Source organism: Nicotiana tomentosiformis, chromosome 12 (assembly GCF_000390325.3).
Source record: "Nicotiana tomentosiformis chromosome 12, ASM39032v3, whole genome shotgun sequence".
Lineage (NCBI taxonomy): Eukaryota > Viridiplantae > Streptophyta > Magnoliopsida > Solanales > Solanaceae > Nicotiana > Nicotiana tomentosiformis.
Window position 1 is genome coordinate 115,912,405 of NC_090823.1, and position 69,630 is coordinate 115,982,034.

At 39.2% G+C, this 69,630-nt stretch overlaps 3 protein-coding genes across 4 annotated transcripts; all 3 read left to right on the plus strand.

The window, feature by feature from the left end:
* Positions 1-8,864: 8,864 nt before the first annotated feature.
* Positions 8,865-9,713, plus strand: LOC138903264 (uncharacterized). Its single transcript, XM_070191202.1, has one exon. The coding sequence runs from the start codon at positions 8,865-8,867 to the stop codon at positions 9,711-9,713; it is 849 nt and encodes a 282-aa protein (XP_070047303.1).
* Positions 9,714-44,038: 34,325 nt separating this feature from the next.
* LOC138903265 (uncharacterized) lies at positions 44,039-44,913 on the plus strand. The gene is made up of 2 exons (XM_070191204.1): positions 44,039-44,340; positions 44,463-44,913. Exons 1-2 carry the CDS (start codon positions 44,039-44,041, stop codon positions 44,911-44,913), a joined length of 753 nt encoding a protein of 250 aa, XP_070047305.1.
* Positions 44,914-50,462: 5,549 nt separating this feature from the next.
* Positions 50,463-54,840, plus strand: LOC104115113 (uncharacterized). 2 transcript variants are annotated; one of them, XM_009625685.4, is made up of 5 exons: positions 50,463-50,898; positions 51,872-52,542; positions 53,199-53,414; positions 53,873-53,964; positions 54,069-54,840. In XM_009625685.4, exons 2-5 carry the CDS (start codon positions 51,895-51,897, stop codon positions 54,676-54,678), a joined length of 1,566 nt encoding a protein of 521 aa, XP_009623980.1. In that variant the 5' UTR covers positions 50,463-50,898; positions 51,872-51,894; the 3' UTR covers positions 54,679-54,840. The 2 variants fall into 2 exon arrangements, with proteins under 2 accessions (XP_009623980.1, XP_009623979.1); XM_009625684.4 differs by having other exon boundaries at positions 50,464-50,898; positions 51,865-52,542.
* Positions 54,841-69,630: the final 14,790 nt, after the last annotated feature.

The following is a 69,630-nucleotide window of genomic DNA, read 5'->3' on the forward strand; positions in this document are numbered from 1 at the left end:
GAAATTAAGATCTGGGGTGATGAAGTCTTACCTTTTTGGATGAAGAATTTGGTGCTCTACTTGAATATTTCCAAGCTTTGAGTGATGGTTGAAGATTAATTGATGGGAATTAGGCCCTCCCTCTAGAACCCTATTTCTCTCACATTAGAAATATCATAAATGAGCTTCAAAATAGGCTAAATGGGTGTTTTAACGGAATGGGGGTCGGGTTATAAATTAAGAAAAATGGTGCCCTGACACAGGTCTGCGGTCGCATATGCGACCGCATAATGGTTATGCGGTCCGCAAAGTGACCGCAGAAATAGCCCTTAGGGGCCTAAACTTTCGGCTCAGGTATGCGACCAATATACGGTCCGCATACTTGTTTTGCGGTCGCATAATGCACCGCAAAACTCCCTCCGCAGAAACACAAGAGGAATTATGCGACCAATATGCGGTCTGCATATCGATTATGAGGTCGCATAATCAACCGTAAAACTGACCTCAAGTTGGCCAAACTTACTGCTTCACTCTGCGGCCATTATGCGGTCCGCAGAGTGATTATGCGGCCGCATAATGGGCCGTAAAACTGCGTGTTTCTACGAAACATTTTCCTATCAGTTCGTAGGGTACTGTTCAATCCAAAAAGTCCGAACCGCAGCTCGCAAGCTCGCCACGAAGAATTTCTACTATAATAACGCATGAATCTAACTTGACACCATGAAACCCCGAGTTTTTGGTTAAAATTTTTACGGGTCCTTACACCATTCTTTGTTGGTACCACTACCTGTGGAAAACTGCGGCCATTAGCTTTTTATCAATCATAGTCAATTGTTTCAAACCGGTTCTTGAGAGGGAATTTCAACTTCTTCCGATTTCATTTGGACTTGGCTCAGGTCTAGTGTTCCAATTGCTTGTTTATTTTCTCACAATCCTTATTTTCAATACATTCTGCTTCTTGATTCATTATTTCGAGGTCTGATAGCGTTTTAGGATCTGGGCATGAAGTCCGCAAGCATGTCATGTTATTAAAATCTGCATTAGCAGAACTGAAAAGAGAATAAAAAAGGTGACAAGATTAAGAAAAGAGACATTCCTAGACAATGAAATACTAATTTCATTTAATTGATTTTTTTTAATTTGATCTTTTTTTTAATTTTTAAAGATAGAAGGGTTTACATCGGAAAGTAAGACAATAATGTAAAATATCCGAATTACACCCTGAAATAATTCGGATGTAGAAAGGATAGTAAGACTGGCTACCGAGACTCCCCTCTGATGGGGGACTTTCAGGCTTGGCGACCGTTTTGGCTTTTCTTATGTCTCGACAATGGATGCAATGACCTTCAGTGCCAGATCAAATTCCTCATCTTCACAGATCATTCCGACTATTTTCCCATTGGTGTGAGTAGGCAGAGCATTGTTTATCATATTAGGGGCCTCTTCATCCCTAAGCATTATTGTCTTGACCTCTATGAGGTCTTCCACTACTCCCTTAAGAGTCCAACAGTCTTTTGTTTCATGTCCCACTAATCCAGAGTGGTATTCATATAGCATTAGCCTGGTGCGATGGGGACTTAGGGTTTGGCCGGTTCGGGGCCACTGGTTGTAGCAGACCTAGCCTGAGTAGCTTTTGGAACAAGCTCGAGTATGATTCACCAATAGGGGTGAACTGATTCTTTCTGAAAGGCTCTCTTGGGCAAGGATTGTATTGGGGATCATTTGGTTGGGGATTATATGGAGCTTGATAAGAACGTGCATTTCTGAGAAGTGGATCTCGATTTTGTGTATAATGCAGTGGTTGTGTGTAAGGTTGCGCGTTCATCACCGCATAGGAAGGCGGTGCGACGACCTGTGATGTGGCCTTAAAGGCAGTATAACTCAAGATTCGAGCCGTTTTTTAAACCATTTTCGATCAACTCCCCAATTTTGATAGTCTTGGTGAACGGACATCATGTTCTGGAAGTAGTCCGCCTCTTGGGCCTGTTGGAAGACAATAACCATTTCTGCATCGCCCATTTGAGGCTTTACCATGGTGGCTTGTTCGCACCATTTGACAGCATATTCACGAAAACTTTCCGCCGTTTTCTTTGTCAAACTGGACACAGAGTTCTCTTTTTGGATTTTTCACTCTTTTCTTTTTTTTTCTTTTTTTCTTTTTTTTTTTGTTTTCTTTGTTATTTTTGTCACTCTTTTCTTTCTTTTTCTTTCTTCTCTCTTCTTTTTTTTCACTCAATTTATTTGATGGCAATGATCGAATCCGATGAAGATTGCCTACGTATCATGAGCCGCATGAATCAGATCTTGCGTAGTTCGGGAATACCGAGAACAAAGTACATATGCTAGCTCTTTTATTTTTTGGGAATGTTTGAAAAGAAGACTTCTTAAAGGAGAAAGAAAATATTTTTTGGATTTTTTGGGAGAAAGACTTCTAAAGAAGGAAAAAATATATTTTTGGATTTTGATTTTTTTTTTCAAATGAAAGACTTCTAAAAAGAAAGAAAATATTTTTGTTTTTTTTAAAAAGAATATTTGGGATTTTCTAAGGAAAGACTTCTAAAGAAGGAATTAAAGGAAAATATTTTTACTCATATACAGATAATCCTATAAAGGCTCCTAACAAGGAAAATATTTTGGATTTTGTTTTTTGGATTTTTTGGAATCTTCAAAAGAAAGACTTTTTTAAAAAAGAAAGAAAATATTTTGGATTTTTGTTTTTTGTAAATTTAAAAGACGAAAAATATTTTTGAATTTTAATTATTTTTTAAAATTTTGGGACAAAGACCTTTTTTTTTAAAAGAAGAAAATATTTTTGGATTTGATGTCTCAAAGAAAGATTTCTAAATAAGGAATTAAAGAATTATTATTTTTTTGATTTTTGAAAATTGGTGGCCGGAACCGATGAGGTTTTCCTACGCATCTCACATCCAGTGTGAATCAGACCTGCGTAGTTCGGTCAAAACTGACTTGTTCATTCAACTGATTTATCCTAAAGCTGGTCAACATGCAAGCCTCCTAATTAATGCAACATATAGCACATAACATAAACATATTGGTCTCAACAAAGTACCTGTCCTAAAACAGAACCCGACCCATGTGCCGAGCGCTGCTAACTCAAATGCAAATGATGCAAATAAAGCAAAACTACTAGGAAAATCCGGTATAGGATTTGTTCTTCTAGGTTTAAATCCTGGTGGAGAAGGTATCTAAACTGGCTTACTCAAGGGACAACTCGAGCCAAGGAGGGTCAGCGTACCAGTAGCATTGCTTTCCGGCTTAACTGGTGGTGCTTCCCGCCTAAAACATGTGTGACTAAAATCCTTCACCGGGTGACAAGCACCTCGGCTATATCAAAGAAAGCGGGCTATATCAAGCAAATGCTCAATTTAATTTCAAGAAGACTCAGAGGGGTGCGTGAGAAGACAATTTATATGTACAATTCAACAGTATCAAAGCGGTAAAAAGCGGACATGTAGCACATTAGGCACAAATAAATCACAATATATACAAAATTGATAAAGCCAAATAAAAGTCAACATATACAAGCTCGAATTCTAGTTGAGGTCCCAGCAGAGTCGCCAGAGCTGTAACACCTCTTTTCTACCCCGAAAAGATATGTGTGTTATGGATTGTGGGTTAAAGAGTTTTTCCAATCAAAGTGACAAATTTGAGTGGGAATTATTTTATTTACAGAGTCACCACTTGGAATTGATTTTTGGTTGTTCCAAGTCACCTTTTATTTGAATCCCTAGTCAAAGGAAGATTTGACTCAATTATTATTGGTCTGCGAAAACAAAGTCTGGGTAAGGAATTCTGTTGACCGGGGAGAATGTGTAAGGCATTCTCTGAGTCCCGTGGTTCTAGCACGGTCGCTTTATTTACTACAACTTGGCTTGAATTAATTTTGGATAACATGTGTTTTATTGGTTCTCATGTTTTAACTATGTCCGCTTTTATTGCTTGATTGGATTTATAAACATTTATTGAAATAAGTCACGCGTACGTGTACTCATTTTGTTTGGTGTGTCAAAAACCATGTCATGCGTATGTATACACAATTAATAACACTTTATTATTATCAAGATTGTTTGCTCAAAATCGCGCGAACGCGTACTTTGATTTATTTTGGAAATCGTAATCATGTCACGCGAACGTATACATAATCACGATGATTTATTATTAATCGCGCCTAAAGCCAGCTACGATGTTCATGAATTATTCTTCCTAAAAGTTTGGGATTATTGTAAGCCTCGAGAGTTATGGATATCAAGTTGTGGAGAATCATTAGCCCTATAAATTATTAACAAACTACTATGAATTATTTACAACTTAACAAGTTCTTACTATTCTATTTCAGGGATTTGTTGAAACTAATTATAGATGAAACAAAAGAAGTTAAAACAAGAAGATATCTACAAGAAAAAGTAGACAAATACACTATTAGAAAGATTAATTAATAATACTATCTCAAAAATATTCGTAATAAAACAGTATGTATTAAAAATGGACCTCTCATAACTTTACATATCCCTTTAATTTATTCCAAGACCCAAAAGCCTAGTAAGCTGACAATAATGGCACACTAACACCAATGAGAGCATCATATTTCATGGTTTCAAGCAGTAAGATTTTCTTTTGTTTTCAAGATCCAACGATTCAAACAAACACTCAATACTCATCCAAGATTTTTCAACGATACCAAGTAAAATTATGAACCAAACATAAGATACTCAAAAATAATTAAGCTAAATGCAGATGAAATACACAAAGCAAAAGGGAAAAAAATTAAACAGAGAAACAAATCAAGCATTTAATTAAAGAGTTACCACTTAAAGCAAACTTAATACCATTAAACAGTAGATGGAGAAACAGACCTTTGTACGTGCCTTAAATCAAACTTTATTTAACAAGAAACTCCAAGCAGTACAGAAATGATGACTGTTCAGCTAGCAAAGACTAAAAACGGCAAAAAAATCCGGAGCCAAAATGCGAACAGGATTCAAACCGAAATCGAAGATTCGCTCAAAACATCGACCAAACATTGACTGTTTTAAGGTGATTTTGAGGCTATTTTAATTGAGATTCCAGGGCTGTTTTGGGTGGTCTTCATGAGTGCTGGGGGGCTGGATTTTAAGGTTGTTTTTAGGGACAAAAATGGCCGATTTTCATGGAGATTTGAAGGTCATTTTACTGCTGCATTTTGGGGGCATTTCAACTGCGTTTTGCTGATTTTTTGTGATTATTTTGATGGAGGTTTTATGGCTAAAAAAATGGGTTTTCGCGTGAGAGAGGTCACTAACAGTGAACCTCTACATAGTGTTGTAGAGAACCTTTTGGACTGATTTTCGAAATTATTTTGCTGACATTTTTGCACTCCTTTTCACGGTGGATCTAAGTTGTTTTCTCCTTTTTTTTTTTTTTTTGGAGTTTGGTTGAGATTATATGGAGGAGGAAGAAGATTTCTAGCTGCTAGTTTTTTTTTGGGTTTAGAGAAGGGTCAAGCTATTTCGGTTCAGGTTTGGCCCAATTTGGGCCATGACTTGGACATTTGAACAAAGCAAGACTTTAGGAGAACTAGTCCAAATTAAATCTTTTTTTTTTTATGTGATTTTCAATTTTATCAAATAAAACCTATAAAAGGGTGAAATACAAGCTAAAATACTACAATTAAACTTAAAAACTATTTAAATACTAAAATTGATAAAAAAAAATTAAATATGGTCAAAAATTAGGTACTCACATTATCTTGTGCAACACCTCCAAATCCCGCTAATCCTAAATTGGGTATAAAGCTGCCATCCGTGTTAATCTTGATAAATCCCGAAGGAGGAAAAGACCAACTGATATAGACGGGTGCATTGCTCTGTTTGATTGTTGGCTGAATATGGCAACCCCGAGTTGTGTGTTCAATATCGGGAAAATGAATAGCTTGCCAATTGGTACAAGGCACATGCAATGCCATGCTTTACGCTCTAGATTCCGGTTACTAAAAGTGTGATGTAAAACAAATGGAATGAAGACTTTAAATAATAGTAATAAGTTTCTGCCAAATCCTAAATGGATTGGGATTAACCATTTAGGAAAAGTAAAAAAGTCCAAATTGTTTAGGATTAGGGTTCTAACGTTTAGTAAATAGAAAATAGAAGGGAAATATGAAACCAGATTCCATAATGTTTAGAATTTAGATTTAGGAAACATGCCAAAATGCCAAAACGTGCCGTAGAGATTCTTTTTTCTTTTCTATTACCTAATTATATTTTGGTCAGGGATTCATTTTTACTGCTTTAGTTAAAATAAATACCTATAGTCCTAAAATAGTGTCATTAGAGGAGGTTTTCTTTAAGGCAGGTTAAATTGATAAATTTGAACTTTTGAACTACAATCCTCCTGTTTAATTTTTGTGTTCACATTATTTTTCTGCATATATAAAATGGGCTATTACTTTAGGAAAGCTTTTAATATTTGCTTAAATTTAAGGAAAAAATCATATATATTATTTTTTTGGGAAGTATATTTTGGTTAAAGGAAATTAGACCAAGACGTCTTCTGAAAATCAAGCACACTTCGTAAGAGAGTTGAAACTTCTCAAGTTCGATTTTTAATCAATTCTTAATGGGTAAAATATAATTGATCGACCTAAGTCTTTTTCCTATAACTACAATGCAAATAAAGTCAGGGGAAGGAATATAAAAAAACAGGGAAAATAAGTGCAACCACCTTTGAGTGTCTATGGAATAATTTACCAATCACGTGGGCCAATTCGTAAAGAAATTGCTAAGTTTATCTTTTTTTTAATAGAAGAAAATGGTAATTAAAGATAGAAAAATAGTTTTAGAGTTATGACTGACGACGTTATATTAAAATGTGGTCTTGTGGTGCAGATTGTCCCTTGGCGGCACCAAAATAACCACTTAAAGTGAAATGCAGAAATTCGGCAAACTACTCCTTCCGTTCTCATTTAATTGTCATTTACTAAAATAGCCATTTCAAAATACTTATTATTTTAGAAACAAGAAATAATTAGTAATTTTTTCACATTTATCCTTACTCTAATAAACATGGAGAGAAATTAATGTGGTGAAAAAAATAGTAGTATCAAATTGAGATAAAAAAATAAATAAAGGTAATCTTATTAAATTATCCTTTTAATTACTCCTTCTGTCTTAAATTATCTGTTGTGTTTCTCTTTTACACAACCCTTAAGAAAATATTAATTAGAAGGGGTTTTAGACTACTTTAACCTTATTTATGTCTTAAGATATAATCTCTTTTCATTGAGTATTTACTTTATTTTGTGTATCTCTATCATCAAGAACAATTATTATTAAGGATAAAGTGGAAAAAAATAATTAAATTTGTCTTGAACTTCTAAAATGACAAATAATTTAAGACAATTATTTTTATAAATCACGACAAATAATTTGACACAGACGGAGAGTAATATTTTCTTCGACAACCCAAGCAGCAAAATTGATCTCTGAGAAAATCACATTTTGTCAAGTCCTTTAATTTCGATCTCACAAATGATCATACTTTGATGAGTCCAATAATAAAACATTCTTTGCCTAGTGTCAAGAATATTGAATGAACCGCACTAAATGATGGAATCAAAGCTAATAACTATATAATTAGAAAGCTTACATATAAAAAATTAGGCGAATACATGACAACTCCTTAAGCTTGTCAGTATATTTTACTTAAGACACTCAAACTAAAGTCTGTTCCTATTAAATATTTGAACACACGAAAGTATTCTACCAGACGCTAGATTTTCTTTTGTTAGGAGATTTTGGATGAACGACTCTTGATTTTCTTGTTTTAGTGGAGCATGTTTTTTAATTAAGGGAGTGGGTATTATTTTTAATTAATTGGTTTCTTTAGGATCTCGTTTTAGTTTGTTATAACAAAAGTTTATTTATATGATATGCATAATTAAAGGAGTTGACATATTTCAAATGGCTAACTTATCCACGTAATGGGTGTTGGGTTAAACTTGGTTTAGTTTAAAAGAGGGTGAATGAGAAATGGAGAGAAAATAAAATATTTGTGTTTCCCTCCTTGACAAAGGGACATTGTCCCATATTGGAGGAGGAAAAGACTTTTGATGTGTGTATATATATATATATATATATATATATATATATATATATATATATATATATAATTGCTCTTCTTCTTGCTTTTAAAGAGTTGAGAAGAAGGCAAGCCTCGTGTCGTCGCTTGGCTTCGGGATTCAGATTTGGATTTGGTTGATTGATTGATTAATTTTTTATAATTTTAAGATTAACATAATATTATTTTAATCCAAATTAGCCCATTTTGTAACGGTAAATTAATTTTCCTCCGCATTTTGATTTCCCGTTTTGCTTTACGTAAGTAGCCATTTACGTAATAGCCGTTCTTACGCAAACAGTCACAACAGTCACTCTGAAGAGTTGCACCTCTTCATTTAAACTCAACCTGTTAGCTATAAATAGTAGACCATTCCTTCAGATTCTTCTTACAAAATTTATAAATTCTCCTCTTCCTTTCTGCATTGTTTTAACTACAAACAAAGCAACAATAAGTGTGATTTGCTACCGTTCATTATGTTCGCTGAAACACTGGGGTTTGAAGTACTGCTATACCAGTGTGTAATCCGTTTTATCCTGGAAGAAAATAATCCACAACCTCGGGTACTAAGAGGGAATTAAGTTCCCTAAGAAGAACAAGTCTGTGACAAAGGGCTCAAGAAATGTGGAAAAGAACATAGGGGTGAGCACATCCAATGGTTTCAATATCCTTGATCCATCAAGTTCTCAGGTGCCTGCACAAGTAAGCTTGGGGCCTAGCAGCATGAATAGGTGGGAATTGATGCAGGAGACAGATGATCCTTTTATACCAAGATGAATATAGTATCATGGAATATTAGAGGCTTGAATAAAGTCTATAAACAAAGAGAAATAAAGCAGTATCTTAGAGACAATAAAGTAGTATTGATAGCAATAATTGAGCACAAGGTGAAACAACCTATGGCAGAGAAAACTATCCAAAAAATCTCTAGAAATTGGAAGTGGACAGATAATTATGTGGCTAGTAACAGAGGGAGAATATGGATCTTGTGGGATCCTGGAGTACTGGACTTTGCCATTCATAGTTGTTCTGAGCAATTAATCACTGGGAAGATTATCATACACCAAAGTCATAAAGAATTCTGGATGACAGTAGTATATGGTTTGCATACCATTGAACATATAAAGGCCATGTGGGAAGAGTTGGAACAACTGCATAATGAGCTACAGGGACCTTGGATTGCTATGAGAGACTATAATGCCATTCAAAGTTTTGAAGATAGGTATAATGGTAACCCTGATATGGAGGTAGAAACTAGAGACTTCTCTGATTTTCTAGAGAACACAGGAATGACAGAACTTAAAACAGTTGGCAGAGAATTTATGTGGACAAACAATCATGTATATAGCAGAATAGATAGAGCTTTAGTTAATGCTAGATGGATGATGAATATGACACAGTTAAAGGTGGTACTGCAGGATTCTCTCTTCTCTGATCATACCCCTGTTTGTGTTTACTTTGAACATGATCACCAACCTATGCCTAAACCATTCAAGTTCTTCAATAACCTAGCTGAGCATAAGGAGTTTCAAAGGCTAGTCAAAGATACCTGGGAAGTTAGCATGCTGAGGCCTACTATGCAAAGAATTTGGATGAGGTTAAAGAGGCTGAAAAAGGATTGAAGCAGTTAAATGTTGAGGAGTATAGTAGAATTCCTGAAAAGATCCAAGCTATTCGAGAGAAACTACAACAAGTACAATTGGAAATGAGAACCCCTAATCACTCAAGGGATTGAAGAACAGTGAAAAAGATCTAAAAGAGAATCTGGAGAAGTGAATTATGGTAGAGGAAAGTATTCTCAAGCAGAAGTCTAGAATTTAGTGGCTAAAGCTGGGTGACTCAAATTCTACTTTCTTCCATGCTAGTATCAAGAATAGAAATGCCCAAAAGAAAATCACTAGGTTGCTCACTCAGACATGGATGCATACCCAAAATCAAGAGGAGGTGCAATAGGAAATCATTCAATTCTACAAACAACTTCTAGGATCAGCAGCAGTGGAAATTCCAGCTATTGAACCTGAAGTAATGAAGAGAGGAATGTGTTGACAAGAGATCAGCAATTGAAGCTAATAGCTCATGTGACTAAGGAACAGATCTACCAGGCTCTACAAAGTATAGAAGATTCCAAAGCCCCAGGGTGTGATGGATATATTGCTGTATTTTTTAAGAAGACATGGGGAATCATAGGAGATGAAGTAGTTGAGGCAGAACAAGAGTTTTTCAGAACAGCTGAGGTTTACAAGCCAATTAATTGCACCACAGTGACTTTGATACCAAAAGTGCAGAATCCATCCAGAATAGCTGAGTTCAGACCAATATCCTATTGCACCACCATATATAAGATCATTTCCAAACTCATTACTAGCAGACTACAAGAGGTAATGGATTATCTGGTAGATGATAGTCAGTCTGCATTTGTTCCTGGAAGGGTAATATCAGATAATATTATACTAAGTCATGAACTAGTTAAAGGGTATAACAGAAAGTCTATCTCTCCAAGATGTTGTATGAAGATTGATATGAGGAAGGCATATGACTCTGTGGAGTGGTGTTTTCTCGAACAGATTCTAATTCAACTGAATTTCCCAGAGATCTTCATTCAATGGGTCATGAAATGTGTCACTACAGTCTCCTATTCCATTCTCATTAATGGGAATCCTATGAAGCCATTCCCATCAAATAAAGGACTCAGACAGGGGGACCCTATGTCCCCTTTCCTATTGCCGCGCCCCTTCTTTCTCGTGAAATCGGCCTTCGACGTCGTGACAAATCTTTTAAAGGAAGGTAATTAAAAGAGAAGAGTCGCCACCTAACGGATTAAGGTGCGTTAGGGCACCTATTTTGCAAATAACTCTGGATTAACCAGTTCACATCACCAAAGATCGGGTAAGGGCTCAAATTACCTTGAGGAGAAGGTGTTAGGCACTCCTCGAGGTCCACAACGGTGGATCCTGACCGAACTCAAATTATATGAATTAGTCTAAGATAAAGGAAGCAATTTGGGCAAATAAAATGATTGACTTTAAACAAAGGTGGGTGGGTGGGGGGTCCTAAGATTTTTAGCCTAAAGGATCACCCCGTGCAACATAAATAATACTTCGTAACTCCCTCAAGATGGGGTGTTACTCATATTATTCAGCGAGCACAGACTATCATCTCGTGCTACCCGATTACTATCTTTAAGTTGTTTACCTAAAGCGCACTAGTCAATTCTAAGTCGTACTCTATGCGTGCACTACCCGTCCCATGCCTATGGTCCATGAGGCATTTGGACCTTTATTTCAGGGTGGTTCTAGACTTTAACTTAGGTTGCTCAAAAGGGAAAATACTAGGCGACAAGCAAAATATTTAGGACTTTCACATATGAGCAAATAAGGGCTCAAGTTAGCCTCCGCATTTAGACAACAAATGCACGCCAAACTAATTAACATTGACAAATTTTAATGAGTTAAGTTTGCAGAATCATATAGGCAGGATCTCTATGTGATACCAAATTAATGAGCAGACAACTACACGCAAAAGCCATTTCCTAAATACGATTTCCAGAAACCTACATAATTTGCCTATTGATTTTAAGTATAAGGGGATTAAACCTCTAGGCATGATGTCTAGGTGTTCTACTCAATAATAAATAATGGTAATCACGTATGGATATTTAGAATTACTTATTTAGTCCTATAGGCATATTTTCTAGTGATAATAATGACACAGTGTCGAGAACTCATGAATAAACGAGCAACATGATAATTAAACTGATTCAGACCTATAGGCATGCTTTCTACAATTTAATCCAATTTTAGATCCTATAGACATGATCTCTACAATTTGTGAATAAGGCAGCATGTAAACACATATTGAATCATACAATTCCCTATAGGCATGGTTTCTAATAAGCAGAAATAGAACACAATTGAACCAAGTATTGAAACTATAGGCAGGATTGCTAACATATAATGACTGAACATAATAGGATACCTATAGGCATGATTTCTAACACACGATAACTAAAAACACATTATTGAACCTATAGGCAGGATTTCTACCCCATTTATTGCAAGTATAAGATAAAAATCCCTTTCCCAATTTCATTAATACCCTAAATGTTATTACAATAATTATTACAGACCTAGAATGAATAGCATGAATTACATAGGAGAATAACTATATGGAGCCTACATCAGGCCCAAAATACATCTGGACATGCCTGGTCTTTATTCTTACAAATCACAACAGTCTCCAAGTTATACACTCATAGACATACAACAGTCAGGAATTGAATGATTCACCCAGTGAGCACAAGATAGAGTTGAGCATATAGTACCAAGGCCCTAGTGTGTCAGAGTTCCCAAAGGCTTCAAGAACCCAGGGCAGTGCTCACATTAGGGTGGTTAACAAGAATAGTTCAGAGGAGGGATTAGGGACCAAATCCTAGTGTGTCAGAGTTCACAAGGGTCTCTAATGAACCCTGAGCAGTGCTCACACTAGGGAGGCCAAAGGACAGAACTTGGGCAGCATTGGCTAAGAATAGGATTTAAAAGAGCTTAGGTGACAGAGAAAGAAAGACCAAAATTGAGAAGACAAGAATTGAGGATTTAAACAGACATGACCAAATTGAGTCAACAAGCAGCCACTTAAATAGAACTTAAAAAAAGAACTAGTTTAATAAAACTGATAAACAAGTTTCAAACTCAGCACAGTAGTAGTCACATGCTAAAAGTTGGCAAAGAACATGTTTGCAAGTTTGGAAAAGTCATAGGTGTAGAATGAGTTAAAGCATGATGAATCATGTTAAGTACATAACCTAGTGTTATTATCAAGAAAACCAAAACAACATCATAGAAGGGGGGAGGGCATCATGCTTATAGTCATAAGTCAAGACACACATACTCAGTAAAATCATGTTAAGTAGCAGGTAACTTTGTTATAATGATCTAACCAAAGATGATCCAGTTTGTATCAAAGGATAAAGCAGCAATTCGAACATGATGAGACAGCTATTCCAAATTACAAACAAACACTAGAGGGGGTGTGGGATCGAGTGATCATGTTAACATAATAGCAAAGAGGCAGATTATAACTAGTAATAAGAGTCACAGATGTGAGGCATTCACTACAGGGATTCAGGGTAAGGGGATAAACATGTTCATAGGCATTCAAGGATTGATACACTAACTGGGTAGGCCTTAAATAAGTTCAAATAACTTCAGCACAGGTTATATTAGGAGCAATTAAGTGTTAAAGGGACTAAGACATATAGATTTGATAGAGCTATACTTAAACACCCTTCCAAAGTATATTGAATAACAAATTCAGTAGTAATCACATATACAAATCAGGGACATGTAAGAATGAAAGTGCAGAAGTTAGGTGACTCACCAGTTAAGTGAAAAAAATGCACAAAGTATGGAAGTCCACAGTATATAGCAAGATTTCAGAGTTGACTATCCTTGGCTTCCAGCCGGCCAAAGTTAGAGTATAGAATGCAAAATCAGAATAACCTTAGGTCTAGTAAGTCTATAGTGAGTTCAGAAAGTAGTCGAAGGTCCTTTCAAAAGGGAATGGGGGAAGCGTATATATAGTGATAGAAATCAACACATAAACATGGAAACAAATCAGTCATATGCAAGAAAATATTTCAGAATTAGTTATAGGTAATTTAGGGCACAAATCAAGGGATTCAACAAATCAGGGTAACACCCGAGATTATTCAGAATATTTAAGGTAAATACACAGATATACCAAAACACAAATCGTTCAGACTTATTAAGGCAAACTTTAAAGGACACACAAATAATATCGAAACAAAAATTATTCAGAATATAATACCAAAACAAAAATTATTCAGAATATTTAAACAAATATTAAAGTAAAAATCAGGGAAAACATAAGGAAAGAAAGTAATCGAACGCAGAAAGGAAAGATTCACCAGAATCGGTAAGAAAAGGAGAAAGTTTCAAACCCTAGTTTTAGGAAAAGTGTGAAATCAGTGGAAAATAAAGTTAAAATCGCACAAAATAAGATGAATATAAGCGGAATAACATTAAAAATCAGAAAATCGGACCTATTTTGGTACGATTGAAAGGGTTTGAAAACCCTAATTTCGGGTAGGTAAGAATCATCAATAGATATGAATTATATTCGTTACTCACAAAGAATCAATGATGAACATAGACGAAATAGCCACATAAATTAGATGTGTGAACCGATTTGGTTCGATTTTGGCAAGATTTTCTTGCCATGTTAGGCAAACAACTAAGTAAGATCATATACGAGTGGCCAGTGGTGAGGAGAGGTAAATAAGGTAAGGGAATCCAGGGTGGATTCCGTTTTTGATGCCGGATTTTGGGGGGGGGGTCGATAGGAACGACGGCTAGGGTTCATAAGAGATGAGAGACGAGGGAATTCCAAGGCGGCGAGGGGGTATAGAATGATTAGGGTTAGGGGTTTAGGTTGGTTTAAATGGGAGGGTGTAACGTGGACCGTTGATCTTAGAGATCAACGGTCACGATTTTAAGGGGTCCTGGGTCGGGTGTTTGAATGGGTATGGGGATTGGGCTAATGGGTCTTGGGCCAAGGGTATTGGGCTGGTGTAAGGGTGTTGGGTTAAATCCAAAAATAGGGAATTTTAGGGCTAGATTTTAAATACCCACTATTTAACAAATAAATAATTTATAAAATAATTAATAAATAAAAAAATATCATTTGTGCATGAAAATGATTAAAAATAATTACTTTACATTATAAAAATATAAAAAGTTATTTTATGTATGAATAACGTAATTATATATGCATATGAGCTATTATTGCAAAATATGCAATTTGGCCCTAAAAAATGCAAATGTAATTATGATAAATGCACTAAGAATATTTAAAACCTTATATTGGTATAAATGATAATTTTTGATGATTAAATCATCAAAAAAATAATTTGTAGGGTAATTATTGAATATTTATATAATAAAAATACAGAAAAATTAATTTAAAGTCTTTAAAAATTATGAAAAATTATGAAAAATACTTGTGTATGCTTGTAAATAAAATGATGATCTATCTGCACTATTTTGAAGGTATATATATATATTTGGAAAATATGAGTGAAAAATTGGGTATCAACAGCTGTCCCTCTTTACATGGAAAGGATGAAAGAGTTGTCGGGTAAAGAAATGATGATCGATTTTGACCGAATGGGGTGATTTTGAAAAATATATGTCGAACCCTGGTTTCTGAGCTGCCTTCATATCCCTGATTTTACAGGAATCAGACCATGTGTAGTTCTGGATCTAACGGTGGAATAAACCGATGGAGGTATTGTAAGAACGGACAAAATATTCTGGATATGATGATATCGGGATTGTAAACGGATATATATGGGAATGGTTATGGATATTTGAATGGTTATCAGATGGAAATGGGTAACAGACGGTGGTTGGTTACGTTTGAAATAATTGCTGGACACGAACGTTGAATGGAAATCGGAGCGAAGATTGCTCCAGTTAAGAGAACAGTTACTTCTTGGATCACCTGCAAACTCAAAATACGATGCATACAAATACATATAGATTATTGCATAAATTTAAGCATGATGCAAATTTCCTCTGGACTATGGAGATCGTCTTTGGACGGTGAGGATGATGTCCTTAGACCGTGATGTCCCGGGCCATGAATTGTGAAATAGGGGATTCGCAGGCCATGAAATGTTATTCTCGGGCTATGAAGATGGTGCCTCCGAACTATGATTCCTTTGAATAATGATGTGCAATATTGAGAGATCCTCAGGTCATGGCATGGTGTCTTCCGTCTATGAGGATGATGCCTTCGGACTATGACGCCTTCGGAAAATTTGGCTATGCTTCAGCCTATGAGATGCAAAGACATGATTCTTGAGATGAAATAAGACATAGCTTAGTCTTGTGTAGAACCGGGGGCAGATCTTAGCCCTGAGAGAAGAGAATAATGCAAGGTTTTGAACAGCGCAACATTTGTGGTTATGCAAGGAGAGACAATGCTTAGTCTTGTGCAAGATTGGAGACAATGCTTAGTCTTGTGCAAGGTTGGAGACAATGCTTAGTCTCATGAAGGATTGGATACAAAGCTTAGTCTCATGCATTGGGAAGGCAGAGCTTAGCCTTATGTAATTAAGGAGGCAGGGCTTAGCCTCATGCAAGACAATGCTTAATCTCGTGCAAGATTGGAGACAATGCTTAGTCTCGTGCATTGGGAAGGCAAAGCTTAGCTTTATGTAATTGAAGGGGCAAGGCTTAGCCTCATGCAAAATGGAGACAATGCTTAGTCTCGTACAATAGGAAAGACAGAGCTTAGCCTTATGCAATTAAGGAGGCAGGGCTTAGCCTCATGCAAGATGGGAGACAATGTTTAGTCTTATGCAATAGGAAAGGCAGAGCTTAGCCTTGTGCAATTGAGGAGGTAGGGCTTAGCCTCATGCAAGATGGGAGACAATGCTTAGTCTCAAGCAATAGGAAAGGCAGAGCTTAGCCTTGTGAAATTAAGGAGGCAGAGCTTAGCCTTATGCAAAATGGAGACAATGCTTAGTCTCATGCAATAGGGAAGCAAAGCTTAGCCTTGTGCAATTGAGGAGGCAGGGCTTAGCCTCATGCAAGATGGGAGACAATGCTTAGTCTCATGCGATAGGAAAGGCAGAGCTTAGCCTTGTGCAATTAAGGAGGCATAGCTTAGCCTCATGCAAAATGGAGACAATGCTTAGTCTCATGCAATGAATAGATAATAAGTGATATAAGAGTATTTCTTAGCTGGAGATATGTTTGCGTTCGATAGCTTTGTTATTTTGAAGATAGTGATTCTAAGGTGCGCACGTACTCGCGGCTACTCCTTATTCATGTATCCAAAGGAAAATTGTGAGTTTTACGGGGAGGTTGGTTTGTGCCTCCGCTTGCTTGCTTTGCTTTGCACTGCATTGAAATCCTGCTCGAGTTACCATGGGTAGCATCTGGCTAAAAATAAAGCTTTCCGAAAAGTATGTGTGCATAGTTATTTAAAACAAAGTAATATTAAATAAATTAGATGAACCCGTCACTGTGACATTATCAGAGTCATTGCGACCTTCTTGCCATAGAATTTTGAGGGTCCTCCTCAAAATTCTGCCCCAGTTATTCAGACGATTTTCTGGATATTCCGCACACGGTGCCGTTGGCTGAGCTTGCCCCGGAATTTTGAGGGTCCTCCTCAAAATTCTGTCCCAGTTTCTGATTGTAGGGAAAATGAGAATTTTATTGAATTGTGACCGAACCCACAGGTCTACCTACGTATCCCCTCTTAAACGGGAATCAGGTCATGCGTAGTTCAATTACATCAGATGAAGAAATGCAAACATTCTAAACATAATATCTTTTGACTGCGTCTGAATTGATAGGCTTTGGCCAAACTTCTCCGTCTATTTCTGCGAGTATGAGTGCTCCTCCTATTAGTACTCGGTGAACTATGTAGGGCCCTTTCCAATTGGGCAAAAATTTCCCTTTGGCTTCATCTTGATGCGGGAAGATCCGCTTCAGTACCAGCTGCCCCGGTGCGAACTGTCTAGGTTTGACCCTTTTGTTGAAAGCTCTAAACATCCTATTCTAATAGATTTGACCATGACACACTGCATTCATTCTTTTCCCGTCAATGAGAGCTAATTATTCATATCGGCGTATTATCCATTCTGCATCACTGAGTTCATCTTCTTGTATAATTCTTGAAGAAGGAATTTCAACCTCGACAGGAATGACAGCTTCGGTACCGTAGACCATCAAATAGGGAGTTGCCCCGGTTGATGTGCGAACTGTGGTCTGGTACCCCAATAAGGAAAATGGTAACCTCTCGTGCCATTGCTTGTGGTTGTCTACCATCTTCCTCAGTATTTTCTTGATATTCTTGTTTGCGGCCTCCACGACTCCATTCATTTGAGGCCTGTATGATGTGGAATTCTTGTGCTTGATTTTGAAGGTTTCGCACATAACTTTCATTAGGTCACTGTTGAGATTAGCAGTGTTGTCGGTGATGATGGACTCTGGAAACCCGAATCGGCAAACAATACGATCTCTGACAAAATATGCGATGACTTTCTTGGTTACAGCTTTGTAGGATGCAGCTTCAACCCATTTTGTGAAGTAGTCTATGGTCACTAAAATGAACTTGTGCCCATATGAAGCGGCGTGCTCGATTGGTCCCATGACGTCAATTCCCCAAGCGGCAAAAGGCCAAGGTGCACGCATTGCATTGAGTTCATTTGGCGGTACCCGTATCATATCTGCGTGTATTTGGCACTGATGACATTTCTGGACATACCTGATGCAGTCTGTTTCCATAGTCATCCAAAAATAACCTGCCCTCAGTATCTTCTTGGCTAAAACGAAACCATTCATGTGTGGTCAATATATCTCTTCGAGCAGTTTGGAAGCTTCCTTGGCGTCAACACACCATAATAATCCTAAGTCGGGAGTCCTTCTGTACATAATTCCTCCACTTTGGAAGAAATGGTTAGACAATCTTCGGAGCGTGCATTTTTTAGTATGATTTGCATGCTCCGGGTACTCTCCTTTTGCCGAGTACTCCTTGATATCATGAAACCATGGATTCTCGTCTGCTTCTTCTTCAATATGAGCGCAGTAAGATGGCTGATTATGAATCCTTACCGGAATAGGGTCGATGAAATTCTTGTCCAGATGTTGTATCATGGAGGACAAAGTGCCCAATGCATCTGCGAACTCATTCTGGATTCTCGGGACATGTCTAAACTCTATCTTCATGAACCTCATCATCATCTCTTGTACATGTTATATATATGGTAATATCTTGGTATTCTTTGTAGCCCATTCTCCCTGCACCTGATGTACTAGAAGATCTGAATCACCAATTACTAGTAATTCCTGGATATTCATGTCAACGGCCAAATTGAGCCCCAATATGCAAGCCTCCTATTCTGCCATATTATTGGTGCACGGAAATCTGAGTTTTGCGAATATCAGATAATGTTGACCTGTTTCTAACACCAAAACGGCTCCAATACCCACTCCTTTGAAGTTTGCGGCTCCATAAAAAAATATTCTCCACCCGTCGTAGGCTTCAGCGATATCTTCTCCTACGAATGATACTTCTTCATCAGGAAAATACATTTTTAGTGGTTTGTATTCTCCTCCTACAGGATTGTTTGCAAGATGATCCGCTAATGCTTGTCTCTTAACCACCTTCTGAGTCACATAGACGATGTTTAATTCACTCAACAATATCTGCCATTTTGCCAGCTTCCCTGTAGGCATGAGTTTCTGGAAGATGTACTTCAGAGAATCCATCCTTGATATGAGATATGTGGTATAGGCACTGAAGTAGTGACTCAGTTTCTGGGCTATCCAGGTCAAAGCACAGGAGGTGCGTTCCAGCAAAGAATATCGTGCTTCGTAGGGTGTGAACTTCTTACTCAGATAGTATATGGTATGTTCTTTCCTTCCCGTCTCGTCGTGTTGTCCTAAGACACAACCGAAAGCCCCATCTAATATAGAGAGTTAGAGTAGCAGTGGTCTAGCAGGTTCTGGCGGGACCAGGACTGGCGGTGTGGACAAATATTCTTTGATTCTGTCAAAAGTGTTCTGGAAGCCTTTAGTCCAATTGGTTGCAGCATCCTTCTTTAATATTTTGAAAATCGGCTCACAGATCACGGTTGATTGTGCTATGAAGCAGCTGATGTAATTAAGACGTCCCAAGAATCTCATCACGTCTTTCTTGTTCTTTGGAGGTGGCAAATCCTGGATAGCCTTGACCTTTGATGGGTCTAGCTCAATTCCTCGGCAACTGACGATGAATCTTAATAATTTTCCTGCGGGGACCCCGAAGGCACATTTTGCGGGATTCAATTTCAAATTGTACCTCCGAAGCCGATCAAAGAATTTCCTCAAGTCTGCTATGTGATATGTACTTTTCTTGGATTTGATGATGACGTCATCCACATATACCTCTATCTCCTTGTGTATCATGTCGTGAAAAATAGTTGTCATGGCCCTCATATAAGTGGCCCCAGCATTCTTCAGACTAAACGACATTATTTTATAGCAGTACACCCCCATGGTGTGATAAAAGCTGTCTTTTAGGCATCCTCTTCATCTATCCAGATTTGATGATATCCCGCGAAGCAATCCACAAAGGATTGGAGTTCATGCTTGGCGCAGTTGTCGATCAGTATGTGTATGCTGAGTAACGGGAAATCATCTTTGGGACTTGCTTTGTTTAGGTCCCGATAATCAACGCATACTTTGACTTTCCTATCCTTCTTCGGAACTAGCACGATGTTAGCCAACCAAGTTGGATATTCAACCACTCTGAGAACCTTAGTTTTGATCTGCTTGGTGAATTCTTCTTTGATTTTCAAACTCATATCTGGCTTGAACTTTCTTAGCTTCTGCTTTACCGGTAGACACATTGGGTTGGTAGGTAGTTTATGAGCCACTATGGACGTGCTCAAACCGGTCATATCATCATAGGACCATGTAAAGATATCCTTATATTCCTTCAGGAAATGAGTGTATTCTTCTTTCTCTGATGGTGACAGGTGAATGCTTACACGTGTTTCCTTGACTGTTTCGGAGTTTCCTAGATTAAATATTTCAGTCTCATCCAAATTGGACTTAGGCTTGTTTTCAAAGTTTTCCACTTCTCTGATAATTTCCTTGGGTATTATATCCTCTTCCAGATTCTTTGAATCATTATCCTTATGTTGCGTTGTCTCATTACATGTCACAGTCGTAAGTTCATCGGGATAGGTAATAATAATGATGTAGAGAAAAAACGTAAAGAATAATAATAAATACTAAAAACAACAATGCATTTAGATAAATCTTGAAAACATCAAACAGGTACGGCTCGATGACCCGAGCAATTATTTCAAAACAAAACATGCATAAAACAAAATACTGAAAATGTCTTAAATGCTCATAAAAATTACTTTTAAAATAAATGATGCTAATTGCCAGGCTACCCAGGAACTCGATGGGTCCTTGATGGTGCAACACTCCAGTTCTTGAGAACAGCTCCCTTCTCCACGACCTGAATAATGAGGCCTTCCTCCTCCTCCTCCTCCTCCTCCTCCATCGCACTGCAATCCATGTCTTCATCATCCAAAAACAGACTCCTTATACCAGCTAGAACTTCATCTTTTCGGACTCCCACATCACGTCAACTTGATGAAATGACTGGCTCAAATGTGGTACTGGTTGCTCTAGAGGGTAATAAGGACCACGCCATGGTGGCGACCAATTTTGATACTCGTGCCAGGAGTATTCAGACCCAAGCCCAAAAGTTATGCCGTGACGCTTTAGCTGTATTGGTTTGGTAATCCCCTGGAGATTCTTACCGAGACCTTTGCGAGGCCCATACCCTGTCCATGACAATATGCCTTCTATCTTACTGCTCCACCATTTGTCCTTTTCAATTGCGTTGACGCGCTCGATGCGATGGTATGTTTCTCTACCCAACTTCCTTCTATTCTTGATGACCGGAACAGTTTGACTGGTGTAAATGGGATTACTTCCGTTTCCATGAATGATCACTTCCTAATGGTTCCACTCAAATGATAAAAAAATATATAAAATAATAAGCTAACATATAAAATAAGAAACAAACATATAAAATAACAAACTAACGTATAAAATAATAAACTAACATATAGAATAATAAACTAACATATAAAATAATAAATTAATGTATAAAATAATAAATTAACATATAAAATAATAATATAGAAAATGTATCAACTTAAGTAATTATATAGTAAAAATATCGATTAAATATTAATATTAAAGATATTGCAATATATTTAAAGATGGTAAGCAATCAAAAAGAAAAATACTTTAATTAATATTGTTCAATTTACAGATATCGTCATGGAGGTTCCCCATGTGCATCTCGGACCTGCATCTTGAGAGCTACTGTTGCTACATGGCAATGATAGGTCTTCATACATCCGGGATGTGCAGTGTTTGTCCCAGACATTCCGCCCCAAACGTATAGACGATATGTGAGAGTTCATTAGGGACCACCAACTCCATCCTTGTATAGTTAGACGCCTTCAGGATACGGGTTTCTACAAGATCATAGAGATCGGTCGGTTGCAATTCGACTGGGCGTCGATCACGGCTATGAGAGAGCGGTGGCGACCAGAGATGCACACGTTTCATCTACTCATCGCCGTGGCTACCATCACGCTTGCGGACGTGGAGGTTCTCTTTGGGCTGCCGGTTAATGGATTACCTGTAGCTTACTCGCATGCTCTTAGAGACTATAGGGGAGTGCATTATCTGCATATGTTACAGCGACTCACCGGTTTCCAGCTGCATTGATTGGGGTGAGTCAATTGCAGCTGACGCCCGTCCGAAAACATCTAGCAGCAATGGATGCGGAGATTACGGATGATTCATCGGCGGAGGATATCGACTGACACACGAGATTGTTGTTGCTGCTGATGTTTGGTGGTGTACTGTTCCCGAATACTTCGGGAAACCTAGTCAGCTTGAGATTTCTACATCATCGGGAGCGGCTAGATGATTTACCTGGTTAGAGTTGGGGTGCAGCTGTTCTAGGTTACCTGTATAGGCAGATGTGTCGGGTGTGCATGGGCACCCAGAGAGACATTGCCAGATCTTTACCGCTGTTGCAGGTGAAAACATAGTCAATTCTTTTCATGATTATAACATACATAGTAAAAACAAATTATAAATTTAACGTCCACAATCTATATTAGGTTTGGGCCTGGGAGCGGTTCCTGCAGTTCCAGCCACCTCTACCACTGATGGCTCCAGATGCACCACCTCCACCGTTTCTCCCTTTTGCTTGGAGGTGGGTTGATAGGCAAGGCTACAGATGCGAGTTCGAGGCTCAACATCATCTCCCATATTACAGGGATTTGTTAGATTTGCTTGAAGGTGCGCGGGTACATGTATAGTTAAGTTTACTTGGCTTGGCTTTATATATGTTGCATTTACTCACGATTTATGTGTTTAATTAATAGTTCGTATGGAGGACATACAGCGACACGCTCATAGCTGGTTTGCCCGATTATTGCTCCCGCGGCCGAGCTATGTGGAGCTCTTTCGTCCCACTAATATGTCTCGATATTGTCGAGCATCATGCCACCGAGCGAGTCCTTTGCCAGTTTGGTCGACTGCGGCTTGTACCTATTCCTCCCACTTGGATTAGTACACATTACTAGCAGTATGATCGTTCCAGGGTTGACAAGACATACTTGGCCTGGCTAGAGGCCTAGATTGAGGTTTGGGACCAGAGGTATGACCTGATTCTGCCACCCCCTCTACCTGAGCGTATGGATGGCGAGCCTGAGCATATGGGTTGGTATCAAAGCATTACCCGACTTCTCAACTGGAATCCCGTTCATCACGTTGGTGGTCGGTACATTCTATATGCTGGGAGGCATGAGGAACCGGTATGTTATTTGTTAAACTTACTTATAACGTTACATTATCCTTCCGTAATTGATTTTTTACATGTTATGCAGTCTATTGGCTTACACCAGTTCTACCAGTTGGGACTGCAGATGCTGCAGTATACCGGTGAAGGAGTGGTAGCTTTGCATGAGTTTGACCATCGGGTTACTGATCTTGCTGCCGAGACATTGAGACATGCCCGAGATGATGAGCGCTTAGGATACAAGCCTGCTTATGTGCCGCCAGAGGAGTACCATCATGGGCCACTAGTAGAGCCTGAACGTGGTAGACGTGGGCAGAGAGAAAGGGGTGCCCCACGAGGTCGTGGTGGTCGGCGAGGATGGGGTCCCCAGCAAAGGGGCGTTGAGGCACCCATGGACGATATTAGAGATGATCAGCCGGGTGACCACCCTGAGCCACACGATACTCATCATGACATGCCGTCATTCAGCCTTCAGTTGTCGCCCAGGACTTCGCAGGTGACCCTGTCAGCTCCATTATTGATCGTGGGCACGACCATTACGCGACAGGAGTGGGATCAGTATTTTCTGATCCCCAAGAGCCATCGACGGTTGTTGATTCTCGTCCGACACGAGAGGTGCATAGTGGGCGACAACTGAGTTATGGCTCATCACCGAGGGATGCTGAGGATTTAGCACATACTTCATCTACTCCAGTGCACCTCAATGTTCCGACAGGGCCTTGCGGCGCTACTCAGGCGTAGCTTTGTTTGTATTACTATTATTTCTATTTGTTTTTATCTCATTGATTAGTCAGTAATATCTAAAGCGTTTTTATTTTTTTTAAAGACATCGTCATCGCCCGTCACGGAGGCCGCATTGTGCGATACTAGCATGCCAGAGACAGATGATCTTAATCAGGAGCCCGCTGAGACCATGGTATGACCGTTAAAGTTTTTTTGCTAACACATACGTTAGTATTTTATATTTTATATAGTAAAATATCTTATTATTCTGTAGGTTACTGCCGGCTCGAAGGCCGCTTCTACCGAGTCTGCCAGCCTTACCGACGATCATGCTGCAACGCATCCTCCGATAAAGAGGCGACGTGATGAGGATGATCATGATAGCGTAGCAGGGTGGGATGAGATGCGCCCTAGGCCAGCCAATGCTTTAGAGCATACATGTTGTGGGACACATTGACATTTATTATTATTTGTATATATGACATTAAATATATGATAGCAACATTATTTATATTTTACATAATTTGCGCATGTGTTTCTATTTCTCGAGTTATTTATTAGTTTAACACTAAAACACAAAAAACAAACGACAGCATAACATAAAATTTAAATTCATTACCAATTAAAGATAATACATGACACATTCAACATAAAAATAAAATACTACATTCAATACATCAATGTATTTATTTAGTCACTATCGCCCATTATTTTATGCTTCAACCATTTTAAATTTCTCTTCCAACGCATTCTTTTCTTCTTCTGGCTCTTTTAGTTTCTCTTGCAATACCGCAAGTTGTTCTTGTAGTTTCATGATCTGGAGTTCGTATTCACCAGTCAGATTTCAAATGTTTAGCAAACATGATTTATAGTATTCTTGATTTACGATATTTAAACACATATTACGGAATTCACGTCCTAATATGGGGACCTCATCGTGCCCGAGGTAGGCCTAGCGACATATAGCTTTGGAGAAAACTCAATGCCGATAACTGCATCATTTCATTAATATGATAAATAGACCAAATCTCTACTAAAACGACAATAATTATAAAGAGTCACTAGTGACATTTGCCTTACTACAATCAAATTCTAAAATGGATCTAGAAAACATCACCCCTAATCTACTTGGTCCAGAGTGACCTTCTCCAAGCTTGGCCTTCTTAGCCCCGTCAATCAGATTTCCCAGGTCGCGCATGTCCAATAGCAGATACGCCCTTGCTAGATGTCCTCCTTCATTGCCCTATGCGTTCTGACAATCCGAGATCTTTTTCCTTATATTTCCCTCAAGTTCCATCAAACCCTGCTCCAAATACTACAATATTTCTGTTGATTTAGTAACGATTCCCCTCCATTCATTGATTGCTTCCATGTCCACTTTATGCTATTCCAAATGCCTGGACTCAGATTCAAAGACCCTTTTGCGCAACCTCATGTATTTGACTTGTGCTTCAGCAGCGTTGTCTATGACCCTATTTCTCAAATCAACCCTTGGCTTGACCTCTCCTGCTATGTCATCAACCAACCATGATGGGTAGAAGTACACATGGCTGGCATGATACCTGTCTGGCTCTATGGTATCTTTCTCCACAATAATCTTTTGATGCCACATATGTTGTACCTCAAACTTGAATGAAATGACATTCCCTTGGAAATATGCTTTGTAATGAACCATTTTGAAAACTCTAGTGGGTTGACAAGAGTGGTTTGCTCTAGTGGTAAGCACCCTCCACTTCCAACCAAGAGGTTGTGAGTTCGAGTCACCCCAAGAGCAAGGTAGGGAGTTCTTGAAGGGAGGGAGCCGAGGGTCTATCGGAAATAGCCTCTCTACCCCAGGGTAGGGGTAAGGTCTGCGTACACACTACCCTCCCCAAACCCCACTAATGGGATTATACTGGGTTGTTGTTGTTGTTTGTGGTATAACCTGTTTTCTCCCAGCTTGCCTCATGACTCTGATAGGAGCATAAGGATAGATTCCCCTTAATCCGATTAGCACTAGATGAGGAATATCTCTCGACCTGATGATGAATTCACTGCCAGGGAACCACTCGAACATCAAATGTATCTTGTCATCAGTCAAATTGCTAAAGAAATATACCCAGCTCACAGCGTTTCATGGTTGTGCAAACATGTTTGGGATAAAAGTCATTCTCTTCGGATGGTGATAAGCTATGTGGTCATTCCATGGTCGTCGCCGAAATTCTTGACGGTATTTTTCTCTCTGAAGGTGTTCCAACAACCATATTTATAGCAACAAATTGCAACCCTCGAAATGCCTATATCCCTTTTTGCAACGGTCTAAGGCTCGGTACATCTCAGCCACGATCATCGGGACAATAGTATAAGTTTTCCCCTCAATTCCTTCCATTAGGGTCTTAGTGACCATAGCTAGGCGAGTGTGGATCCTTTCTCCTTGTATCGGGAATATCAACATCCCCAGAAAATAGACAATAAATACAAAAATCCGGCGGTGAGTCCAACCCAAAGAAGTGATGGCAAATTCATCATAGTAAAGGTGATATGACTTGCTGTGACCATAACACTCGTAAAGGAAGTCGAATGGTATGTAAGATGTTTTCAGACAGCCTAACTCATCATTTTTCCTAAAACCCATCATTTTTAGGAAACCTCGAGAAGTACGGTTTTTTGGTACCAACAAGCTAGGGCTATCCCATGGGAGCCCAGCGAAGCCTCCTATTTTCTCTAGAAGGGGAGTCATTTCTATATCACCAAAACGGAAGACAACCCTCTTCTCATCCCAGAACATGGTGGCCGTCTCAATTAACATATTATTCGACTTAATATCTAACAAATAAGGTAAATTCCCAAGAAATCTTTTCACATGATTTTTGTCGCTCGGCGAGAAATTTTCCCACCAATCTAGCAACAAAGGTGGGATACTTTGAACCATGCCGAACCTGGGGACTTCGTGTCTTATTTCTGCAAAATAAATAAAGTTAGCCCTTTCCCCTCCGGATTCGACTATTTACGTATTAATGATTAGAATATCGGCACGTTTTCTCCAAATAATGCACATATCATGATCGTACCCATTGGGATTTAAGGAAATCCCGCAAGGCTTGCCTTAAAGAGTTATTGCGCGGACAATGTTCTAACCCATACTAGGTTTAGACATGATGCATGTACAGTTAATATAAGAGTGGGGGTTTCTAGAAGAGTCTAGACCGGTACCCTCAAGTAGACAACTTGAGAGGGGAAGGCACAGAACCGTCGATTGTACCGCTGATCGATTAGTTTTACCGCAAATAAGCCTTTCCAAATTTAAAGGGTGATTTAGGAAGAGCGCGGACACTCATCAAGTGCCGCTATGGTATTAGTTACGCACGAGTGGAATATGATATGGAGCATACCTTATGCAAAGATAAAACAACACGTTGTCAAGTATTTTGCATGATGAAGATGGTAAATGCAATATTAAATGAAACGTAAAGACACAAAAAGAAAGAAAAACAAGGAAGAAGTTAGTTCGCGCAATATGAAAGAATTGTAATAAAGCAAGCAAAGGGGGTAGGGGTAGGGAGAGAGACATGATGTAGCAAATTTAAAAATGATTCAGAGCAGGTGAACATGACTAGGAAATAAAGGAAAACGCACATTGTAACCAAATTAAGCAAATATTTGCATACAAATTCAAAATAGAGGGAAATAGGGGAAAGGGTGTGCATGTAGCCATAAAAAGGGAAAATGGAAGCGGGATGCTCATGTAACGATAAAGAACAAGGAAACACATTTGTCAAAGAAGACTAATTCATATAGATCAGGTTCGCTATGGTAAGAGCCTAAAAAATATTCCCCAGCAGAGCCGCCATGCTATCGCGCCCCTTCTTTCTCGCGAAATCGGGCTTCGACGTCGTGACTAATCTTTTAAAGAAAGGTAATTAAAAGAGAAGAGTCGTCACCTAACGTATTAAGGTACGTTAGGGTACCTATATTGCAAATAACTCTAGATTAACCAGTTCGCATCACCAAAGATCGGGTAAGGGCTCAAATTACCTTGAGGAGAAGGTGTTAGGCACTCCTTGAGGTCCACAACGGTGGGTCCCGACCGAACTCGAATTATATGAATTAGTCTAAGAGAAGGGAAGCAATTTGGGCAAATAAAATGATTGACTTTAAACAAAGGCGAGGGGAGGGGGGGCTAAGTTTTTTAGCCTAAAGGATCACCCCGTGCAACATAAATAATACTTCGTAACTCCCTCAAGATGGGGTGTTACTCATATTATTCAGCGAGCACAAACTATCATCTCCTGCTACCCGATTACTATCTTTAAGTTGTTTACCTAAAGCGCACTAGTCAATTCTAAGTCGTACTCTATGCGTGCACTACCCATCCTATGCCTATGATCCAGGAGGCATTTGGACCTCTATTTCAGGGTGGTTCTAGACTTTAACTTAGGTTGCTCAAAAGGGAAAATACTAGGCGACAAGCAAAACATTTAGGACTTTCACATATGAGCAAATAAGGGCTCAAGTTAGCCTCCGCATTTAGATAACAAATGCACGCCAAATTAATTAATATTGGTAAATTTTAATGAGTTAAGGTTGCAGAATACTATAGGCAGGATCTCTATGTGATACCAAATTAATGAGCAGACAGCTACACGCAAAAGCCATTTCCTAAATACGATTTCCAGAAACCTACATAATTTGCCTACTGATTTTAAGTATAAGGGGATTAAACCTCTAGGAATGATGTCTAGGTGTTCTACTCAATAATAAATAATGGTAATCACGTAAGGATATTTAGAATTACTTATTTAGTCCTACAGGCATATTTTCTAGTGATAATAATGACACGGTGTCGAGAACTCCTGAATAAATGAGCAACGTGATAATTAAACTGATTCAGACCTATAGGCATGCTTTCTACAATTTAATCTGATTTTAGATCCTATAGACATGATCTCTACAATTTGTGAATAGGGCAGCATGTAAACGCATATTGAATCATACAATTCCCTATAGGCATGGTTTCTAATAAGCAGAAATAGAACACTATTGAACCAAGTATTGAAACCATAGGCGGGATTGCTAACATATAATGACTGAACATAATAGGATACCTATAGGCATGATTTCTAACACACGATAACTAAAAACACATTATTGAACCTATAGGCAGGATTTCTACCCCATTTATTGCAAGTATAAGATACAAATCCCTTTCCCAATTTTATTAATACCCTAAATATTATTACAATAATTATTACAGACCTAGAATGAATAGCATGAATTACATAGGAGAATAAATATAGGGAGCCTATAGCAGGCCCAAAATACACCTGGACAGGCTTGGCCTTTATTCTCACAAATCACAACAGTCTCCAAGTTACACACTCATAGACATACAACAGCCAGGAATTGAATGATTTACCTAGTGAGCACAAGATAGAGTTGAGCATATAGAACCAAGGCCCTAGTGTGTCAGAGTTCCCAAGGGCTTCAAGAACCCAGGGCAATGCTTACACTAGGGTGGTTAACAAGAATAGTTCAAAGGAGGGATTAGGGACCAAATCATAGTGTGTCAGAGTTCACAAGGGTCTCTAATAAACCCTGAGCAGTGCTCACACTAGGGAGGCCAAAGGATAGAACTTGGGCAGCATTGGCTAAGAATAAGATTTAAAAGAGCTTAGGTGACAGAGAAAGAAAGACCAAAATTGAGAAGACAGGAATTGAGGATTTAAACAGACATGACCAAATTGAGTCAACAAGCAGACACTTAAATAGAACTTAAAAAAAAAACTAGTTTAATGAAATTGATAAACAGGTTTCAAACTCAGCACAGTAGCAGTCATATGCTAAAAGTTGGCAAAGAACATGTTTGCAAGTTTGGCAAAGTCATAGGTATAGAATGAGTTAAAGCATGATGAATCATGTTAAGTACATAACCTAGTGTTATTATCAAGAAAACCAGAACAACATCGTAGAAGGGGGGAGGGCATAATGCTTACTGTCATAAGTCAAGACACACACTCAGTAAAATCATGTTAAGTAGCAGGTAACTTTGTTATAATGATCTAACCAAAGATGATCCAGTTTGTATCAAAGGATAAAGCAGCAATTCGAACATGATGAGATAGCTATTCCAAATTACAAACAAACACTAGAGGGGGTGTGGGATCGAGTGATCATGTTAACACAATAGCAAAGAGGCAGATTATAACTAGTAATAAGAGTCACAAATGTGAGGCATTCACTACAGGGATTCAGGGTAAGGGGATAAACATGTTCATAGGCATTCAAGGATTGATACACTAAGGGATAGACCTTAAATAAGTTCAAATAACTTCAGCACAGGTAACATTAGGAGCAATTAAGTGTTAAAGGGACTAAGACATACAGATTTGATAGAGCTATACTTAAACACCCTTCCAAAGCATATTGAATAACAAATTCAGTAGTAATCATATATAAAAATCAGGGACATGTAAGAATGAAAGTGCAGAAGTTAGGTGACTCACCAGTTAAGCGAAAACAATACACAAAGTATTGAATTCCACAGTATATAGCAAGATTTCAGAGCTGACTGGCCTTGGCTTCCAGCCGGCCAAAGTTAGAGTATAGAATGCAAAATCAGAATAACCTTAGGTCTAGTAAGTCTATAGTGAGTTCAGAAAGTAGTCGAAGGTCCTTTCAAAAGGGAATGGGGGAAGAGAATATATAGTGATAGAAATCAACACATAAACATGGAAACAAATCAGTCATATGCAAGAAAATTTTTCTAAATCAGTTATAGGTAATTTAGGGCACAAATCAGGGAAAACATAAGGAAAGAAAGTAATCGAACATATAAAGGAAAGATTCTCCAGAATTGGTAAGAAAAGGAGAAAGTTTCAAACCCTAGTTTTAGGAAAAATGTGAAATCAGTGGAAAATAAAGTAAAAATAGCACAAAATAAAATGGATAGAAGCGGAATAACATTAAAAACCAGAAAATCGGACCTATTTTGGTCCGATTGAAAGGGTTTGAAAACCCTAATTTGGGGTAGGTAAGAATCATCAACAGATATGAAGAATATTTGTTACTCACAAAGAATCAATGATGAACATAGACGGAATAGCCACGGAAATTAGAGGTGTGAACCGATTTGGTTCGATTTTGTCAAAATTTTCTTGCCATGTTAGGCAAGCAACTAAGTAAGATCATAGACGAGTGGCCAGTGGTGAGGAAAGGTAAATAAGGTAAGGGAATCCATGGTGGATTCCGTTTTGGGGCCGGGTTTGGGGGGGGGGTTGATAGGAACGGCAGCTAGGGTCCATGAGAGATAAGAGACGAGGGAATTCTAGGGTGGCGAGGTTGTATAGAATAATTAGGGTTAGGGGTTTAGGTTGGTTTAAATGGGAGGGTGTAACGTGGACCGTTGATCTTAGAGATCAACGATCATGATTTAAAGGGATCCTGGGTTGGGTGTTTAAATGGGTATGGGGATTGGGATAATGGGTCTTGGGCCAAGGGTATTGGGCTGGTGTAAGGGTGTTGGGTTAAATCCGCAAATAGGGGATTTTAGGGCTAGATTTTTAAATACCCACTATTTAACAAATAAATAATTTATAAATTAATTAATAAATAAAAAAAATATCATTTGTGCATGAAAATGATTAACAATAATTACTTAACATTATAAAAATATAAAAAGTCATTTTCTATATGAATAATATAATTATATATGCATATGGGCTATTATTGCAAAATATGCAATTTGCCCTAAAACAATGCAAATGTAATTATGATAAATGCACTGAAAATATTTAAAACCTCATATTGGTATAAATAATAAGTTTAGATGATTAAATCATCATAAAATAATTTGTAGGATAATTATTGGATATTTATATAATAAAAATGCAGAAATAAATTAATTTAAAGGCTTTAAAAATTATGAAAAATACTTGTGTATGCTTGTAAATCAAATGATGATGCATATGTGCTATTTTGAAGGTGTATATATATATATATTTGGAAAATATGAGGGAAAATTGGGTATCAACAACCTGAGTTTATATGAGGGAACAATTGGGTATCTGCAAAACCAAGTCATACTAGCCATGGAATATTTCACAAGAATTCTAAAGGGGCTGAAGGAGAATAAGGAGTTTAAATTCCATCCTAAGTGTGCAAAGTTGAACATAGTATGACTTAGTTTTGCAGATGACCTTCTGCTGTTTTGTAGAGGTGATATGGCTTCTGTAAAAGCTTTGTATGCTTGTTTTCAGATGTTCTCAAAAGTGTCAGGCCTGGAGGCAAATGTGGAGAAAAGCAGTGTTTACTTTGGTGGAGTTAATCAGCAATTGCAGCTTGACATACTTGACCACCTTGGTTTCTTAAAAGGAGAACTTCCTATAAGATACTTAGGGGTACCTCTTAGCACAAAAAGACTGTCCTTGGCTCAATGTAAGCCCCTAATTGATAAGATAATAGGCAGGGTCACAAGCTGAACATCAAAGCCATTGTCTTATGCAGGCAGACGTCAGCTAATTAAGAGCGTTCTCTTCTCCATCCAAACATTCTGGTCTCAAATATTTACCCTACCAAAGAAGCTGATTCAATTGGTCGAAAGTGTATGCAAAAGATTCTTATGGACAGGAGGAGTAGATAATTCAAAAAGGGCACTAAATGCGTGGGATAAAGTCTGTATTCCAAAAGTTGCAGGGGGACTAAATATCATGGATATTCAAGCTTGGAACAAGGTTGCTATACGCAAACTACTGTGGAATGTTTGTACCAAAAAGGATAAGCTATGGGTGAAGTGGATACATTACTACTATGGGAGAAGAACCACATTGTGGATGAGTTAACCTAAGCAAGCATCTTGGATTGTACAGAAGATCTTAAAAGCAGGAAAATACCTGGAAGAAGTGGGACTACAAGAGAAGGAGTTTATACTGATAAGGACCTTTTCTATTCAAAGAATGTACAGGAAGCTTCAAGGTGAGTTCCCTAAATGCTCTTGGAGAAGACTGATATGTAATAACTACGGGGCTCCTAGATGGGTTTTTATACTGTATCTAAACTTACAAGGGAGATTTCAAACAGGAGATAGAATAGCTAAATGGAGTCAGATTGAAGACTTGACATGCCCACTGTGTGCTAGAGAACCAGAAAAAGCTGAGCATCTATTCTTTAAATGTGAAATGACATCCCAACTGTGGGAGAGATTATTGGAATGGCAGGGAATCAAAAAGAGAGCTCAAGGATGGTCTGAAGAAGTTTAATGGGCAGAGGTTCATGCAAAAGGACAGTCAACAATGGCTAATATATATAGACTATTGTGAGGACCCGTAAAATATTTTAACCAAAAATTCGGGGTTTCGTGGTGCCATAATCACTTTGCAGACCGCATAATGGCCGCAGAGTGAAGCAAAAAGTTTGGCCAATTTGAGGTTAGTTTTGCGGTCGCTTATGCGACCGCATAATTGATATGCGGACCGCATATCGGTCGCATAATTTCCTCTTGATTTTCTGCGGAGGGAGTTCTGCGGTGCATTATGCGACCGCAGAATAAGTATGCGGACCACATACTGGTCGCATACCTGAGCTGAAAGTTTAGGCCCCTGAGGGCCAGTTCTACGGTCACTTTGTGGACCGCATAACCATTATGCGGTTGCATATGCGACCGCAGACCTGTGTCGGGGCACCATTTTTCTTAATTTAAAACCTGACCCCCATTCCGTTAAAATACCCCTTAGGTCTATTTTGAGCTCATTTTCCTGATATTTCTAGAGTGAGAGAGAGAGGGTTCAAGAGGGAGGGCCTAAGTTTTCATCAAACTGATCTTCAATCATCACTTGAAGCTTTGTAAATATTCAAGTAGAGCACTAAATTCTTCATCCAAAAGGGTAAGACTTCATCACCCCAGCTCATAATTTCAAACATAGCTATAATGGGGTACTAGTGTGATACTTCATGGGTATAAGGGTAGTTTATCTTGCATGCATGTATGATAAAGAGTGGGGGGAAAAGTGAGCTAGAACCATGAATGTTTTCCTAATTTTGGGTTTAATTTGTATATTGCTAAAATAGATTGAGGTTGCTAAGGGGTCCGGATAATTGTAGAGTCTAAAGAAGCGCAATTGAGGTATGTATGGCTAACTCTCTTCATCCTAGAATCTAACTCCTGGTGTCCGAATAATGGGTGTAAGTTCTAACTTGATCATACTAGAATTGTTTGTCTTAGTGTGTTGGATTGAAAGATTCATGTTCCCTAATTGTTTTATATGGTTACCATGTCATCATGCTATTTGAGAACGTAATTATGTTGTTTCCAAGCTCCTTCCCTTATGTGTGCAATGCCTTATGTGATGGTACTTATCGACATGAATGATGATGTTATTTGAACGGATAAAAAGGGAAAAGACTTGAATTGTAAAATGTTCCCAAGTGCCAAAAACTACTTAATAAATGAGGATGTTTGTGCCATGTAACGAAAGATGGGAAAGAAATGTAAATTTAGTGAACAATTGAAAGAGGTTATGTCTCAAGTGAGATGGCTTAGCTGACTGGGCCGAGATCGGACGCCATGCTGTACACATGGTGGCATTTGTGTTGGAATTATTGATTTACATTGTGGATATGGATATGTCTCACTTGAGATGGCTTAGCCGGTCGGGCCGAGACCGAACTCCATGTAAAAACACGGTAGCATTGTGAGTTGTGGCTTTGGCACTAAAGATTATTAATCTAAAAAGATGGAAAGATTGAATTGGAAACTATGTGACCCTTACTTGGTATTTTCTTTGTATTTCTATGAAGCTCTTATTGATTATTATGACTGCCTTCTCTTTGTTTTACTGTTCATTCTACTAAGATTGGTGTTTGCCTTACATACTAGTACTATTCGACAGTACTAACGTCCCTTTTTTCGGGGGCGCTACATATTTGAATGGATGTAGGTGGTTCCATCACAGATAGTGCCGATCGCAGATAGTGGTACTCTCTTCCTCTCCTCACAACAGTATTGGTAAGCCCCATTTCTCCCAGGGGGTCATGTAGTCCTTCTTTTGTATAAGTTTTCATATTTTGAGATTTAGCCGGGACCTTATTGCCGGCATTGTCATGTTGCTCTTTTGTACTCGTAGAGGCTCCGTAGACGTTTATGTGGGTCATGTGTGTATGTTAGGGTGGTCGTTGGATCAAATTGTATTTTGGGAACTCAACTATGGAATATAGTATATAAGAAAAAATGAACTAGCAACGTATATATATTTATATAACTGATCTCTCTCCTATTTTACAAATGGTGATGCGATCCCTTCTTGGGTTATGAATAAGTCGGGTAGGAAAGGTTTAATAGGCTTGCTCGACTGGGTTCACTCGGTTGAGCACCGGTCGCGCTCCCCGAGGTTGGGGCGTGACAAACTTGGTATCAGAGCCTAAGGTTTTAAAGTGTCCTAGGATGTCTCGGAGCCGTGTCTAGTAGAGCCCTTCTTATCGGTGTGTTGTCGACCACATCTATAATTAGGGGGCTACTTGGACATTTAGGAATAATGCCCTTCATTGTTGTTCTATATCGTGCGATAAAACGAGATGTGAGGTTGTTCTCCTCTAACTCGTACATTGTTCTAACTTTCTGTAAATGGTACCTAAGAAGAGAGCGAGAATTGGCCAAGAAGCCAATGTCACACCAGGAATGGCTGTTGGTCCCCTACTTGATAATGCGGGTGAGGGTAATCCCCCTACTATCACACTGCCTGATTCGTCTACTCCAGAACAGACTACCCAAGTTCCTACACCCGCGGAGGGTGGCACAATCCCTCCCGCTGATATACATGTTCCACCTCCAGCTCCAGCTCCAGCTCTAGGACCCAGTATTTCTAATGGGGATCTTAGGGGAGCTATTCAGATGTTGACTCAGTTAGTAGCTTCCCAGGATCAAAGGTCAAATGTTGCACCCACCTCATTTAGCTTGCAAGGAGATTCTTCCGGTTCCAGGGTAAACAGGTTCCTTCAGTTAGACCCTCCAATGTTCACTGGTACTGATCTCGGGGCAGACCCTCAGGATTTTATTGATGAGATGCATAAGACTCTCCGAGTTATGCGTGCTACTGAGACGGAGGGAGTAGAGTTGGCCTCCTATCGTTTGAAAGGGGTGGCATATTCCTGGTTTGAGATGTGGGAGGATTCCCGTGAGGAGGGGAGCCCTCCGGCGAGATGGAGTGAGTTCGCGGATGCCTTCATAGACCATTTCTTGCCTGCCGAGACTAAGGCAAACTGTGTTGTGGAGTTTGAGACACTTAAATAGGGTAGAATGTGTGGGAGTATCACATGGAGTTCGTGCGCCTGTTGAAGTATGTTGTTCATATGATGCCGACTATGGAGGCAAGAGTGCGTCGATTTGTGCAGGGCCTTAGCTCTTTGGTTATTAATGAGGCTTCCACATCTGCTCTAAATTCTGGCATGAACTATGGAAGGATGGTGGCATTTGCCCAAGCTACATAGGCTCGAAAGTTAAAGCTCAGGATGGAACATGAAAGTAGTAGTGCGGCCCGATCAGCGGGCAACCTTGGGGATTCATTCGGAGGTGGGAGATCAGCTTTTCGGGGAGGATCATCAGGGCCATCCCCGTCTTATGCTCAGTCTTTAGCTAGTGCCCCGCCATCAGGGCACAGTCAGTAGCAGGGGACTCGCTTTAGGCCCGATCAGGGTAGCAGGGGGTCCAACCATCAGGGCCGATCAGGAGGGAGATTCCAGCAGCAGCAGAGGGCCCCATGCCCTAAGTGTGGGATGATACATTCGGGAGTCTGCTACCTGGACATGCCAGTATGTTACGGATGTGGAATGATAGGCCATATTTAGAGGGAGTGTCGTGCATCCCGTCAGGGTGCAGGCAGGGGCATAGCTCAGTCATCCAGTCCTACAACTGCCACATCTTCAGCACACCCTCCAGCTCGAGGCTCTTCAGCACCCGCAAGGCGTGGTACATCCAGGGGTGGTGCACAGAGTTCAGGAGGACCCAACCGATTCTATGCTATGAGTGGTCGACAGAGTGCAGAGCCTTCCCCAGATGTCGTCACAAGTAAATTGACCGTTCAATCTCATGATGTGTATGTCCTTATTGATCCCGGATCTTCTTTGTCCTATGTTACTCCTTATGTTGCTACGAGCTTCGAGATAGAACCGAAACAGCTTCATGAGCCATTCTCTGTATCTACCCCAATTGGCGAGTCTATTATGGCCGCACGGACTTATAGGGATTGTGGTGTCACAGTGCGTGGTCGGGATACCATGGCCGATCTTATTGAACTAGGGATGATTGATTTTGATGTAATAATGGGAATGGATTGGCTATATTCATGTTTTGCCAAACTTGACTATCGGACCAGAATTATGAGGCTTGAGTTTCCTAACGAGCCAACTGTTGAGTGGGAGGGGAATAATGTTATGCCAAAAGGTAGGTTTATTTCTTACCTTAAGGCCACAAAGATGATCATGAAGGGGTATATTTATCATTTGGTCAGAGTGACGGACACCACTACTGAGGTGCCTACTCTTGAATTTGTACCAATTATGAATGATTTCCCCGATGTCTTTCCGGATGAGCTCCCTAGAATACCTCCAGACAAGGAGATTGATTTTGGGATTGATATGATGCCAGGCACGCAGCCTGTATCCATTCCACCTTATAGAATGGCGCCAGCAGAATTAAAAGAGCTAAAGGAACAACTAAGGGATTTGCTAGAGAAAGGTTTCATCCGACCGAGTGTGTCACCTTGGGATGCACCGGTTCTCTTTTTTAGAAAGAAAGATGGATCGCTGCAGATGTGTATTGATTACCGGCAACTCAACAAAGTCACAATCAAAAACAAATACCCATTGCCTAGAATAGATGATTTGTTTGAGGTGCTAAGTTCTTCTCCAAAATTTATTTGCGATCCGGGTACCATCAATTAAAGGTAAGGGAGCAGGATATTCCAAAAACAGCTTTCAGAACCCGGTATGGGCAATTTGAATTTTTGGTAATGTCTTTCGGGCTAACAAATGCCCCGACAGCTTTCATGGATCTTATGAATCGAGTCTTCAGGCCGTTTCTTGACTCCTTCGTGATAGTATTCATTGACGACATCCTTGTATATTCATGAAGTCGAGAGGATCACGCCGACCACCTCAGGGCAATTCTACAGACTCTTTATCACCACCACTTGTATGCAAAATTCTCGAAATATGAATTTTGGCTTGAATCTGTTATATTCTTGGGTCATGTCATCTCCGGAGAAGGAATTAAGGTTGATCCTCAAAAGATTGCGGCGGTGAAGGATTGGCCTAGACCTACTACTCCAACAGTAATTCGCAGTTTCTTGGGTTTGGCCTGGTATTATAGGAGGTTCGTGGAGGGGTTCTCCACTCTTGCCTTTTCATTGACTAAATTGACACAGAAGGCGGTTAAGTTCCAGTGGTCCGATACTTGTGAAAGGAGCTTCCAAGAATTGAAACCAAGATTGACCTCGGTACTGGTATTGACCTTGCCAGAGGGTACCGAGGGGTTTGTGGTGTATTGCGATGCTTCAAGGATCAGTGTTGGGTGTGTATTAATGCAACATGGAAAGGTTATAGCATATGCTTCAAGGCAACTTAAGAATCATGAAAAGAACTATCCAACTCATGACTTAGAACTTGCGGCGGTGGTTTTTGCATTAAAAATTTGGTGTCATTATTTGTATGGAGTCCATGTAGATGTATTCACGGACCACAAAAGTCTTCAATACATTTTCAAGCAGAAGGAATTGAACTTAAGGCAGAGAAGGTGGCTTGAGTTGCTCAAAGATTATGACATCGACATTTTGTATCATCCGGGGAAAGCTAATGTGGTGGCGGATGCTCTTAGTCGGAAGTCTATGGGTAGTTTGGCTCACTTGGAGGCATGTCAAAGGCCCTTGGCCCGGGAGGTTCACCAGTTGGCCGGTTTGGGAGTTCATCTTACGGACTCTAGTGAAGGGGGAGTGATTGTGCGGAATAGGGCGGAATCATTACTTGTGACGGAGGTCAAGGAGAAGCAATACAGTGATCCAGTGTTGGTACAGCTGAAGGAAGGGATTCATAAACATAAGACTACGGCTTTTTCTCTTGGCATGGATGACGGTACATTACAGTACCAAGGACGACTATGTGTTCCAAACGTAGATGGTCTTCGGGAAAGAATCATGGCAGAAGCTCATACTTCTAGATATTCCGTGCACCCAGGCTCTACAAAAATGTATCATGATCTCAAGAAGTTTACTGGTGGAATGACATGAAGAGGGGTGTGGCAGACTTTGTGGCAAAATGTTCAAACTGTCAACAAGTGAAGGCCGAGCATCAAAGGCCCGGTGGGTTAGCTCAGAGTATAGAAATTCCAATGTGGAAATGGGAAATGATCAACATGGATTTTGTGGTAGGGTTGTCGCGCACTCTGCGTAAGTTTGACTCAATTTGGGTGATCATGGATTGATTCATGAAATCAGCACACTTCTTACCAGTTAAATCCACCGACACTGCTGAACAATATGCTCAATTGTATATCAAGGAAATAGTCAGGCTTCATGGCACTCCAGTTTCCATCATTTCCGATCGAGGGTCCCAATTCACAGCTAATTTCTTGAAGAAATTTCAGCAAGGTTTGGGTACGCAGGTATATCTTAGCACGACTTTCCATCCACAGACTGACGGGCAAGCAGAGCGGACTATTCAGACGCTTGAGGACATGCTGCGTGCGTGTGTACTTGACTTCAAGGGTAGTTGGGATGATCATTTGCCGCTCATAGAATTTGCTTATAACAACAGCTTCCATGCCAGTATTCAGATGGCGCCGTTTGAGGCCTTGTATGGTAGAAGATGTAGGTCGCCGATTGGGTGGTTCGAGGTTGGAGAAGCTGAACTAATAGGACCAGACCTTGTGCATCAGGCTATGGAAAAGGTTAAGATCATAAAAGAGCGGTTGAAAACTGCTCAAAGTCGTCAAAAATCCTACTCGGATGTTCGTCGCAGAGACTTAGAGTTCAAAGAAGATGATTGGGTGTTCTTGAAGGTATCTCCCATGAAGGGGATCATGCGGTTTGGAAAGAAAGGGAAATTAAGTCCAAGGTATGTCGGGTCGTATAGGATCATTCAAAGGATAGGTCAGGTGGCGTACAAGCTTGAACTACCATCTGAGATGTCATTAGTACACCTGGTATTCCATGTGTCCATGTTGAAGAAGGTAGTTGGAGATCCGTCCGCTATTGTGCCGGTTGAGACCATCGAGGTTAGTGAAGAATTGTCATATGAAGAAATTCGGTTGTTATTCTTGATAGGCAGGTCCGAAAGCTAAAAAACAAAGAAATTGCATCCGTGAAGGTGTTATGGAAAAACCAACAAGTCGAAGAAGCTACTTGGGAAGCCGAGAATGAAATGAAAGAAAAGTACCCTCATTTGTTTGAATAGCCATGTAATAGTTCTATGAAGTTGTTTCCCCTAAAGTTTGTATCACTTGTTCGGCTAATATAAAGATACTCCTTTCTAGCTATATGTCCCCCATGAGGCTTTGGTTGGTGTTATTTTGCATTTTGTTGTGTCATTTAATTCTATATATGTTGCTAAGGTATGTTTCGGGGGCTCTCTGACAGGTGGATAGGCCTAAATACAAAGGAAACTCTAGCGAAATTTTCAGGAAGTTAAGAAGTTAGGAAAATTTGGGGCTGATGGTATATGGCATAATTGAAACTGTGTTAAGTGAACCTTGATCCTCATTCGAGGACGAATGATCTTAAGTGGGGGAGGATGTAAGGACCCGTAAAAATTTTAACCAAAAACTCGGGGTTTCGTGGTGCCAAGTTAGATTCCTGCGTTATTTTAGTAGAAATTTTTCATAGAAGAACGCATTTCTGCGGCCCATTATGCGGCCGCATAATCACTCTGCGGACCGCATAATGGCCGCAGAGTGAAGCAGTAAGTTCGCCAGTTTGAGGTCTACTTTGCGGTCGATTATGCAACCACATAACCACTATGCGTACCGCATGTCGATCGCATAATCCCTCTTGGGTTTCTGCGGAGGGAGTTCTGCGGTGCATTATGCGACCGCAGAACAAGTATGCAGACCACATACTGGTCGCATACCTGAGCCGAAAGTTTAGGCCCCTGAGGGCCATTTCTGCGGTCACTTTGCGGACCGCATAACTATTATGCGGTCGCATATGCGGTTGCAGACCTGTGTCGGGGCACCCATTTTTCTTAATTTAAAACCCGACCCCCATTCCGTTAAAATACCCCTTAGGTCTATTTTGAGCTCATTTTCTGATATTTTTAGAGTGAGAGAGAGAGAGGGTTCAAGAAGGAGGGCCTAAGTTTTCATCAAATTGATTTTCAATCATCACTTAAAGCTTTGGAAATATTCAAGTAGAGCACCAAATTCTTCATCCAAAAGGGTAAGACTTCATCACCCCAGCTCTTAATTTCAAACATAGCTATAATGGGGTACTAATGTGATACTTCATGGGTATAAGGGTGGTTTATCTTGCATGCATGTATGATAAAGAGTGGGGGGAAAAGTGAGCTAGAACCATGAACGTTTTCCTACTTTTGGGTTCAATTTGTATATTGCTAATATAGATTGAGGTTGCTAAGGGGTCTGGATAATTGTAGAGTCAAAAGAAGCATAATTGAGGTATGTATGGCTAACTCTCTTCTTCCTAGAATCGAACTCCTGGTTTCCGAATAATGGGTGTAAGTTCTAACTTGATCATACTAGAATTGTTTGCCTTAGTATGTTGGATTGAAATATTCATGTTCCCTAATTGTTTTAGATGGTTACCATGTCATCATGCTATTTGAGAACGTAATTATGTTGTTTCCAAGCTCCTTCCCTTATGTGTGCAATGCCTTATGTGATGGTACTTATCAATATGAATGATGATGTTATTTGAACGGATAAAAAGGGAAAAGACTTGAATTGTAAAATGTTCCCAAGTGCCAAGAACTACTTAATAAATGAGGCTGTTTGTGCCATGTAACGAAAGATGGGAAAGAAATATGAATTGAGTGAACAATTGAAAGAGGTTATGTCTCAAGTGAGATGGCTTAGCCGATCGGGCCGAGATCGGACGCTATGCTGTACACATGGTGGCATTTGTGTTGGAATTATTGATTTACATTATGGATATGGATATGTATCACTTGAGATGGCTTAGCTGGTCGAGCCGAGACTGGACTCCGTGTAAAAACACGGTGGCAATGTGAGTTGTGGCTTTGGCACTAAAGATTATTAATCTAAAAAGATGGAAAGATTGAATTGGAAACTATGTGACCTTTACTTGGTGTTTTTTTTGTATTTCTATGAAGCTCTTATTGATTATTATGACTGCCTTCTCTTTGTTTCACTGTTCATTCGACTAAGATTGGTGTTTGCCTTACATACTAGTACTATTCGACAGTACTAACGTCCCTTTTGCCGGGGCGCTACATCTTTGAATGGATGTAGGTGGTTCCATCGCAGATAGTGCCGATCGCAGATAGTGGTGCTCTCTTTCTCTCCTCACAGCAGTCCTGGTGAGCCCCATTTCTCCCAGGGGTCATGTAGTCCTTCTTTTGTATTAGTTTTCATATTTTGAGGTATAGCCGGGGCCTTGTTGCCGGCATTGTCATGTTGCTCTTTTATACTCTTAGAGGCTCCGTAGACGTTTATGTGGGTCATGTATGTATGTTGGGGTGGTCATTAGATCGAGTTGTATTTTGGGAACTCAACTATGGAATAATGTATATAAGAAAAAAATAAACTAGCAACGTATATATATTTATATAATGGATCTCTCCCATATTTTACAAATGGTGATGCAATCCCTTCTTGGATTATGAATGAGTCGGGTAGGAAAGGTTTAATAGGCTTTCTCGACCGGGTTCACTCGGTTGAGTGCCGGTCGCGCTCCCCGAGGTTGGGGCATGACAACTATGCATGGCAGCGTGTGTCTACCATTTATGGATGGAAAGGAACTTGAGGATATTTCAAGGCAAGTCCAAGACAAACGAGATCATCTTACGATTGATAGCACAGGAAGTCCATAGTCGAGGAAATCAGTATAAGAAGCTAACTAGGAAGTTGCAAGCTATGAAATGGTACCCTAGAGATTGAGGATAGCCTTAGTTGTTTTCATTCTTGTACTCAATGATAGAGTCTGATGATTATAGGACTTGGGGCATGATGTCCAAGTTCCTAGTAAAACAAGTGCTGTAATGTTATATTTGGTTTGTGAAATAAAAAATTTACTTAACAAAAAAAAGTTCCCTAAGAAAATACTGTGAATTCAGTGGGCTGGGATTAAATTATGTTTCTTCTACATTTCTGTTTATACGTTGTTTTCTTCTCCAGAATTATTTTACAACTACAGTATATTAACAAGCTTAAGGAACTTACTATTACATACTGTATTTGTGTTATACATACTGTTCTGGGGACTAAAATTTATGTGGTTTTCTACTCCTATTTTGGAGATTAAAGCTTTCGTGGTTTTCTACTCCATTTGTTTACTTTAATGTATAGTCTGTTTTTGGTTTACTTTATGTTATTTGGAGATTAAAATATACGTGATTTTCTACTCCAGTTTTATTCGGTTTGAAGATATAAAAACTTCACCGTATATTAAACGTTTGTTTGTGTCATTCTTTTACAGAAATGTCGACTGAGAACGAAAACCAGACTGTTCCTATGGTGATTGCCAATGCATCGACAAATAAGAACAACACCGGCACAAGCCGAACAACACCGGCATTGGCACCGGCACCGGCAGAAAAACCCAAAAAATTTTCCGGAATTGATTTCAAGCGGTGGCAGTAGAAGATGTTCTTCTACTTGACGACTTTAAGTCTACAGAAGTTTATTAAGGAAGATGTTCTAGTTCTGCCTAATGAAACTCCACACAATGAACGCTTTCTCGTGACTGAGGCGTGGAAGCATTCTAATTTTTTATGCAAGAATTACATTCTTAGCGGGCTGGAGGACGATCTGTATAACGTCTATAGTAAGGTGGAGACGTCAAAGGAACTGTGGATTGTGCTTGAAAAGAAATACAAAACTGAGGATGCCGGGTTGAGGAAATTTGTTGCCGCTAAATTTTTGGACTATAAAATGGTAGATAGAAAGTATGTTATTACCCTAGTCCAGGAATTGCAAGTAATTATATACGATCTCTTTGTCGAAGGTATAAGTCGAATTAATACTTATGTTGAAAGTATTAATTACTATATATTATTATTACTAACAGAATTTTCATTGAAGGTCTTGTCATCAATGAAGCATTCCAAGTTGCAGCGATGATTGAGAAGTTGCCTCATTTGTGGAAAGACTTTAAAAATTACTTGAAACACAAACACAAGGAGATGTCGCTTGAAGATCTCATTGTTCGGTTGAGAATCGAAGAGGACAACAAAGCTGCTGAAAAGAAAGGCCGTGCAAACTCAACAATAATGGGAGCAAACATTGTTAAGGATGCTCCTCAAAATAATATAAAGAGGAAGAAGGCTTCTGGACCAAAAAGCAACCCAAGCAAGAAGCGGTTCAAAGAAAACTGCTACAACGGTGGGAAAGCTGGACACAAATCTACAGATTGTCATGCTCCAAGGAAAGACAAGAAGTATGGTCAAGCAAATATGGTTGAAAGCACGAGGATATTGATGACTTGTGTGCTATGCTGTCTGAATGCAACCTGGTGGTAAATCCTAAGGAATGGTGGATTGATTCTTGAGTCAAATGATTTATGGCATAAATGTTTGGGACATGTTAATTATAAAACCTTGCAAAAAATAATTAATTTGAAAGTATTGCCTAAGTTTGAATGCGACAAATCGAAATGTCAAATATGTGTGGAGTCTAAGTATGTTAAACATTCTTATAAGTCAGTTGAAAGGAATTCAAATCCTTTGACTTAATTCACACAGATATTTGCGACATGAAGTCAATACCATCTCGCGGTGGAAAAAAGTATTTCATAACTTTTATTGACGATAGTACTCGATATTGCTATGTTTACTAACTTAATAGTAAAGATGAAGCAATAGATGCATTCAAGCAATACAAAACTGAAGTTGAAACGCAACTTAACAAGAAAATCAAAATGATAAGAAGTGATAGGGGTGGTGAATACAAATCTCCTTTTGAATAAATATATTTAGAATATGGAATTATTCATCAAACAATGGCCCCTGACACGCCCCAATCCAATGGAATTGCAGAAAGAAAGAATCGTTCATTAAAGGAGATGATGAACGCATTGTTGATAAGTTCTTATTTGCCACAGAACTTGTGGGGAGAAGCCATTCTTACGGCTAATCGGATACTAAATCGAGTAACCCTATAGCAAAACACAATCCATTCTATATAAAAAATAAAAAGAAAGGAAGTCCAACTTGGATTATCTTAACGTGTGTGGGTGTTTGGCAAAAGTGCAAGTTCCTAAACCCAAAAGAGTAAAAATAGGACCGAAAATCATTGATTGTGTTTTCATAGGATATGCGACCAATAGTAAAACATATCGATTTCTGGTTCATAAATCAGAAAATCCCGACATTCATAATAATACGGTTATAGAATCAGAAAAGGCTGAGTTCTTCGAAAATATATATTCGTATAAAAAGGAATGTGAGTCGATTGGTGAAGGATCTAAACAACGTCGTGAAGAAACAAAAGAAAGTACGTCTAATCAGGAAGATCTAAGACATAGTAAAAGTCAAAGAACGTCTACTTCATTTGGACCAGATTTTGTGACATTCTTATTGGAAAATGAGCCTCGAACATTTAAAAAAGCTATGTCTTCTTCGGAATTATTATTTTGGAAAGAGGCAGTCAATAGTGAAATAGAATCCATATTGAACAACCATACATGGGAATTAGTTGATCTTCCTCATGGAAATAAACCGTTGGGTTCTAAATGGAATTTTAAGAGAAAAATGAAAGATGATGGCATTATTGATAAATATAAGGCAAGACTTGTAGTCAAAGGGTATAGACAACGAGAAGGTCTTGACTATTTTGATACGTACTCTCCAATTAAAAGAATTACGTCCATACAAACATTAGTAGCATTAGCTGCGGTTTATCGTCTTGAAATTCATCAAATGGACGTTAAGACGGCCTTCTTAAATGGAAATTTGGATGAAGAAATCTACACGGAACAACCTAAAGGGTTTGTGGTTCCAGGTAAAGAAAAAAAAGGTATGTAGACTTGTTAAGTCCCTTTACGGACTAAAATAAACACCTAAACAATGACATGCGAAATTTGACCAAACAATGTTGTCAAATGGTTTTAAGATAAACGAATGTGATAAATGTGTGTACATTAAAAATGTTCCAAATCACATAGTCATTGTTTGCTTATATGTTGATGATATGCTGATAATGAGTAATGACATTGCCAACATAAATGCGACTAAGCGTATGCTAACTAGCAAATTTGATATGAAGGACTTGGGAGTTGCTAATTTAATTCTGGGTATTAAGATCCATAAGACTTCTCAAGGTCTGGCATTGTCACAATCTCATTATATTAAGACAGTACTTGAAAAATTCAAATACTTAGATTTTAAAGTTGCAAAGACTCCAATTGGCGTGAATCTTGCACTAGCAAAGAACAAAGGCCAAAGCATATCACAATTGGATTATGCTCGTGTGTTGGGATGTTTAATGTATATCATGAATTATACAAAACCAGATATAGCTTGTGCTATAAGTAAATTGAGCCGATACACAAGTAATCCAGGTCAATCTTATTGGATGGCAATGAAACTAGTTTTGGGGTATTTAGAACATACCCAGGACTTTGCTTTGCACTACAGTGATTATCCTGCGGTGATTGAGGGATACTGTGTGCAAATTGGATCACCGGTTCAACTGAATCTAAGTCCACCAGTGGATATGTATTCACTATTGGTGGAGGAGCAGTACCTTGGAAGTCGTCCAAACAAACTTGTATTGCCCGCTCTATAATGGAGGCTGAGTTCATAGCCTTAGATAAAGCCGATGAAGAAGCTGAATGGCTCCGAAATTTCTTGGAAGACATTCCATTTTGGCCCAAATCGTTGGCACCAATATGCATACATTGTGATAGTCAAGCAGCAATTGGAAGAGCTGGGAGCATTATGTATAACGGTAAATCTCGTAATATACGACGAAGACATAAAATTGTTAGGCAATTACTCTCTAGAGAAATTATCACAATTGACTACGTAAAGTCCAGCGATAATGTGTCAGATCCACTTACGAAAGGTCTAACTAGAGAGGTAGTTGAGAAATCATCGAGGGGAATGGGACTATGGCAGAGAACAAGTTATTGTGGCGGTAACTCTACCTAGAAGACTGAAGATCCCAAAATCTAGGTTCAAGAAGATCAAACAAAGTCATTAATGACGGTTCAACATTGTCAACTAAAATTTTGGTCCATTCTTGTGATGAGACAATGTTCAGTACCAAGGATAAAATATTAAGGCTTTTTAATGGTTTCTAAATTTGATACGGGGTATATCAAATAGTGTATCTACGGGATGACACGTTTAGGAATCACCTATATAAGTGTGAAGTGTTAGTCACTTCAAGGAGAATTTTGTAAGGCCAATTCTCTACGCACTTATGAAACCAGACGATGTTCATGGCTGAAACGAACACAACAATGAGAACCAAGGATAGTTAATGGTTGATTGTGTGACTTATAGTTTCTAGGTATACACCAAAGTTCGACGGTTCAAAGATATCAAATCTACCGATTGACCGAGTATATCCGACATAAGTTTACTACGGAAAGTTCAAAGGAAAACTTACTTATCCAGTTGCGATTAATCCTTGCTTGCAAATTACACAGTTTTCATGCATATTTCCGTGATATAGCCATTCCCCATTCATGTGGGGGTTGTTGGGGGTAAGCTTGGTTTAGCTTAAAAGAGGGTGAATGGGAAATGAAGGGAAAATAAAATATTTGAGTTTCCCTCCTTGACAAAGGGACAATGTCCCATATTGGAAGAGGAAAAGACTTTTGATGGGTATATACATAATTGCTCTTCTTCTAGCTCTTAAAGAGTTAAGAAGAAGGCAAGCCTCGCGTCGTCGTCGTCATCGCTCGCTCGGCGTCGGCTTCGTATTCGGTCAAATAATTGATTGATTAATTTTTTGAACTAAATTTATTTGTTAATATTAAGATTAACATAACATTATTTTAATCCAAATTAGGTTTTTGTAACGGTAAATTAATTTTCCTCTTACGTAAGTAGCCATTTACGTAACCTTCAGATTTTCCTTACGAAATTTCTGAATTCTCCTCTTCCTTTCTACATTGTTTTAACTACAAACAAAGTAACAATAAGTGTGATTTGCTACCGTTCATTGTGTTCGCTGAAACACTGGGGTTTGAAGTACTGCTACACCAGTGTGTAATCCGTTCTATCCTGGGAGAAAATAATCCACAACCTCGGGTACTAAGAGGGGATTAAGTTATTTAAGGAAACACTATGAATCCAGTGGGCTCGAATTAAATTATGTTTCTTCTACATTTCTGTTTATACGTTGTTTTCTTCTCCAGAATTATTTTACAACTACAGTATATTAACAATGGGCGCTCGAGCCCTAGAAAACTTTATCATGTGGTCAGGTACTCTATTGAAACATGTTTAGTTCAAGTGCCTATATATGAAATATAAGTTTTAAGGAGCTATGACGTATTCCGCCAATAAATTATTGTCATTTCGATAGTCCTACATAGACTTACAAAAGAAAAATTCAATATTTTTTCACTCTCTAAACACCTTAAAGGTGACAGGGGGCCGAGCCGGTCCGGTTCAGGTTGCTGAAAAATATGACCGGTCGGTCACCAATCCGGTCCAGTACCGATTTTTCCCAATCGATTTTATCGGCTCCGGGCCCATCCGGTGATTTAATGAACTGGAACGGTTACGGGCCAAAGGGGGAGGGCCGGTTTTTTTGTAATTTTTTTTTTTTGTATTTTGTATAACTACCGTAATTTATATTAAGATAAAGTAAAAATATAAAACAAAAAAATAATTTTATAAAAAGAGTGTTTGAATAAAGGATGCAAAGGCTTTAAAATCTTTATATTTGAATATTTCATTAAGAATTTAAGATAATAGAATACAATGAAGATGAAAAAAAATTGCACTTATAATTTGCAAGTTCTTTTTTTTATTTCAAACTTGCAAATTAAAGTTTATATTTAGCAACAACTAAATTAATGAAAAAGAGTAAATTCAAAGTTTAATTATTAAATATAAATCCAGAACTTCAAAGATTTTGGATTGCCTTAGTAAGTTCTTCATAATCAATATGAACTTCTTGGCCATCTTCTGGAGTGTTAAATTCAGATGGGTGACCATGTGTTAATATATCTCCAAGTTCCTCGTCTTCTATACCGAAATCTTCCTGTAATTGTTCATAATCTATATTATTATCAGGTGATATTTCAGAAACATGTGTAAAGTCATTTAAATTACTACTAGATGTTGAAGTAGTACCTCTTTTTTTATTTTTCCGATTTCCCCGATTAGCAACTTTATTACAAACTCTTTTTGCAGCATTAAACATATTGTGAAAATTTAACTACTAACAAAAATTAAATATTCAAATAAAATAGTAAATAAGAGAAAGAGTTGGAAGGAGTGCACCATTTCCGCAATAAATTGAACACTTGATGATTTTCGCAACTCCAATGTTACCACGAAAAAACGTCAATTGTTCAAAGTTCAAATAATACGATAAATTAAATTCCAAAAAAAAATGAGAGCCAAATAGTTGATTGCAATTTAGGTGAAGAACGAGAGAATGACAATTGGGAATTTGAGTTTGAGAAATGAGAGATGAGTGAAGAAATGAAGAAGAGGGGGTGTATTTATAGTTTTTCAAAGGGCTAAATTAGTAATTACTAAAAGTGTTATTTTTTAAAAAAATTACCCAAAAAAGGTTATTCTTGCAAAATATCCGTTGGGCAACGGTCAAATGAATTGAAAAAAAACAAATTTCAAAAAATAGTCCTTGAACCGGTCCGGTTAACCGGTTCAACATTGATTTTCCTTCACCGGTTTTGACCAATCCGGTTAACCGGTAAGGAAAATGTATACGTCCCCTTACCCCCAAACCCAGCCCTACCCGGCCCCCTACCACCGATCCGGACCGATCCGATTTAATTACCGGTCTGGACTGATCCGAAACCGGGTCAACCCGGCCCGTTAAACAGCTATAAAACAGCTCCATCCCCTCTTCCTTAAAATGGTCGACTGACCAGCAGAACAACAAACCAAACTGGCTGGATTACCCACCAAATATATGGTAAGAATGTTTCAAAGGAGTCATAATCGGAGATGGGGCAGAATGGTCATTTGAAGAAGGTGAAGAGAATTTAAGGGGCCCTTTGAAGATAGGACCAGAAAGTTGGTGTCTTGGCTTAGAAGCCAAGGGAAGTTTGACACAAACGTGCCTGCTATGGAAAGATACACAAAGTTTCTTCTTATTTGGGATTTTGTTTTCGTTGCACAGGGATTGCTCTCACACTTGCCATTTAGTTTATTCTGCCTCTGGTTTCTTCCCTTCTTCTGTCTTACTGTTTCTTGGTGCACCATTTTTTACTTCTTCCGATAACAAAGGTGTAGTTTGCTCGACTATTTCACCTGAATACCGGCTATCTTCCACCGGTGCACCATATTGTTCAGGTATGCTTTAGTTACTTTAAATATCAACTATGCTTCAATTCATTTTTATTTTTTTGATAATTGTGGTGTACGGGCCAGCTTGCGCGCACATACCTGCCACCTCCCCACGAGCAATACGTACCAGATAACTCTGTCCACCAAAACTTGGATAGATGACAAGAAATCACCTAGTATTTTTTGACTCCGCTGGGATTTGAACATGAGACATATGGTTCTCACCCACTTTATTGACCACTAGGCCACGCCCTTGGGTGCAACTATGTTTCAATCTTGAGCTAGTTGGTTTAGGCTGGGTTCGGTTTTATGGTCATAGCTTACTATTCCTAAGAGGTGTCAACTTACCCCAACTGTTCCTTCTTTATCTGGGATCTGTACTTGTTATTAGGAAGTTGTCCTCTAGATTAAATTCACAAACTTCACACCATTGTAAATATGTGTCGCTTCATAAATAAAAAATTACAGCTGTTTAGGGGAGGGGCATTATCATTTTCTTGTAACACTTGTTTATAGTTAAAACTCTTGCTTTTCCATTGCATGACTAAAAGTATCATTTCTTCTAATGGAGCACATTGGTATAATTTAGTATGATGAAGAAATATTATAGTTAAAAATTGTACGATGAACGAAATGAACTTTTTTAGGACACTTAGACAAGCATATTTGCTGCTTGTGCTCTTGTTTGTTATTGTAGTAGTTTCGCTATGTGCTTTCATTATTATAGACTTCAAAGCTGCGAAGAGAGAGATGTTTTTGTGTGCTGCTCTGATCAAACAAATTGAACTAACTAATCAAGCAGAGAGGAAGAGTATAACAAAGAGTCTCGCATTTGCTGCTGCAAGTCATGACATTCGTAATGGTTTTGGAATTATAACTTGTCTGATAAACCACTGTCTTAATGAGGCATCCCCAGATTCTGAGACTGCATCTAACCTGCTGATTCAATTTTGTTAACATGAATTATCTTAGGTTTTAGGGGCAACAGGGTGAAGGGAAAAGATGGCGTCCCTCGTACCAGACGTATTGATTAAGCTTCTTCAGAGTATGAACTCCAATGTCAAAGTTCGCGGGGAGTATAGATCAGTTCTTTTACAAGTAATCAGCATTGTCCCTGCCTTGAGTGGTTCAGAATTGTGGCCAAACCACGGTTTCTTTATCAAAGTATCCGATTCTTCTCATTCGACTTATGTTACACTGTCGAAAGAAGATAATGAGCTCATTTTGAACAACAAATTGCAACTTGGCCAGTTCTTTTATGTTGACAGAATGGAGGCTGGAACACCAGTTCCGGTTTTAGTTGGGGTGAGGCCAATTCCAGGGCGACATCCATTTGTAGGTAACCCGAAGGATCTGATGCAAATGTTGGAATCATCTGAGGTTTCTGTTAAAACTGATCAGGAAGATAATACTGGTCAAAAGTGCAATGAATTGCCAGAGTTGAAAAAAGAGAACCGAAAGAAGAAACTTGTTATCAAAGAGGAGAAGGCGGTTGTTGCATCGAGGTATATGCAAGGTTTATCAAACCAGAACACAAAGACTGGTGGAAATGATCAAGGTAATGGAGCGAAAGGCGTTGAAAATGAGAGTAATGGATCAGATCACAAAGTTGGACCTTTGAAAGGGAAACAACCAGAGGTTAAAGGTCAGGTATGATCCTTCATCACATTATTCATCTGTTTCACTTGCTTAAAGTTCATATTAATGCAAGCGGGATCATAAAATCAAGTGTTATTTGCGCTTTGATCCCTAAATTATTGATACATTTCAATTTTCACCTGATGTTCAGTGAAGCACATTTGACTTGTAATTAATAAAAGCGCCCCTTTTTTGTCGCTCTTGTAACTAATTCCACTCTAACCAATATAAAAGAGTAGAAGTACCAAAATTACTATCTCATAAATGAGAGGAATTGAATATTCTGACATAAATTTGCTAAATTTGCCAAAACTTGTATTCCGGGAGTAAATGATAACTTTGTATTAGTTGAAAGTTAAATGTGCATAGTCACTTACCAAAACAATACCTTACAGCCCTGTGCAGCAGAATTGAATTTTAGCTGTTGCTTGACTATTTTTGGAACGACATACTTATATAAAAGGGAAGAAAAAATAGCTTGTATAATATGCTTGCTTCTATAGAACAAGTTTGCATGTCTTTTTACACATACCAATTGTTTTCCAAACACCAGAATTATAAGGAATCCACTGGTTAAATAGGAAAACAAGAGGGAGTATGTGAAACAGTTATGATTCCATTTCTATATTCTATGATTGCTGAGGATTTTTTCTGCTTTTGAATTTCAGACTCGGCCTACAACTCCTTCCCGTGGTCGTTCTGATGCATTTTCTCCGAACTCAGATGTCAATGAGTTCAATAGCAGGGAGCTTTTGATAACGCCAAGGTTTTCAACTTTGAAACGCACAAGCAGCAAACAAGAAAACATTACAGAGAACAGTCCATTTTCTGAAAAACTCATACCCTGGTCCTCACTACCGGCTAACCTTGCAAAGCCAGGGAAGGTAAATCTGTTTCTATGCGCACTCCTTTGATATTCGTGCCATTATTTTGCTAATATTAGAATCCCCTTTATCAACAATTTACTGAACTCTTGCCAAAGGCAGAGTTGACTTTAAAGGTCTACAATTTAGTGCTCCTTAATGAGGCGATTCTCTTCCGGGGATAGACATAGACTTTTAGTCATTGACCGTCACTCTATGTTGCTCAGACTCTCCAAAAATATTGTCTCACCCATGTCGGATCCTTAAAAAATGCACTACTTTTGGAGGATCTAGCACACACCCATCGGCATTGTTGAAGAGTCCGAGCAACATAGCTTCCACTTCATAAAAATGCAGCAAAGGAAAAATAAAGAATAATTTTAAGATTAAATGTTTTGAAGAAGATGTAGATGACTCGTTAGAGAATCAACATGATCCGCTTGTACTTACGCTTCTCTTTGTTTTGTCTTTATAATAAGGGTATCCTTAGAAGGAAAAAATTAGCTTCTTTAATAGCGGCAGAAGCTCAAGAAGAAGAATTGACAGCAACCAATCTTCTTCATTCCCTGAGGTAAGTACAATATAAGCCAAAAAGTTTGTTCAGGGCCTCAATTGGAATTGCATCAAGTTATTCACCTTCTATTTTCTTGATGCGCTGTGATTTTTTCTTTCCAGCATGTTTGCTGAACTGTGCTCATCTGCATCACCAGAGAGCCCCCATCTCAATTTGGCCAAATTTTTCACACTCAACCAGCTCATGCAACAATCGAATGCTAAGACAAATGACCAAATCCTAGATAACTTTGCTTCAAAGTTATCTTTACAAGAGAAGGAGAAAGCGGGCAAGGAAACACGTTCCTTGAATGGTAAAAGTACTCCCAAGTCTATGAAGCCTTTAATCGAAGTTTCTGTCGCTGAAAAGGTAGAGTGGGCAAAAGGAGATGGTTCCAGAGGCATGAGGGAGTTAAGAGAGGTTCTATTTAATGAAATACAGTCCTGGTTTCTGAAATTCTTGGAGGAAGCACTTGATATTGGCTTTCGGCTGGATGAGCAGGATCATAAAAAGAAAGTACGCGCTGTACAACAAAAAGAATCAAACAACCAAATTGCTCTTGCATTGTCACAGCTTAAGCATGCAAACGACTGGTTGGACAAGCTAAGATGCAAGTCAACCTTGAATAAAGAAATGGTCCAGACAGTTGATAGATTGAAGCAAAAACTCTATGCATGTTTACTGCTTCATGTGGATTCAGCAGCTTCAGCTCTTGGAAAACCAAGTTTTTAAGAGTTACTGTTCTACTTACATCCTAATCAATTTATGCTGTTGTATGAAGCTATTTAAAAGGTCATTACTTAATAGTAACTAATCAGCTCATGTGACTAAATGTAAACTTAACTATTTCAATGTATTAAAAAAGGATGGGGAGAACAGTTAATTAAGGAGTTACCTGAATTGCTCATTGTCCTGCCTTTATGTAGCCATACTCAGATGCAATGGCATAGCAGGATTCTGTGCAAGGATGTTTGCCTCTTTCTATCTATAATTTCCCACTATAGAGGTTTGGATAAACTCCTTTAGGACAATGTGTCTCCGCCACTGATTAGACGTTGAATTTGAGTTTGAAAAATTAGTAGCAGGTAGGGGTGGCAAACGGGCGGGTCGGGTCGGATATGGGCAGGTTGAAAACGAGTAATGTAAAAATGGATAAATTATCCGACCCGGCTCATATTTACCACATATAAAAAATGGGTTAACCGACGGATGATATGGATATTCATATTATTCATGACTTCTTGCATATGATCACTTTTGGCAGAATTTCTAGTCTCCCAAACTTGAGAAACCCCAAATTTGAGTCTTTGCAGATGTAAAAGTTAAACTCATTGGTTATCCATTTTTCAAGTGGATAGTATGGATCTTATCCATATTTGACCCATTTTTATAAAGTTCATTATCCAAACCATTTTTAGTGGATAATATGGATATGTAACTGGTTTTTTTTTATTCATTTTGCCACCACTAGTAGCAGGGCTAAGGGGGTACTTAAGCTGGAGGGTCGGGGCACATGCAAAATTCTCAGAAGATCAAAAAGGTCCAAGTAAATCAGCATGTGCCCTGCTTCTCAAGCTTAAATAGTCGGCGCCTTCATACATGTTGTAACAAGCTGCTAATATTTTTTATGAACCACCTTCGGTTAAACATCAGTCTTTCTCCTTGAGAAATTGGAGATCATGCGACCGTTTTGTTTCTTTAGTTGTTTTCTTTAGTAAGTTCAAAGAAGTTTTTGGCAATGCACAGGTCGAGCAGTTACTTGAATATATAACATAAAGTTGTTCACTAAAATGCGTCCCACTAAGAATACCTGCCAATACTTTTGTGTTGGATGGTTGGTTGATCTTATTTCATGTTCTCTTTAATTCGCTATGAAAATGTAGTACATTATTTATAGGAGTTTAACTTCTACATATTGATAGTCTAAGAGAATTTTTACATTATAAAGTCATAAAAAAGTAAATACATAACTGTCTATAAGAAGTTAAATGTATTAACTATATTATGTTCTGTATATTTTCACTAACTCGTATGTTTTGTATATTTTCACTAACTCATTTACTAGTTTGTTATAGTTTGAATAAGTCTCATGATGTTTTGGAGCATATCTAGGAGTAGTTATTAGTTCCTATTATGTGGGAGCTTCTTTAGCAGATAGTTGCATACACTTTAGCTTTAGTTGGTTGTAGTTTATGTATTTTAAAGCCTACTGCCAGATTCAATAACATAATTATTTGAACTCTTTCTCATCTAAATCTTATATGGTATCAGAGCTTCAATAAGCTCCACCAAGTTAGATCCATTTCATTTCCTTTAAGCTTTCTCATCTATGGCTCCAGTTACCAACTCTAGTGATGTTGCTGCTGCCAGCAGTCCAGCAACCTCCGCCACCACTAATGTGGTACAATTTAATCTTGTTGCTCAGTTACCTATTAAACTACAAGGTAACCTCAATTTTTCAACATGGAAAGCACAACTTGTGATGCTACTAGTGATGGTTCCCCACCTACTGATTCCACAATAAGGCAAGTTACCTGTTGTAAAGAGTTAAAATACATTAACAGTATATAAATTATTTACAGTTTCAGTATCTTCTAGTAATCCTGAATGCCAGAATTTTTTTTTTTTTTTGGCTTTGGTGATTGTTGAAGTTTAGCAGCCAAAAAAGGAAAGTATATTGCTAAGCACATAGTCTACTATTTCAGTGAACAATGAGATGTTCTACCTAATGCAGCATATAGAGTACAAAGGTTGGCCACCCACCTTGTTGGCCTACAAAATCATCAAAAACTAATGAATAAGAGAAAAACTTTCTTTGTTACAAACAGCATGACTTTTATTCAGAAGCATTAGCAACTCCCTATTGGCATTTTACTGTAATGCGTCTTACTTGGTCAACAACAATAACAACAAATCAGTTTAATCTCATAAATGAGGTCTGGAAAAGGTAGTGTGCACGCAGACCTTACCCCTACCTACAAAATTGTTTATTTTGTTACATAACTGGGTCTAGTGACAAAGAAACAAAACGACATTTATTCGAAAAAATTGCTTTCCGGTCAAAACAAAACACAAAAAGAAAAGGTTTAATAGTTAAACATCTATCTCTAGTAAGCCAGTAGTTTGGGAGTGAACAAGCTTAGATTGAGCGATATAAATAGTGAAGATTAATATAGTTGATCCCAACTTTTGAGGCGTAATCGTTATTGCCGTTGAACATCTATTGAGATGGAATCCATATGTAAGTAGATTTCAGTTGGATAGGAGTAGGCAGTAAATGGTATATCAGTTGCCAGAAAAGGTACATACAACACATCAGTTTTCTATATATAAGGAAAAACTAAATTTCTTATGGTATATTGATAAATGCAAAAAACTAACTGGATTTAGAGATTACATTTTGATTTTGTATATGTAGATGAAACATTGTTCACTTTTATACAAGTAAAAGGAGCTAATTTAGATTTCTGTGTTACATATGAGGGTGTAGGTTGAGTCAGCGTGATTTTAGGTATTGTAGGTATATTATGGCAGAAGAGATGGAGAGGGCGATGCGTAAGATGAGCAGGGCAGAGCGAGGGGACCAGAACCTGTGGAATTTTGGAAGAATACAGGCCGAGCTGGCTTGGAGTGGCTTACTGAGTTATTTAATGTTATTTTTAAGGCAAAGAGGATGCCCGAAGAATGGAGGTGGAGTACGATGGTTCCATTGTACAAGAACAAGGGCAATATCCAAAATAGCAACAACTACAGGGGTATAAATCTATTGAGCCACACTATGAAAGTTTGGGAGAGGGTGGTGGAAGCCAGGGTGAGGAAGAACGTGTCTATTTTCGAAAATCAGTTCGGATTCAATGTCGGGGGTGTTCGACGACGGAAGTTATCCATTTGGTGAGGAGACAAGTGGAGCAGTATCGGGAGAGTAAGAAGGACTTGCATATGGTGTTCATTGACCTTGAAAACGTGTACGATAAAGTCCCGGGGGAGGTTTTGTGGAGGTGCTTGGAGGTTAGCGGTGTCCCGGTAGCGTACACTAGGATGATTAATGATATGTACGATGATGCTAAGACTCGGGTGAGGACTATGGGATGAGACTTTGAACACTTTCCAGTTATGATGGGGCCGCACCAGTGATCGGCTCTTAGCCCGTTCTTATTTGTCCTGGCGATGGACGTACTGACGCGGTACATCCAACGGTAGGTGCCATGGTGCATGTTGTTTGCAAATGATATAGTGTTGATAGACGAGACACGAGGCGGGGTTAACACGAGGTTGGAGTTTTAGAGACAGGCCTTGGAGTCTAAAGATTTCAAGTTGAGCAGGACAAAACAGAATACTTGGAGGAAAATTCAGTGACGGGACCCTTGAAGCAGACATGGATGTGAAGCTTGATATTCAAGTCATCCCTAACAGAAGTAGTTTCAAGTATCTCGAATCTATTATACAGGGTAACAGGGAGATCTATGAGGATGCCACATATCGTATTGGAGCGGGATGGATGAAATGGAAGCTTGCATCCGGTGTTTTATGTGATAAGTAGGGGTGTACATAGGTCGGGTTGGTTCGGATTTTTCAATTACCAAACTAAACCAATGGTGTCGGGTTTTTAGATCTATAAACCAAACCAAACCAACAAAGTCGGGTTTTTCAATATCGATTTTTCTCAGGGTTTTCGGGTTTTTTTTCCGGTAAAGTTTTCATAGCACAAAATATGTGACTTTTGCTCCAAATATTTCTTTAGTCCTAGTAAGATACAACTATATAATATATTTTCCAAGAAAATAACACAATAATATGAGATAAGTCATAGCATTATACTAAAATATTCAATAACAAAGTTAATAAAATTGTATAAAGCAAATATTGCTAATTAATAAGTCATAATAAAAATTAACATAATCTCAAAATACTATATAGGTTATACTAAAATAAATATAGCTAATAAGAACTATCAATTACATAACTACGCACTAAAGAAAAAGATCGTCACACCCTAAAACCGTGGAGTGCGACCGGCGCTCAACCGAGTGAACCCGGCCGAGCAAGCATGTTAGATTTCTTCTACCCAAACTCATTCATGAATAAAGAGAATATATGTTTTCCTTAATTAAACAATAAAGTGGTCGTGTCTGCAATTACCAATTTCTTACCATAAGTTTTACCATTTTTAAAGTTTCAAATGGACAAATAATACAACCGCAACATAGTATAGTTTGTCTTTTCCAGTACCAATACACAACCCACACTATGTCTACGGAATCTCTATAGATAAAGAAGAGTACAATGATAATGCCGGCAACAAGGCCCTGGCTATACCTCAACCATAATACATAAAGAACAAAAGATACATGACCCCGGGATGAAGTGGGGCTCACCAAGTCAGCGGGGAAGAAGGTGTACTGCTATCACTGATCAATGTCTCCTGCTATGGAACCACCTGCATCCATTTAAAGATGCAGCGCCCCCGACAAAAGGGGTGTTAGTACCGTCGAATAGTACTAGTATGAAAACTAAACACCAATTTAAAAATTTAGAAATACAAGATGAATATGATGAACCAGTGCGGCAATAGAATAATATAGATAACCGTTTAAACCATAACAAGCTTATTAAAAGCTATCAATAACATTTATAGGATCTAAGATGAGATCCTCTATAACTATCTTCACACAAAGAGGCACCGCCGCCTCACCCGATGTATGCAGGTGGAGGTGTACGTACAATACCACAACTCTAATCAAGCGACCCTGCCGCCTCACCCCAATGTATGCGGGTGGATCTATAACCACAGTACCAAGAACCTACACAAAGCGGCTATGCCGCCTCACCCCAATGTATGTGGGTGGAAATGCATCAACGATACCAATACCAAGAACCTATACAAAGCAGCTATGTTGCCTCACCCCAATGTATGCGGGTGGAAATGCATCAACGATACCAATACCAAGAACCTACACAAAGCGGTCGTACCGCCTCATCCCATTGTAAGCGGGTGGAGGTGCAGTCCCACAATATCACAATCCCTACACAAAGCGATCATGCCGCCTATATGCGGGTGGAGGTGTATCACAATCACAATCTCTATACCATAATCCCCACACAAAGCGGTCATGCCGCCTTACCCCAATGTATGCGGGTGGAGGTGTATCACAATCACAATCTCTACACAACTTGGCATAATAACTTTCACATAAATCACGACTAGAAATTATAACATGTGGATACATAATCCATAGTTTGGGACACATCCTCAATTTATAATGAAATATGATAAGAGCATTTGAAACACGAATTGAACATATATCTTCATCACAAAACTTATCGGATTACTCCATTTATAATCAATATCTCGGAACTTACAAGGATATCGGGAATTCCAATTCTTAAAGAAGAGTTTAGCCAACATACCTCAATTGAGCTTCCTTAAACTCTAAAATGCTCCGGAATTCTTAGCAACTTCAATCTATTTTAGAAATATAATAAATTGAACCACAATTAGGAAGATGATTATGGTTCTAGCTCATTTGAGCATTTATCAAACACTAGGTATGCATTAAGGTTTCAAGGCCCTTTTTATGGAGGATTCCATCATCCCACAACCCAATCTTTATCATTTTTAGGTCAAAAATCTTCCTACACCCTTTGATAACACATGCATGTAAGATAAACAACTCTCATGCCCAAAAATTATCTTGCTAATTACCCATTTTCAGATGATTTCGAAACTAGGGTTTAGGGTGTAGAATCTTACCTCTAGGATGAAGACCCAGTGAGCTTCTCTTCTTAATCTTCCAAATTTTGAACAAGAATTGAAGAACAATTATTGAAGAATCACCTTCTCACTCTAGGGCACTCTCTCTCACTCTAAAATGTCAGATAATAGCTCAAATATGACTCAAAGAGTGTATTTAACGAAATAGGGTCGGGTTTTGAAAACCCAAAAATGAAGCTCCGGAACAGGTTCTGCGGTCGCATATGCGACCGCATAATTGGTGTCCAAAATAACCAAAAATCTGCCTGAGTCTGCGGTCACTATGCGGTCCGCATAACTATTCTGCGGTCGCATAGTACACTGCATAAAAGTTATGCGGTTGCATAGTCGACCGCATAATTGCTTCCAACTGACCCAATTAACTGCCTCACTCTGCGGCCATGATGCGGTCTGCAGAGTGATTCTGCGGTCGCATAATGGACCGCAGAAATGCACTTTTTTGCCAAACTTTTTTCTTTACTTTTCGGTGAATTGTTCAACCAAAAAAATCGGAGTCGTGGCTCGCAAGCTCGTCGCGAAGAATTTCTATAATACTCAACATATAAAACCAATTCGGTATCACGAAATATTATTTTCTTTTGCAAAATTTTACGGGGCCTTACATTATCCCCTACTTAGGATCATTCGTCCTCGAATGAGGGTCAAAATCTGTTATTAGCATCTTATGCAACTCAGTTTTTCATACCACATACCAGCAGCCCCAAATTTGACTAATTTTCAAATATTTCGCTAGAGTTTTCTTTGTAATTAGGCCTATCCACTTGTCAGAGAGCCCAGAAACACATCCTAACAACATATACATATTCCAACGACATAACATAATACAAAACAACACCAACTGTGGCCTCATCAACAATATATTTCCAGAAAGGAACACCCCACCAAATGTACAAGTCATACATATTTCATAGGAATATCCCTTAGCATTTTCATAAGGCACAACTCATAATTACATGGTTATTCAAATAAATGAGGATACTTTTTCTTAATTTCTTCTTCGGCCTCCCAAGTAGCCTCTTTAACTTGTTGGTTTTGCCATAGCACTTTCACAGATGCAATTTCTTTGTTTCTCAACTTTCGGACTTGCCGATCAATAATAGAAACTGGAATCTCTTCATAAGTCAATTTTTCATTTACCTCAATAGTCTCAACCGGAACAATGATTGTCGGGTCTCCAACTACTTTCTTTAACATAGACACATAAAACACCAGGTGTACTAATGACATCTCATGTGGTAGCTCAAGCTTGTATGCTACCTCACCGATCCTCTGAATGATTTTGTACGGTCCGACATACCTCGGAATCAATTTCCCTTTCTTACCAAATCGCATTACACCCTTCATGGGGGAAACTTTCAAAAATACCCAATCATCTTCTTTGAATTCCAAATCTCTACGACGAACATCCGAATAGGATTTCTGACGACTCTGAGCAGTCTTCAACCGCTCCTTAATGATTTTAACTTTTTCCATAGCCTGATGCACGAGGTCTGGCCCTATCAACTCTGCTTCCCCAATTGCGAACCACCCAATGGGAGATCTACATCTCCTACCATATAAAGCCTCGAACGGTGCCATCTGAATGCTAGCATGATAGCTATTGTTGTATGCAAATTCTATGAGTGGTAAATGATCATCCCAGCTACCTCTGAAGTCTATAACACAAGCGCGTAACATATCCTCAAGCGTCTGAATAGTCCGCTCTGCCTGCCTGTCAGTCTTTGAAAGGCTGTACTAAGATTCACTTGAGTACCCAAACCTTGCTGAAATTTCTTCCAAAAATTAGCAGTGAATTGTGCCCCCGATCAGAAATGATGGAAACTGGGGTGCCATACAACCTGACTATTTCTTTTATATACAACTGAGCATACTACTCCACTGTGTCGGTAGACTTAGCCGGCAAAACGTGTGTTGATTTCGTGAGTCGATCCACAATCACCCAAATTGAGTTAAACTTGCGCGGAGTGCGCGATAATCCTACCACAAAGTCCATATTAATCATTTCCCATTTCCACACTGGAATTTCTATATTCTGTGCCAACCCACCGGGCCTTTGGTGTTCGGCCTTCACTTGCTGACAGTTCAGACATCTTGCTACAAAGTCCGCCACATTCCTCTTCATATCATTCCACAAATAGACTTCGTTAAGATCATGATACATTTTTGTAGAACCTGGGTGCACAGAATACCTAGAAGTGTGAGCTTCAGTCAAAAATTTTTCCCGGAGACCATCCACATTTGGAACACAGAGTCGCCATTGGTACCTTAGTGTACCATCATCCATTCCAAGAGAAAAGGCCATGGTCTTATGTTTATGAATCCCCTCTTTCAATTGCACCAACAATGGATCATTGTATTGTTTCTCTTTAACTTCCACAACAAGCGATGATTCAGCCCTATTTTGCACAATTACCCCTCATTCACTAGAGTCCGTAAGACGAACTCCCAAACTAGCCAATCGGTGAACTTCCTTGGCTAATGGCCTTTGATATTCCTCCACGTGAGCCAAACTACCCATAGATTTTTGGCTAAGAGCATCTGCCACAACATTGGCCTTGCCCGGATGATATAGAATATCGATGTCGTAGTCTTTGAGTAACTCAAGCCATCTTCTCTGCCTTAGATTCAATTCCTTCTGCTTGAAAATATATTGAAGGCTTTTATGGTCCGTGAATATATCAACATGGACCCCATATAAATAATGATGCCAAATTTTCAATGCAAATACCACTGCCACAAGTTCAAAATCATGTGTTGGATAGTTCTTTTCATGATTCTTTAGTTGCCTAGAAGCATAAGCTATTACCTTCCCATGTTGCATTAATACACATCCAAGCCCGATTCTTGAAGCATCACAATATACCACAAATCCATCTATACCCTCTGGTAGAGTCAACACCGGTGCCGTAGTCAATCTTGCTTTCAATTCCTAGAAACTCTTTTCACAAACATCTGACCATTAGAACTTAATTGCCTTCTGCGTCAATTTAGTCAATGGAGAGGCAAGAGTAGAAAACCCTTCCACAAACTTTCTGTAATATCCAGCTAAGCCTAAGAAACTGTGAATCTCTGTTGGTGTTGTAGGCCTCGGCCAATTCTTCACCGCTGAAATTTTCTGAGGATCAACCTTAATTCCCTCACTAGAAACTACATAACCCAAGAATATGACTGATTCAAGCTAAAATTCACACTTTGAAAACTTTGCATATAACTGGTGCTGATGCAGGGTTTGCAGAACTACCCTGAGATGATCGGCATGGTCTTCTCGACTTCGTGAACATACAAGAATATAGTTAATAAACACTATCACAAAAGAGTCGAGGAATGGCTTGAAAACGCGATTCATAAGATCCATGAAGGCTGCCGGGGCATTTGTTAGCCCAAAAGACATTACCAAAAATTCAAAATGCCCATACCGGGTTCTAAAAGCTGTTTTCAGAATATCCTGCTCCCTGATCTTCAATTAGTGATACCCGGATCTTAAATCAATCTTGGAGAAATACCTGGCACCTTGCAATTGATCAAACAAGTCATATATCCTTAGCAGTGGGTACTTATTCTTGATTGTGACCTTACTAAGTTGCCGATAGTCAATACACATTCTCAGTGACCCATCTTTCTTTCTTACAAAAAAGGACCGGTGCACCCCAAGGCGACACACTTTGCCGGATAAAACCCTTTTCTAACAAATCTCTCAATTGTTCCTTTAGCGCTTTCAATTCTGCCGGTGCCATTCTGTAGGGTGGAATAGATATAGGGTGTGTGTCTGGAATCACATCAATCCCAAAATCAATCTCCCTGTCTGGTGGGATCCCAGGGAGTTCATTCGGAAAGACTCCCGGAAATGCATTCACAACGGGCACGGACTCAAGTGTAGGTGCCTCAACATCGGTGTCCGTAACCCGGACCAAATGGTAATTACATCCCTTGTTGATCATTTTCGTGGCCTTAAGGTAAGAAATAAACCTACCCTTCGGCACTACATCATCACCCTTTCACTCAATAACTGGCTCATTTAGAAATTCGAACCTAACAGTTCTGGTTCGGTAATCAAGCTTGGCAAAACAAGAGTAAAGCCAATCCATCCCCATTATCACATCAAAATCGACCATTCCCAATTCAATAAGATCGGCCACGGTGCTCCGACCACGCAACATGACAACACAATCCCTATAAACCCGCGCGACCAAAATAGACTCACCAACTAGAGTAGATACAGAGAACGGCTCATGAAGTTGTTCTGGTTCTATCCCAAATTCAATAGCAACATAAGGAGTGGCATATGACAAAGTGGAATCGGGATCAATAAGAGCATATACATCATGAGATTGGACAGTCAATATACCTGTGACAACATCTGGAGAAGCCTCTGATTCCCGACGTCTCCGCATAGCATAAAATCTGCTGGGTCCTCCCGAATTCTGTGCACCACTCCTAGCTGCACCACGCCCTGCGGGCACTGGGGTGCCTCGAGCTGGAGGTGTTGTGGATGTAGTAGCTGCAGAATTAGCTGGTTGTGCTGCGCCTCTGCCCATATTTCGGCGGGACGAGCGGCAATATCTCTGAATATGACCCCGCAAACCACACCCATAGCATACTGATAGGTCCATGAAACAGGACCCAAAGTGCATCCTCCCACACTTAGGGCATGGAAGCCTCCGCTGCTGAAACCTTCTGTCGGGCCGACCCTGCTGGTGGGGTCCCCTGTTGCCCTGACTGGGTCCAGATGATTGTGCACCCATTGAAGACTGGGCGAAAGATTGGGATGGTTCTGATGACGCTCCCTGAATGCCGACCTACCACCACCACCACCGGAAGAACCACCAAAGTTGCCCGCGGACCGGGCCTTGCTGCTACTCTGACGCTCCATTCTATTCTTCAATTTGCGGGTCTCTGTGGCTTGAGAAAATTCCACCATATTACCATAGTTCATATCGGAATTCAAGGCAGCTGTAGAGGCCTCATTGATAACCAAGGGGCTAAGGCCCTGTACAAACCGGCGCACTTTAGCCTCCATGGCGGGCAACATGTGAATAACATACTTGGACAGGCGCGCAAACTCCATATGGTACTCCCACACATTCATACTACCCTACTTCAGGCTTTCAAACTCAGCGGCACGAGCTGACTTAGTTTCGGCAGGCAAGAAATGATCCATAAAGGCATTTGTGAACTCACCCCACCTTGCCGGAGGGCTTTCCTCCTCACGGGATTCCTCCCACAACTCAAACCAAGAATAGGCCACCCCTTTCAGGCGGTAGGAGGCCAACTCTACTCCCTCCGTCTCTGTAGCATGCATAACCCGGAGAGTTTTGTGCATCTCATCAATAAAGTCCTGGGGGTCCTCCTCGGGATCAATACCCGTAAACACTGGAGGATCTAACTGAAGAAACTTGTTCACCCTGGAACTAGCAGATTCCCCCTGGATGACTGGAAGAAGTAGGCCCAACACTCGATCTCTGGGCCTGAGAAGCCACTAACTATGTCAACATTTGTATGGCTCCCTTAATATCAATATTAGACACACCAGAATCGAAAGCTGGAGGTGGAGGTGGAACTGGAATATCAGTTGGGGGAACCGTTGTACCTTCTGTAGGTATAGGGACAGGTGCAGTCTGATCAGTTGTAGTAGAGTCAGGCAGTGTAGTAACTGGAGGAATATTCTCACTCCTCGGGGACTCACCCGCATCATCAATTATAGGGCCAACTATCACTCCTGGGGTGACATTGGCTCTTTGGCCAGTTCTTGTCTTCTTCTTAGGTGTCATGTATTAAAATATTAGAGCAACGCATGAGTTAAAGGAGGAACAATCTTACAACCAACTTTATCGCACGATCAAGAACAAGAAAGAAGTGTATTATTCCTAAATGCCCATGTAGCATCCTAATTATAGATGTGGTCGACAACGCACCGATAATAAGGACTCAACTAGACACGGCTCCGAGACATCCTAGGACATTTTAAAACCTTAGGCTCTGATACCAAGTTTGTCACGCCCCAAAACCGTGGAGCGCGACCGGCGCTCAACCGAGTTAACCCGACCGAGCAAGCATGTTAGATTTCTTCTACCCAAACTCATTCATGAATAAAGAGAATATATGTTTTCCTTAATTAAACAATAAAGTGGTCCTGTCTGCAATTACCAATTTCTTACCATAAGTTTCACCATTTTTAAAGTCTCAAATGGACAAGTAATATAACCGCAAAATAGCATAGTTTGTCTTTCCCATTACCAATACACAACCCACACTATGTCTACGGAGTCTCTTGTAACGACCCGACTGGTCGTTTCGAGTATTACAACCCAGTTTCCCCATTTACTTCTCAAATTGGTCTTTACAGTTATTATGTGACTTGCCGGGGCAAATGGTTCGGGTCCGGTGAGGTTTTGGAATGAATTGGAATACTTAGTTCCAAGGCTTAAAGCTTGAGTTAAAATAGTGATCGAATGTCGAGTTATATGTAAACGACCTCGGACTCGAATTTTGATGATTCCAATAGCTCCATGTGGTGATTTTGGTCTTGGGAGCGTGTCCGGTAAATTATTTGGAAATCCGTAGTGGAATTTGGCTTGAATTGCCGAGAGTTGAATTTTGGAAAGTTTGACCGGGGGTTGACTTTTTGATATCGAGGTCGGAATCCTTTTTTTTTAGATTGGAATAGCTTTGTTATTCCATTTATGACTTGTACGCAAAATTTGAGTTCATTCCGGATTGATTTGCTATGTTTCGGCATTGAACCTAGAATGTTCGATGTCGATTCTTCAAGAATATGTGGTATCACATTAAGCAAATGAGATCTAAATTCAGATTTGATTGAAGTATTAGATCCGTATTGAAATTACGGAGCCATAGCAAAAAGAATCATTGAATTCGGACATCGTATGAGAGAGTTATGCCTATTTTCGTGTCTGGAACGATTTTTCCGTCGCCGCGAGCGCCCAGGGTAGCATGGGGCGCTAGCCCTGGCGCTGGGAATTTTGGGATACTGGAAACTGTGCCACAGGCAGCGCCCCACGCTACCTGTGACGCCCGAAACAACTGAGGGTTTATAAAACGGGGTTCTTGCTATTTTTACTCATTTTTGAGTTTATGGAGCTCGGTTTAGGCGATTTTTGGGCGATTTTCATTGGAAAACATTGGGGTAAGTATTCCTTATCCTATATTGATTATATTTAATGATTCCATATTCATTTACATCATGAATCCATGAATTTATGGAAGAAAAATTAGATTTTTATAAAATCTTCCAAAAATATAAAATGAAGATTTGAAGGTCAATCCGATGTCGGAATTTGATAATTTTTGTATGGTTGGACTCGTATCGGAACGGGTGTTCAAATTTTGTAACTTTTGTCGGGTTCCAAGATGTGGGCTCCATGAGCTATTTTTGAGCTAAATTTCGGATTTTTATGAAAAATTAGCATTTTCATATGGAATTGATTCCTATACCTCGTGTTGATTGTATTAAATTATTTTGACTAAGATTCGAGGTGTTCGGAGGCTGAATCATGAGGAAAAGGTTTATTGGAATAAAGAATTTGCTTGGATTGAGGTAAGTAACTCTTCTAATCTTGGAGTTGAGGGTATGAACCCTGAATATATGTATTTTGTGAATTGTTGGGAGGTGACGCACATGCTAGGTGACGGGCGTGTGGGCGTGCACTATAGAAATTGTGACATAATTATTTATGTGGAATGTTATAGTTAAATAACCTTGGTATTTTCCATGCGGTTTTATGTGTTAAAGAAATTGAGCTGAAAAGCATATTACAAATCATGTTGAGGCTATGTGCCAGTATTATTGGGATCCACAGAGGTCATATTGCTGTGAATTATTGTGTTAAATTGAAAATTCATACTCAGTCATATTCATTTCATTGCATATCATAACTCAGTTTTATGACTCTATTTTGATGCATAAAAATGTTTTGGGCCGAATGCCCTATTTTACTGAGATGCCCGAGTGGCTTGAGAGGTTTATGACTGAGTGAGGCCGAGGGCCTGATTTATGTTTCATATTCATGGGATCGGGCTGTACGCCGTAGCATGTTGCATATTTATGGGATCGGGCTGCACGCCGCAGCACGTTGCATATTCATGGGATCGGGCTGCATGCCGCAGCATGTTTGATATCGGCCAAGGGCCTGATTTGTGAGGATGAGTGTGGATCGGGGCTGCCCGCCTGCAGCATACCTGAGTGAGGCCGAGGGCCTGAATTGTGAGGATGAGTGTGGATCGGGGCTGCCCGCCTGCAACATACTTTATTATTATCGCACGTGAGTTGTCCGTGCAGATTATAGCGCTTGGGATGAAGGATCCCCTCTAGAGTCTGTACACACCCCCAGTGAGCGCAGGTACCTACTGAGTGCGAGTGTCGAGTGCCGAGTGCTGAGTGACTGGGAGGCATGATTGATTGTGAGGTATGCCCGAGTGGCAAGAAGTGATTGTGAGATATGCCCGAGTGGCAAGAGTGATTGTGAGGTATGCCCGAGTGGCACGAGTGACTGTGAGGTTTGCCCGAGGGGCTGTATATGAGTGATGTTCTGCCCGAGGGGCTGTTGATGATTTTTATTATTGAGTTGCATTGCATTGGCATGCACACATGACATACAGGCATAGAGATGTATTTTTCCTCATGCTGTACAACATCACATCATTCATGAGTTTTCACACATTATTGACAGATGGGCATAGTGATGCATTTATTTTTACACGGGTTATCCAGAAGGAAAATGAAACATCTTATTTATTATTGACAAGATTTTGGGAGAAATTTTATTGTTTTCAAATTATTCATATTTTTGGCAACTCCAGCAAACGATTTGGGTTTTCACTGATGTATTTGAAAGAAAGAACTACTATTTTGAAATCATTATCTGGCTGAGTATTTTATCCCTGAGTTACTTCTG

Coding starts and splice junctions, on each gene's coding strand:
- LOC104115113 (XM_009625685.4), top strand. CDS start 51,895: ATGGCGTCCCTCGTACCAGACGTATTGATTAAGCTTCTTCAGAGTATG. Junction 53,415..53,872: donor ACCTTGCAAAGCCAGGGAAG/GTAAATCTGTTT, acceptor CTTTATAATAAG/GGTATCCTTAGAAGGAAAAA. Junction 53,965..54,068: donor AATCTTCTTCATTCCCTGAG/GTAAGTACAATA, acceptor TTTTCTTTCCAG/CATGTTTGCTGAACTGTGCT.
- LOC138903265 (XM_070191204.1), top strand. CDS start 44,039: ATGTTCTTCTACTTGACGACTTTAAGTCTACAGAAGTTTATTAAGGAA. Junction 44,341..44,462: donor TATAAAATGGTAGATAGAAA/GTATGTTATTAC, acceptor TATTACTAACAG/AATTTTCATTGAAGGTCTTG.
- LOC138903264 (XM_070191202.1), top strand. CDS start 8,865: ATGAATATAGTATCATGGAATATTAGAGGCTTGAATAAAGTCTATAAA.